The sequence below is a fragment of the Alligator mississippiensis genome, chromosome 3 (assembly GCF_030867095.1).
Source record: "Alligator mississippiensis isolate rAllMis1 chromosome 3, rAllMis1, whole genome shotgun sequence".
NCBI classification, from domain to species: domain Eukaryota; kingdom Metazoa; phylum Chordata; order Crocodylia; family Alligatoridae; genus Alligator; species Alligator mississippiensis.
The window spans coordinates 272,340,059-272,412,147 of NC_081826.1; the positions used below are offsets into that span (position 1 = coordinate 272,340,059).

Here is a 72,089-nt window from a genome sequence, read left to right on the forward strand (position 1 = left end):
AGCTCTACATTACACCCATATCTGCACTGATTCCACCAACTGGGATGCACTCCTTAGGTATCTGGAATAGGGATTCCTATGTTTACAATACAATCCAAAAATCAGCCACTCAGTTCAATAGTGTCAGACTAGAACTCACTTTGACTTGCTATGATACAAACCCTATGACAAAGGCAACAGAATGTCTCCTCTTGTCACCTACAATCCCTAGCTTGAACATGTCATTAATGACCTTCAGCTCCTCCTGGAAATGATGACTCTCTCAAAGCAGCCTTGGGGGACAAGTCTGTCCTGGTTTTCAAGCCACCCACCAAACTCAAATGATGCTTCTCCAGCAATAAACTACCTAACTCCTATTCTCACTAAGCCAGCAGACCTTGCAACAGACCAAGATGCCATTTGTGCTCTTTCATCTATAGAGAAAACATCATCACTGGACCAAACAACAGGAATTATAACATCCAGGGTTCATTCACCTGCCAATGTCATAAATGCTGTCCCCTCCTTACAGTGTCCCTCTGTTGTCTACGCTGGACAGATGGAGCAATCCCTACATGAAAAGGATGAATGAACACCAGTGTGACATCAGTTCCAGGAAGACACACAAGCCTATGGGAGAATACTTCGGCCTCCCTGGACATTTTATTGCTGATCTTAGAGTAGCTGACCTTAAACAACAAGACTTAAATAAAAGACTTGAAAAATAAATTGTGGAACAAGAAATCACCCACAGACTGGATTGTGTTACATATGGTCTCAACATACACTCTGGATTCTTATCCCATTACCTGGGCTAGCTTTTGTAACATATTATTTTTTCCATTGGGTTAACTGCTTTGTTTATCCCTTTCAATCTTTTCAACCCACTTTTGTCTCTCTCAGCAATGTCCCCTCCTTTACTCCCTCTTTCCTTATTTAAATGTCTTGATTCATTTCTATTTAATAACCTGCAAGTTCACTCATAGCACCTGGGGAAGTACACAAGTTCATGCCTCTGTGAATAAGTTAGTCCATAAGATGCTACTCTGCCCTGCCTTCTGCCTAATTTCAGCCTGACACAGCTAACTGCCTCTCTCTATTTTGCAGACTTTTGTCTTTTACAAAGATAGTACTGTGGATTTTTAGTCTGAAGTAAGGCTCCTTGAAAGGTATATACACAAGCTCTGTGGTATTCATATTTTGACCTGGAACTGATGTGATTTATCCTTTTCTATGATACAAGTGAACACTAAACTTCTTTTTAATGTAATTTTAATAAGTTAAGCTCCAGGAAGACCTTGCTCTAAGAGGTTCTTGCCCTTTAAGATTTATCACACTAATGTGTGCTGTGCCTATAGCAAATTTTCACAGGAACTTCACAATGGAAAGACTTTGTGACAATCTGCACCACCACATAAGCATACGACAAACATCAGCGTTCTCATAAATCAGCCATTTTTTTTTTTTTAATGCAGAGCTTTATATAACTATGCAAGTGGTTAATATTTATCACTAACATTTATGTTTCCTTCCTGCATGCAGTGGATTGAAGGGAAAGTGATAATAAGAATTATGAGCCTCATTCTTCACTGCCTTGCAGGTTGCATCATCCATTACACAAGTACAATACAGGTATAAAATACTTCCATTCTGGTCTGGTAATGCAGGGCATATCTACACATACAATCACAGTGCTTGAATAAACTGCGGGGCTTATTGCTCCAGAGTTAATTGCTTCCAGGTGCACCGTTTGAATGTGTGCTTGGGAGCAATTAACTCTGGAGCAATAAGCTCTGCAGTTTCTTCAGATGGAGCTCATGCCCCAGTGTCGACATATGCGCTGCTGCAGTTTTTTACTCTGCAGCACAATAGTAGTTGTAAATACAAGTACTATCCTGCTGCAGAGTAAATTAGTTTACTGAAGCCTAATAGGGGCTCATGTGTAAACACCAAGACATTTACTGTACAGCTAATTAGACAACTGCAGTAAACATCTTGTATAGATGTACCCACTGTGGCAGGCCAGTAGGGGGTGCTCCTGCATTGAGCTACCCACCTCACTGCACCTGAACACCTTCCAGGCTCTGAGTGCCTCCCTGGGGGCACCTCATATCTGGCCGACCCCCTTCCTGAAGCACTCCTGCTAGCCTGGGGTAAAAACTGCCACCACCCAGGGCTGGGCTTTATTCTGGCTCTGTGCACCCTGGGAAACACAGGCCTAGTAGCCCTCAAGGGTACTTGACTCAGTTCAAGCACTTGGGGGTACTTCTCTCAGTCGGAAGCACAAGTAGTGGTCTCCCTTAGTCCGCCAAACCAAGGGGACCCTAAGGCATAATCTAGAGCCACACCCAATAAGTTTTCCATGCTAAGTAAAAGGAGAACTTTATTGGTTACAAGGGATAGGGTTGCAATAGGGTACAGAGTAGAGCAATATGAGAGAAATCCCATAGAGCAAACTGGCATGGCTGGGTAGCCTTTGATCATGCATCTGAGTTACTGCAAGCTATATATCTAGTTAGATCTCAGGTAGCTTACTCACAAGTATCATCCAGAGGCAGGTGGACAATCCCTCTGGAGGCAGGCAGTTCCTTGATCATGAGTTTTGAGAGAGAGAGAGCAAGTTTCAGATGCTTCAGCTCTTCTCTCTCTCCGAGTCTTCCTCATGGCTGCTGCCCCCTCCTCCTGGGAAGTCCTTAACTTATATAGCCGTTATAACCTCATTTACCTGGTCCAATGGAGGCCAGCACCTGTTGGCTGTCAGTCAACCAATCTGAAATGCATCACTAGTTGCTGGGCAGACTGGCAGTTCCTAGCTCCCCAGCGAGTCCAAGCCCCTCACCCAGGTATGTGATGCCAGTCACGTAGGCAGAGGGAGCAGGTTTCCCTGCCTCCCTCAGGAATGTATCCAGCTCAGGTTACCTAAAGAGATAGGGTAAGGTGTGTATCCTCTGTAGGGTCCATCTTAACCAAATTGTCACAGAGCAGAGTTTTTGGGGAGAAACAGAGGTGGCCTTCTGCCACACTTCCCCCCACCTCCTTTAAAAGCTTGGGCACATGGCTTTACAGAGCTATGGGTATGAGTGTGTTTCATTTGGAAGGGTCACCTTTCACACCTAAAGAGAGATTACACAACACTTAAGACTGGTCATAACAATAATACATATAGAACATGAAAGCACATTGGGGAGCTCCCATACCAGAGCTCTCCCAGGTGGGCCTGAGTCCATCTGACCCACTACCCAGAGTCCTTTTGCGACAGGGCATCTGTGATCACATTCTGGCTTCCCTTGATGTGTTCGACGGTGAAGTTGAACTCCTGTCCTGAATCTGCCAGGCCCATCGTTGAAGCTTGGCATTGGTGTTTTGCATTATCTGCAACCATTGCAATGGGTCATAGTCTGATAGGACGGTGAACTGCTGCCCCCACAAATAGGGCCTCAGCTTGTTCAGTGCCCAGATGACTGCCAAACACTCCTTCTCAATAGATGACAGGTTCCACTCTCGGGGGATTAACTTCTGGCTTAAGTACACCACAAGGTGCCGTGTCTCTTGGTGTTCTTGTAAGAGTACAGCTCCTAGTCCTGAGTCGGAGGCATCAGTGGCTACATAGAAGGGTTTATAACGGACCAGTGCCTTCAGAATTGGTTGTCTGATCAGGGCAGCCTTTAGGGTATCAAATGCTTCTTGGCACCCCTGCTTCCAGACCATTGGATCAGGGCTGCCCTTCTTGGTCAACTTATGCAGGAGAGCTGCCGTTGCTCCAAATCCAGGGAGAAGCCACCTGTAATATCCCGCTAGGCCAAGGAAGGCTTTGACTTGCTTCTTGGTTTGTGGAGGCGGCTGGTCTCTAATGGCTCAATCTTGTCCCACAAGGGAGTAATATGACCTCCACCCACACAATGTCCCAAATATATCACTTCAGATAGTGCCCACTAGCACTTTTTAGCTTTCACAGTAAGACCAGCTTGCTTGATCTTGCCTAGCACGGTGGTCAGATGAATCAGGTGCGATTCAAAAGTCCTGACTGAAGATGGCGATGTCATCGATGTAAGCCATGGCAAACTGCTCACATCCTTATAAAAGGTTATTAATCAGTCTTTGAAAAGATGCGGGAGAGTTGTGCATACCGAAAGGTAAAACTGTAAACTCATATAGTCACACAGGTGTGGTAAAGGCAGACTTGGCTATGGCGTCCAGATCCAGTACCATTTGCCAGAATGGTTTGGACAGATCAAGAGTAGAAATAACCTTGGCCGGGCCCAGGCGATCAAGTAAAGTGTCCATCCTGGGCATAGGGTAAGCATCAGGGGTGGTAATAGCATTCAGCTTCTGGTAGTCCACACAGAACAGGATGGACCCATCCTGCTTCTGGACAAGTACCACTGGGCTGGCCCACGGACCCATTGAAGGCCAGATTACCCCTAACCCTTTCATCTCTGTGATCTCTTGCGTTATTTCTTGCCTCACCTTCTTGTTAACTGGGTAAGGTTTGGATTGGATGGGGTGATGGCTGCCTGTGTCTATAGAGTGTACTGCCAGGTTCATTTTACCTGGTTAGTTGGAGAACACTGTCTCAAAGTCTTTGAGTGCTGTGAGCAGCTTGTCCTTGTCCTGGGAGGGCAGCTGGTCTGGCAGGCAGAGTTCCTCTATTCCTGCCTCTCCATCCCAGTCACCATACGTGACCGACTCCTCTGGATCCTCAGGTGATCCTTCTACTGAGGAAATCCAGAACACCGCATCACTTCTATTGAAGTATGGTTTAAGCATGTTCACATGAACTGTCTTAGGCTTTTCCCCACTCCTGGCCACTACATAGGTCACATTGTCCAGCTTGTCCAGGATGACATGGGGACCTTCCCAAGCTGCTTCCAGCTTGTCTGTCTTCAGTGGCAGAAAAACAATGACCTTATTACCTCATTCAAGGTATGTAAGCAAGCCTTTTCATCATACCAGGCACTTTGCTTCTCCTGGGCCTGGGCCAGGGAGTCTCGTGCCACCTTCATCATGTCAGTTAGCTTCTGGCGAAAGCTGAGCACATATTCTACCATGGAGGTCTTGATGGAAGAGATTTTCCCTTCCCACTTTTCTCTCAACAAATTGAGAGGACCCCTAACTCACCTTCCAAACATCAACTCAAAGGGTGAGAACCCAGTAGACTCCTGGGGCACTTTCCAGTAGGCAAAGAGCAAATGTGGAAGTTTCTCATCCCAGTCATTGGGGTTAGGGTCCACATATGCCTTTAGCATACCTTTCAAGGTCCCATTGAACATTTCTATGAGCCTATTTGTCTGAGGGTGGTAGGCTGTGGTCTTGAGGTGTTTCACCCCACAGCACTCCCAAAGGCACTTCATCACTTCTGCTAGGAAGTTCCCACCCCTGTCAGTCAGGATCTTGGAGGGAAAACCTAGCTGAAAGAATATCTTGGTTAGAGCGTCAGCAACTACAGGTGCCTCTGTGGAGGTCAAGGCAATTGCCTCCGGGTACCAAGTTGCGAAATCCACTAGAGTTGGGATGTATTTCTTCCCTCTACGAGTCTCATGCCTCAGAGGGCCCACAATGTCTATATCCACCCTTACATTTCATTACACATATACCAGTTTAAGTGATCAGAAACTGGTTTAAACCTGTAACAGAACATAAGCTCAGTGCACATAAACCAGTTTCAAAATGGCTGAAACCGGTTTAAAATAAGCCTGATTGAATGTAGTATCAGACTTACCTGAGTTGCGTGAAACTGGTTTATGCATTTTCTGTCCCAGACCTCTTCCTGGTTTATGTTAAACCAGAATCCCCCAGCATCCCAGAAGTTTTGCAGCCCTGGGCTATACAGTCTGCTCAAGAGAACAGGGCTGGCCCTGCCCCTCTGATCCCTAGCCAGAGCTCCAGCAGAGACTGCAGGCACAGCAGGGTCTGCCTTGCTTCTCCCTGCCCGACCCACCCTCACTGCTCAAGCAGGGATTCCCGCCTCCACCCCCCCCCCCCAATCTCCCACAGCACAGACCCCAGCCCCATGGACCCTAGGCATGTGGTATACTAGCTAAGGCTGAGAGGTGTGTGTGTGTGTCCAATTTCACCGGAACAAGCAGACAGAACAGTGTCCTCTTAGGGCTTTTCTGAGCTAATCAGCAGATCAGCTGGTAATGTCCCCCCATTCTTTCCTTGGAAAAAGCTGTTTAAGAAGAGCTTGAACTAATGAGAAAGGCATGTGTTTTGTTGATGGGCTGATAAACGCTTTGTTATCAGCCCCCTGATGTCTCCCTTGCCTCTTAGGTTTGCAGACAGTATGAAGAAGCAGGGAGAGGAATATTGTAGAGCTCAGTATCATCAACAAATGCACGCGCTTCACACTCCTCCTTTGCCCCGGAGTGCTAGCAACACTCCCGCCCCTTGAGCAGTGAGCGGGAAAAGCCTGGGATGGTATAGGCAGGATGGGGGTTGACACTCCTACCTAATCAAAGCTTCCTGCCAGGGCCCGGCCACACATCCCCTCAGCTCAGCACCGTGGAAGGGAAGAGAGCTGCTGTAGTGCCTCCCCAGCTTCTAACCTGAGCCACTGCAGGCATGTGCCTGCATTTCTTCAGTTAAGAGGGAATGTCTGTACAGTTGCAAACTGGTTCAACCTAGGTAGGTTAGACTCACCTGCAAAGATTGAATCAATTCAGGCTCAGGCTTTTTGAATGCCTGTCCCTACCCAAAAAGAGTGCTAGACATAATCCCAGTAACTCTTGGATTCATAGATTGTAAGGCTGGAAGGGACCTTAAAGGTCATTGGGTCCAGCACCCTTCACCAAGCAAGGAAGACAACTGGGGTCAGGTGACCCCAGCAAGGTGACCATCCAGTCTCCTCTTGAAGATTTCCAGGGTAGGCGATTGGACCACCTCTGGAGAGAGCTCATTCCACAGTCTGGACACCCAAGTTGTGAAGTAGTTTTTCCTAATGTTGAGTCTGAAGCGGTCTTCCAGGTGTTTGTGACCATTACTCCTAGTTTTTCCCCCAAGGGTGCACTGGTGAACAGTTGTTCACCAAGCCCTTGATGTACACCTCTGATGTAGTGGTAAGCTGCTACCATGTCCCCTCTCATCCTTCCTTTTTTCAGGCAGAAGAGTCCCAGATCCCTCAGCCTTTCCTCATATGGCTTGCCGTGCAAGTCTCTGAGCATGCAGGTGCCCCTTCTCTGGACTCTCTCAAGCTTTACCAGGTCCTTGTTAAAGTGTGGCACCCAGAACTGGATGAGTACTCCAGCTACAGTCTCACAAATGCTGAGTAGAGTGGGAGAATCACTTCTTTGGTTTTGCTGGAGATGTATCGATTGATGCATGTATGAAGACAAAGCAAATAGAACAGCCTGGTTCCCTCCACAGTTATGTGTGTTCTGCAGTACAGATATTAGTACAGTTAACAGGTCTGTAACTGAAAAGTGTAAATATGTACAAGTAACAAGAGTAAGCATTTAAAGAAACTTTCCTGACTATACCAACACTTTAAAATGTGAAATGTCAAAGTACACTAACATTTTGCATATGTGGGGTGCCTCAAACATCAAGTTCATTACTGAAACATGTTAATTTATTATGCTAATCCAATTTGGAAACGACAGAACAAAGGGTCAGAAAGTTATCACAGAATTTCACTACACTTCAAACAAGATGCATGGGAAATCAGGACTGCCAAGGGAAGCTTCTTCTTTTTATACAGTGTATTGTGTATATTATAAAAAACTCTCTCTGTACATATATATTTGCAATTAACCTGTAGATGTAGAGTTAACAAAAAACCTTTTAAAGTCTTGTAGCATATGCATGGCAGGATACGTCTGCAATGGTGCAAAAGACAAGACCTTATTGCTTAGTTAAAGATTTGTCACTGGTGGCAGTGCTAAGCTTTTGAAATACTTAGAACCAGATCCTATTTTATTGAACCCAGGTTTCAGAGCAGGAGACAAATCCTGATATCAGGACCCAGAAAGGTTGGAGGGTGGCAATGGGGCCAGTACTAGTTGAGATGACCAGCACCATGATGTCCCAGACAACACTGGATTATGGGCCTGCCTCGATTTTAATAGTGAATTAGAATTAGTTGCAAACAACAAGGTAAGAGGTAGAACAAACAAGAATGTATTGACAACAGAGCAAAAGGGAAAGGGAAATGGAGATAACAACAATATACAACACTATTCATGATGGATACAGAACTGAAGAACAAAACTGGGAATAATACAAACAGGTACAGAGTGATACTTTACCTGAACGGAGAAGGAACCAAGAAGAACGTCAGTTATAATAGCCAAGTTGGTACATGGCAGGGAGCCAAACAAATCAAGGTAGTTGTCCAAAACAGGGCAGAGGCACTCCACGGGCTTACTCTTTCTCAGACAGCAGCTGTGATACTACAGCTCCTGTATGCAGGCTCACTTAGGTTGAGAGCCCTGGTGCACGGAGTTCCCTGGGGACTCAGTGGTGCTATGGAGGATAGCAGAAGTTGAGTCCAGCTCTGAGCAGCTTCTCTGTGTCAGATTCCTCTAGCCACATGCTATCAATCAGAGCAGCTGCACACTAAATACTCTCCACAGACGTTCCAGACTACACTGTGCATGAACGTGCTTACTCTCCCATGCTCAAACACCAGACATACACATGAACAAACTCACTTGCACATTTCAAGGGTTCATGGGGAATCTCTTTTCTACTCTCATTCACATCCTGTCACTACATGTCTAAACATCCAATCACGCAATGTTGTCACTTGCCAGTCACTCTCCTTGCGGATCATGTCCACCATTCATGTTTCCATTCAGCTGTTTGTTGAAGGTGTCTCTCCACTTTACCTTATGAGAGGTACCTGGCTTTCCCACCACTTTCTCACTCAACACCATGCATGCTCAATCACTCAAACTAGGTCACCAGGTAAAAAGTTCACTTCTTTCTGGAGAGTTTTTCCAAGGGATGCTATCATGCATATGCCAGTTCCACAAGAGAGGGATACCAAACAAAATCTACACTCTACAATTTCAGCTATTATACACTTAAATAACCTGAAACACCTTAGTAGGATCCTATTCTATGCTGCTCAAGCCCCTGAAAAACTACTAGTATAAAGGCTCTCCTCTTCCTCATTGCTTGTTTGTGACTTAATTTTAAGTCTAAGATAACATATTACAAAAATAGATGCAGTAATGGATTTTTGTAGATTCAAACAGCATGAAATAAGATCACACTTAGGTGCCTAATAGGTAGAAAAGAGTGTGTCTGTCACTAAGTCACCATCACCACCTGTGAAAGGTTAATAAGTCTCGGTGACTGGGTAATTTTGGATCTCTGGCCAGGGAAAGGTTTGGCTCACTCTGTCCTCCAGGAGAGACTGCTCCTATACTCACTCAATCGCACCCACCATGACTTTGATGGAAAATTAATAGGAGGGGATGTCCTTGGTCAAGGAATGAGTACCAAGAATGATCCTAGCCTTGTGTAGCATTGTGTTCTTCAGGATCAGCTGACTGGCCTTAGGAGGCAAGTTTTGGGATTTCTTCCAACTCCTACACTCTTGCCTCATGCCTCTAGTAATTTAGTTACTTAAAGTCCTATTTGCACCCAGCCTTGTTGCAGTAGGCATCAGATTTAGCTCCTGGGATACCCGAGAGTCTGCCCTTTATAAGAATAAATAAAGCTGAACTTCTCCTCACCTGTCTGGTGCTTGGCTCACTCTGATGTCCACTCACTACTGACCCTTAGCTTCTGGGGTTCTTGAGCTCTCCCACCGGCTCTCTGCTCCAAACAGGTGCAATCTTGGCTGCACAGCTGAGGCTTGTGATGCCTGTGGGAGAAATGGTCATGCCTTGATCAGCTGGCTTCTGGCTCAATCACAAAACCAGTGCAGGGTTCTGGCCCTACCCCTGCCCCCTCTCTTACCACCGATTCACATCAGCGTGGGGCTCTGGTATCAGCCTCACTCCCTGTGAAGCTTCCCAGTTCAGCCAGGGCTGGGGAATAGTTTATGATCCAGTTTCATATTGACGTACCTGGCACTGCAAGTGAATGGATAATGGGCCTGAGCATCTTTAGCTCTACTGGTTTTCACCTGAACAGGATCTGTGCAGTTCAGCAGAAGATGAAAGTATTGAACACCCTTCATGTAGTAATCAGAACCTTGCAGGATCTCCAATTAACTGGGTTCTTTTATCAACTGGATTTTTTCTGTGATTAGGGCAATGGATCCCGAAGTATACAGCATGACCTCAAACAGGGTTGTGTTACATAACAACCCCCATGCATATTCATTTACAGCAGTCTGGCTCAGACCAGAACTCAGGTTATATAAACCTAGAAGCAGGTTGCCATGCCAAAAGACTGAGGACTACTAAATTAGGGGCCAATATTTAGTTCCCTTAGCTAGTTTATACAGAACTGAATTAAAGCTATCTGATGCTCCAAGTGCACCCTCACAAAGTCCCCCTCACATAGCCTTTTCTTCAACTCCCCTTAGTGAGATGCTAGTAGAGGGCTTCATACAAACAGGCAATGCGCTACCTCATGCCTCCAGGAACAGTAGCAGGGCTGACTTCCTTCAGAAGCAGGAAAGGTTCCCTCTGTTTCTAGAGAAAAAAAACTTAGCACCAAAAGTCCTTCTTAGTTAGCTGAGGCACATCTGCTTGAATGGCTGTATTGAATATGCTCCACCCTTCTATCTACCACAGACAGAACTTCTGGGGGCTGATACTGGTGGGGCACCTGGAACAGAGAGTCTTATAGCTAATTACCTATTCAGATGCAGGGGATCATCACACCCCTTCACTTTACCTGTTCAGGTCACCTGCAGACACAGGCAGAAGCCACTGCACTGATCATACCTGAGTTACATTTTCAAGCTTTTCCTCACAACCAGTAAGATTTTATCTTCACCTTTTAAAAAAGAATTAGAACTGAGATTCTGATGCAATTACCATATTTACTACAATATAAGATGACCCTGAATATAAGACTATAAAATTGTTATAATTTTCCAGGTATAGAATTGAATTGTTGTGGTTTTCCTTGCATTTGTCCCCCTCCCACTGCTACAGCAGGAAAATGAACGGGGCGGGGGGGAGGTCAGGTAGCAGCCTTGCTCTCAGCCTCCTACAACTTCTTCCTCCTGCAGCTACTCCCGCCACCCTCTTTACTGTCAGACCCTGCTTTCCCCAAGCACATGAAAGTGAGAGACAAATTTGAAAACACTGACCTTGAAATAAACATACCTGCAGTAATTTTCATATAGTACCTATAGATGTAGGTCACCCAGAATTGATGCTTTTTACCTTTGTTGAAACTGCTGCAAGTTTTAGCATAGGTAATCCATAAATACACTTTTGAGCAGAACTTTGAGCAGCATTTACATATAGTACAAATTTTCATGATATTAGTCCAACAACAAAAGGCTCATGATTTACCATATGGTTCATTGGGCAGGACCCCAGCAGAGTCAACAACATTTCAAGCCATTGTTGATTCCACAAATTCTGGGCTTCTCCATAAATCTACATGCAGATGAGGCACAGAGGAACCTCATCCAGCTCTACCTCATGGAAGGAGGGGCTACACTAATCATATGTGAAAGTCCGAGAGAGGGGTGACATATGGATTCTGGGTGAACTGTTTGGGGCCCTGTTTGGTGATATTAGTCAGACACTTAAGACTGAAAAAACAGGAATCATTGGAAGTGGGAAAGAAAGGAGAGGCTCAGCTGTGGGAATGAAGAGAAAGTAAAAATGTAGGCAAAGTATACAATGTATTATCAAGTCATGCTCACCATGACTTGAAAAAGAGTTGGTGCTGAGGGGGACTGTGCTTAATGAGCATTACTGTATACTTCATTCAGATGTGCAGCACTTAAATATCCTTGTGGTAGGTTTGTCCAATAGGAGCCATGTGTTTTATAGCTATGCTCAGAGTTGACTGCATTTAATCAGCTCTGTAGTTGGTTTCCATTACTAAGCACATGCTGCTTTAGATAGCAGTTTAATGATAGACAAGGTACTTAATGAGGCTTCCCTGTATGTGAGGGTAAGATGTGGGGCTTTTCTCCCTATGCTGATTGGAGGAAAAACCTCATCTTGTGTTTGTATAAATGCAGTATATGACTCCACAAACTCGGTCTCTAGGTATGGGCATATTGTGTATAAATTTGTTAAAGCCTTGGAGTTATCTGACCTTATCCATGGCTGAGAACCCATCAGTCTACTTCAATATTACTGTTAAGTCACCTTAAAATAAATCCAAATCCAAGTGGGGCATGCGACCGTCCATCCTATATTTTCTCTAGCTAAACATTAGAGAATTTGTACCATTATCATTTATACTGATATCATAAAATGGAGCCTAGGATGCTGCTTTTTTTTTTCTTTCTACTGATTAACAGAGAGCAGCTAATTTAGGTTCCTTTTACTTCCTCTTAATTTTTCTATGCAAGAGACACACACACAGTTCTTGCACTTCCATGGTAACTGAGTAGACTTCATTTCATTTGAGAGCAAAAAATTAGAGGCATTTCTGATGGAAAGAAGCTGTTTGCATATTAAATCAATGTCATATTAAATTCAAGGAGTTCTGCAATGGCTTGTGAAATATGAAGTGTAATATTAATGTGCACCAAAAGGTCCCTTTCTGAGAAGCTAGTAAGGAAACATATGAAAGTGAAAAAATGAAGAACAAGAATTGTGTTGCCAAGAAGAGTATAGGCACATAAAAGGTTTTAAGCAGGCAGGAGTTCTAAGCCTGTCAGCTTTTTCTGTTTTAGTAAAACAAACAGAAGACAGATTCTCTGTTCTTTGTTTTGACAGTAGAGAAAGATGTTAAAGCAGGAAAATAATTATCATCATCATCTAAGTAAAGAGCATCAATAGTTGAAAGACTGTGTCCCATAGTTCGGAAACTTCCAGCTTTGTGACAATAACGTAATGCATGTTATATAACCCTCGGATATTACTTTGCATTTTGATTATTTTCATATGAAAATATACTTTAATGAATTCACATATAACCAAATCAAATGTTTCAAATGTTCCACACCACTCACTCTGTTCAGGCTGCTAAAAAGTAGGCTAATACTTTTATATGTAAGAATGAATTGGGGTACCTGGCTTTAGACAGCATGTTAGAATATTTGGCTACAATATGTAAACTAGACATTCAGTAATGCAGAATAGTATAATAGCTTGCAATGACCAACAGAGCATAAGATGGTATGCATGGCTCATAATTGAAAGAATCTGCAGAAATATGTGTTTGAGGGGAGGGGAACAGGAGAGAGAGAGTTACTTTAGAGCAAATCCATTTCATATCTGCTTCTTTTTTGCTTGCTGTATTAGTCTTTTGTGTACACAAAGCCACATTTTCAAGTGTAATCAATCCCACTTTCAAAAATAACTATACCACGTATAGAGGTTATGGAATACTACACAGGGTATTCTGTGATTGTGTGCCAATAATCTTATCTTTCCTGGGATAACCTTGATTCTTCCAGTCTGATTACTATGTATGACTCCGTGGTAGATGGGAAGGTCAGCAGGGATTCAAGAGTAAGCGTTCTCAGTGGGTGACTCCACACGTGCAGTTGATGTGAAGCAATAAGCTCTAGAATTTATTGCTTCCAGGTGCTGCATCTACATCTATCTGCTGCCCAGGACCACAGCATGTTGAGCCAGGTTGGAGCAACCCCAGCTGGCAGGGGATCCCAGAGGTCAGCCTGCCAGCCTGGAGCTGTTCTCCGTGGTTCAACATGCTACAGAGGAGCTGGCTGACCTGGGGTTCTCTGTTCTTTTAAGAGGAAAAGCAGCCCAGCCAAGGACCTCTGCAGGCTAGGCAGGGGGCAGCAGTTGCTGGTGCAACAGGGCTAACGAGGCAATTAGCAGCCAGCCCAGACAGCCACCTGACCAAAAGTAGGCAGGACCATGGATGCATATAAACCTGGGCCTTGGGCTGGCAAGCCAACCTAGTCCTGCTTGCTGCATGGTTAGGAGCTCCTGCCCAGGATAAGCACCCAGCGACACTGGTCTGATTGCTTTGCTGGCAGTAGCAATGCTGAGGCTTGGGGAGCTGACAAGGAGCCTATGCTGAGAGGTACACTAGCACATGGGGAGAAAGAAGGTTTGTATTCTTAAAGGGGCAGAGGGCTGCTTCCATTGTTGTTTATATTACAGCTCAGGGGCTTACGATTTACGTTACTGTTTCTACCGGTGGTTTGGGATGAGGCTGGAAGGGGAGGTACAGAGGCCTCATTGTGCTCAGGGGGCATTCAACTGCCTTGAGCCCTATCAGGGGCAGGCTCAAGCAGTTATTCAGCCCAGAGCAAGCAGAGAAAGAGAGCACAGCTACGCAGGGGCCAAGGGCCCAGCGTCAGGGAGGGCACAGCCACACAGTGGCCTGGGACCCGGCAGACAGGGGCCAGGAGCCCAGAGACTGAAGGGACAAGTGAAAGCCAGGCCTGACAGAGTGGGCCCAGGATAGAAGACCTAGTAAGATTAAAGGGGCAGAGGCTGAGGAGGCTGAAACCCCGCACAGGGAACAATATGGCAGTAACACCCGTGAGGCATGAGGTGTGGGAAAGGGGAGGATTTGGAGCCACGCAATTAGTCCTTAAGGCTTTGGGTACCCTGCTGGGTACAGTTGACTGCAGAGGCCCAGCCAGGGGCCTGAGACCAGTGAAGACTAGTAAGGTACCAGGGACGTTAGTGGGGGTCCGGTGGAACTGGAACTATGCAAGGGTTAGGCATAGTTCCAGTATGGAACTCCCTATTAATTTATATTTCCATCAAGGTTTGGCAGATGAGAGAGGAGGGCACCCTAGGGGTGGAGCAAGGCATGGTCACAGAGCTACCAGGTGGTGTCACAGCCACCCCTGGGACTCTGATGTGTTACACTGGGACACGAGGTGATCCAGTGCAGGGCTAGCCAGTAGACAGCCCCTCACACTGAGGCCCCCTGTGCCCTAGCCACCTGGGGCAGTGTCTATACATGCACTGCTGCAGAGTAAAAAAACTCCACAGGACTTGTAAATACAAGTACTGTCCAGCTGCAGAGTTAGTTAGTTATTCCAGCCTAATAGGTATGCACATGTAGATGCTTGACATTTTTTACTGTGGAGCTAGGCTACTCTGTGGTAAATGTCTCATGTAGTGTATCCTCCAAGCTGTGATCGTGGATCTCTCTGAGGCGATTGCCTATCTGTATTTATATACATTTATCTGAGTAGGCACAAAGAATGAGCAGTGTATTAAGATTTAGAACAAGTGGAAGATAATTATGGACACATGAAGCCTACTATTCCAGGTGTGTTGAAAAGCTGGACCAGAAGGTTTCAAATGGACTCCCTGATCTAGTTCTGCACTTATAAGATTTTCCCAATATAAAAATTTTCCCCTAAATATGGCAGAGGTTGTAGGGAGGGGAGCAGTAAGGTGCTCTCTAGCATGCAGACTGTCATAGCGGGACACTCTCTGCCAACCCTCACAGCAGGCCCAAACCTCCTGAGGGTGTCCCTGCTGCCCATGGAGTATGGGGAGGGAAGAAACAAGTCTCCCTTAGGAGCAGCTACTTACCGAGAGAAGCGTGGGTGACATGGTCTGGGGAATCCCCAACGCCACAGGTGCCTTACTTCACCAGCTCATGCTGACTCCTACTGGCCAGGTGCACAGCTGTATACATCATAAAGATGTGCCCCATCCCAGCTGAGGACAGGTAGTTGGAGAGGAACGAGCATGGCTGCAGAAGTGCTGGCTCCAGCAGGAGTTTGCCTCAGCAGGGACAAAGTGAAGAGAGTGGGAGTTACTCTTTGAACCAGAGAGACAGAGGAGTCTGACTACATACTGGTATCTGGTGAGTTGGCAATACAGGCCCCCACAGCAGGTAACAGGGAAGCTGAGAAGTCCACAGTGCCCTGCTGAAAGAGTGAAGATGATGAACTGTGAGTGAATTGTGCCAGAGGGGAAAGATATCCTGAGGGACTCGTAGCTAAGCATATGCCTTTGGACTTTACCTTAGTGTAGCAGCAATACGAAAGGAACTGTACAGCCTAGCCCAGCTAGGCACAGCATGTTAAAGCCTGAGGACTGAGCTAAGATGGGCTATGAAGTGAGTTATACTATAAACTAACTCTGAAGACAGAAATACTCTGTATTTGATCAACATATGACCTGAGTGGGATCTGTAAGATTGGGTTGATGCTAGGACAGGGTATAAGGCGAGGCAGAGCCCCAAGGAACACTGCAGACCCAAGGGTGCACAGTGAACCAAACTAAAGATCCTCCCTTTTTTCATATTTACATCTAGATGTGGTGGGCAAGTTGGACTTGTACACAGTTAACCATAACCTACGAGGTCAAACTGTCAGGACCTGAGAGAGGCCGGGTAGATGATCACTCCTCAAAGTGTAAGGGGGCGGTCTTGACAAAGCACAAGTGCTTAGTACACAGACATATACAGCAACTGTATCCCAGACTTCTACAATGTCAACCAATGAGAAATAGGGGGAAAACAAGTCCTTGAAGATTTTCTGAAATGAAATAAAAAATTCTTCCTTGTACATCCAAAACTCTTGATGTTTCTTAAGTAGTTGACAGTGTTTAATTGAGACATATTTTATATTAAAGTTAGGTATAAGATGGGGCATCTTTATTGTATAGGAGACCCTCGCCATTCACAGGGGATACATTCTGGAGATCCCCGTGACTGGTAAAATGCACAAATACTGATGGGGCTCCCTGTCAGACCTCACAGCTGCCCCCTGCTCCCCTTCTCCCCATTCACAGGGCTCCCCCACAGTGCCTGGGGACCGACCCCTTCCCCCCGCCATGCTGCATGCACTCCAAGCCCTGCCACGGCTGCCTCTGGGGAAGAAGATGCCGCCGCTGCCTCCCTCCCTGTCCCTGGCACTCACTCTCCGCCCACCTCCCGGCTCTGCCCTCCCCTGCCTCATGCAGCGCCAGAGCCAGAAGCTTGTTGCAGCACCCCAACCCACCCCAAGCACAGCTGTGCCATTGGCACAGCGCACCACGAATATTCGAATCCATGAATCCTGAGTTTGTGAATAGAAAGGGTATCGTGTACTGGAGTCATGCCTGCTTTTGGCGGTGAATTTCACTGAGGGTAGGCATCAGGTTTCTTCTATAATTTTTTTTATCTCCTAGAATGAAGAGTCACTGAGAGACCCTTCATGACATATTTGATAGCTCTTAGTGCAGCAAAATAGCTAAGCATGTGCTTAATTTTAAGAATGTGAATTGTGTTGTGAAAATTCAGTGGAACTATTCACTTGCCTATACCCGAATATGTGTTTAAAAACTTCTCTGGACTGGCAGCACAGAAATAGAGGATGAAACTTTGCCCTGGTTTACATACCCTGATATCCCAAAAATCTATGGCACTGTATGGAATTTAAATTAAGATGACATCAGGTTCTTCATACTAGGGGAGAAAAGGATTGGTGAAATGTAGTTCTTTATCTCTAGTTAGCCAATAAGGGCTTGATTTATTCATCTTTGCAATAATTATGAACCTCTTATGTGCTTGACTGAAAAATGTCAAATGGTAGAAAGAGGAGAGAAAGAAAAACTACATTTTTTTGCATACTTCCTAATTTGTATTTTCATCCGTATTCATGAAATCATAGAAATTAGACATGGAAAAGACCAATTAAGTCATCCAGTCATCCCCCCACTGACAGTTCAGAATAATTCCCTATATTTTCAAGTCCTGAAAATGAAGCATTTACATACAGATGACAAAATACATTTTAATGAGCCAGGTTCTTTTCCTGTGCAAATTGAACAGAATATTTCAGATGAAGGCAGCTCATTGTCACAGTGGAAAACTTCTAAAAGGAATATGCACTGCATCTGAGAAGAGCATACTATCTTATTAAGACATACTGAAACAGGTGATTAATATGCTTTCATCCCAACTGCATTGCAGCACCATGACGAAAAAGAACACATAGGAATTTAGCTCAGTCAGTAAGTTTTCCAAAAATCAGTATGGTTCCTCAGAGGTTAAATATTACCTTAAAGGTTACCCAAGATGTTCCAATGGGTAAAATAAGGTAACTGTAGGTAAACTCTATTCCATGTCATTCAATGAAACAAAGATTAGTGCACGTCCACTTTTAGCTCAATTCAAAGTCATTCTTTCATTAGGTGACATGGCAAACTATCATGGAAGCAAGGAGTATAATTTGAGAATATCATTCATTAGAAGCTGGACAAAGTCAGAATGGATTTATAGTTAAGAAGGCGGCCCCCAGTCTGCTCTCTCAACATAATGTGACTCCTTTTGTTATGAAGTTATGATCAATACTGTGATCTTCATTCCTAGTCTAAGATAGTCTTCTAAAAATTAGACATTTCAAAATAAAAATGTTATTGTAGATTAGATAAACTGAAATTTAGAGATGCTTTTTATCTCTGAGCTGAGACTAGGTAATCTCTTTTCATAATATTTGATTTTTAATTACAGTTTTGCCTCACAATTCAAATTAGCCAGACCCTGAGTATTATGCTGTTTTATTTTGGATACTTTCCCAGGCCATTTTTCATACACTGATTTTTGGATTATGCTATTAATAAGGTAAGCAAGGAAGTACACAACTATAAAACAAATAATACTATGAGTGAAATCATGGCCCCATCATAGTCAATAGGTACTTTGACAGAAAGTATAATGGAGCCAGGATTTTATCCTGTGAGCAACCATGTTTCTAAAAGATTGAATTTTAAGAAGGGAACTTGCAAATCTCAAGATAGAAGTTCCCCTGAGAGCAAAATCAGATATATAAAAAAACAGAAGCTATCCCTTTTTGAGCTCTATAAAAGAATGACAAGTACCATAGATATAGGATCTTTATCATGTCATAAAAATGACATAATCAGTAATAGCAAAAAAGCATATTTTTTAAATCTTTGAGCAACAGACCAACTGAAAACAATATCAAATAACTGAAAACAATCAAAGGCAAATTGGTCTGTATCTCTGTTCCTTTTACTATAAAAATAAGCCTACCATGGTTTTAATAAAACTTGATCATCTATCACTTTTCAGAGCAATAGAGAGAACTCAGAGATATAACTGACAGCCTGAAAATGATAAACATGGTGAGATAGGACAATCATTTATTTCCTTAAAAATGAAATAACGATATGATTTGATATATCATGCTTTGTCCATATACGTGATGTCTCTCCCCCCCGCAAACAATTAATTTTATTAGTAGTTCACTGTCTGAAGATGAAAGCAAGTGTTTAAACATGCCAAGCATATTTGCAATAACTCAACAGGATTTATTTTACCTCTTCATATGTTCATGATTATTATTTCTGATTTAGGATGTAATGTTTGTAAAGTGTTTTACATGAAAGTGGTGACCTGATTGGCCAAAGAGGTTTCAAACTCAGGAGCTTATTTCTCAACTCACGAAAATTAAAGACACCCAAACAACACGTTGGGAATGTTGATTATTGTATCCTGTGTGGCATACAAACACCCTCCAGTGAATACTGGATGAGAACAATACTATTTCAAGAAGTATCGAAATTGTGATAGCACATAGAGAAAAAATGTTCATGGAAATTGTTGTATTATATGGAATCACATTCGATCGACGAGCTTTTATTAAGGAAAACTATATAATTCCAACATATGAAAAGGTCCCACAAATTTCAATTTCCAACTTTGCCTTGCTTCCTGAAGAATCGTACTCAGTTTGGAACTGTAGCTAGTACACAGTTACCCCCTCTCCCCCCGATCACCGACCACTGTCCCAGCCCCCACCATGGCTCTCTCAAGCTCCTAAACGTCCTTCTTGAATTGTGGTGCCCAGAATTTGACGCAGTACTCCAGCTGTGGCCTCACCAAGGCTGAGTACAGTGGGAGGATGACATCCTGAGATTTATTTGAGAAGCATCTATGGATGCAAGCCAGAGTTTTGTTTGCTTTACCAGCTGCGTCATCGCATTGGTGGCTCCTGTTCATCTTGTGGTCAGTCATGACCCTCAAGTCTCTTTCAGCTATGGTACTAGCAAGTGTAGCACTGCCGAGCCTGTAAGTATGCTGCGAGTTTTTTTTCCTGTGGTGGAGTACCTTACATTTATCGGTATTGAACGTCATTAGGTTTGTATCCGCCCACTTACCAAGTTTATACAAGTCAGCCTGGATCACTTGCCTGTCCTCAGGTGTGGATGCTATGCCCCAAAGTTTAGTGTCATTGGTGAACTTAGCCAGTGCACTTCTTACACCAATGTCCACATTGTTGATAAAGATGTTAAAGAGAACTGGTCCAAGGACAGAGCCTTGGGGGATGCCACTTGTCATGGAGCACCATAATGATTTGCTGCCATCAACCACTACTCTCTGGGTCTGACCACAGAGCCAATTTCCCAGCCATTGGACTGTGGTGTAGCTGAGGCCACAGTTGGCCAATTTTTTCACAAGAAGGTCATGGGACACCAGATCAAAGGCTTTTTTAAAGTCCAGATATATGATGTCAATCTCTTCTCCCTTGTCTAGGTGATATGTCACCTGGTCATAGGGCCGGGAGCTGAGGCAGGTGGGGCAACCATGGGGGAAGCCTGGGAGAGCAGGCGGGGGTTGGGGGGCTTGTGGCAGAGACCCCCATACAGCATGGGGCAGTGGCAAGCAGTAGGGATCGCCCCTACCCCCCTGCCTGGCAGGAGCCGGTGAGTGGGTTTTTTTTTTTTTTCAAAGAGCTGGTAGCTGGGGCAGGTGGAGCAGGCATTGAGAGCGGGTGAGGGATAGGGCCTGTGCGATTCAAAGATTCAGCTGATTCAGCAGCAGCTGAATCTCCGAATCAGATTTGGCTGAATCGATTCAGGACAGTGATTCAAATCACTGAATCAAATCACTATCCCCCGAATCGGCCAAGTCCGAATCTGAAGCGAATACCAGCCCCTTTGCACAGGCCTAATATCTGTATCAAGATATCAAGAAAGCAGACAAGGACATAGGACTGTCACCCATCTTCTTGCCCCTTCTTGGATGCAACTATTACAGATGCATAATTAACTAGAGAAGCCAGAGGCAGCTTTACATTGCTTGCCTTCAGTTTTAGGAATCAGATCATCATAAATAAAAGGAGATCACAAAAGGGAAAAGACTATCAGAACAGATCTCAATCTCTCAGAAAATGAAAACAAAATTCCAATAGAAATTAAGAGTCACAGAATCCACCAGAAAACTCTTTGGTGCTAACCTCTATGGACCCAGAAAAATGGTTATTGGCTTTTTTGTCATGACCCCAACAACTGACCTCTATTTTAATGTCAGATTAGTTTTGTTTACTTTCTGGAATGTCTACATGTGCAAATGCTGTGGGATGGGTTTACTCTGGAGTAATTTATTCCAGAATAAACCCACCCTGGGCAGGCCTCTACATATGCATGCATTAGGGAGCAGATTTGCCGCTCCTGGAAGCAGTGTGCTCTCACCCCCTCCCACCTTGCACCAGCCCTCTGCAGCAGCCAGGGAGGCTCCAGCTGCAGTTGCCTGTAGCTGGTGGCTATCTTTAAAGACAGCCCTGCTCCATGGCCACCTGCCTTCTTAGCCCAGAGCAGCTTGCAGAGCACTGTGTGAGCACACACTGGCTGTCACCAGAGCCTGTGCTCACTGCGTGATGGCTGTTCCATCCCCAGGACCTAGGAGTGGTCTGGTGCCCTGGGCTAGTGTTGGCCACCCTGCTCACATCCCCCCCATGCAGCATTCCATGTGCCTGGATGTCACCACTGGGAACATCCACACACTCCTGGGCACCCAGTGCCACTTCCTTTGGGCCCACCTGGCCAGCCTGAACTAGTGGCTGCACGTTGTCCAGCATACCTGGGATGATGAGCAGTGGCTGGAGTCCTTTCAGATGACCTAGGCTACCTTCCAGGAGCTTCCCAACCAGCTCTGCCTGCACCTGCAATGGCAGGCCACCACCATGCAGCAGGTGATATGTCACCTGGTCAGAGGGCCGGGCTGTCTGGGACAGATACCCTGCTGGCCATTAACCTGCTCAAGATGGCCATGCCTGCCAACATCCATTATGTCAGCCAACTCTTCAGCTTGGGCAAGGCAACTGCTAGTGAGGCCACCCTGGAGGTGTGACGTGCCTTCCATGACATGTGGGGGCACACCATGCTCCAGGTGCACAAACCCCTAGAGGCAGTGGTGGGGTTCCATGCCCTGGGCTTCCCCTAGTGCATTGGGGCCCCGGATGGGACCCACATCCCTGTCATCTGCTCACTCTGGAGTGACCACCTCTACTACACCTGGCAGGGCTTTCACTTCATTGCGCCGCAGGCTGTTGTTGAACACTGTGGTGCCTTTGACAATATGAGTGTTGGCTAGGCAGGCAGCACTGATGATGCATGTGTGTTCTGCAACTCCACCCTGCCAGCCCTGGTGGAGAGTGGCCACTTTCACCATGGGTGCTGGACCTCCAGCTGGGTGCGGTGGTGGTCCTGCCTCACTTTATTGCGGACCCTTCCTACCTGCTCCACCCCTGGCTCATGGGGCCCTAAACTGCCCAGCTGGAGCCCCACCAGACACATTTCAGCAGGTGCCTGGGCCAGATCTGTGCAATGGTGGAGCGTACTTTCAGCCACCCAAAGGGATGCTTGCATACCCTCACCACCCACCTTGAGCTTGCAGAGGCCACCATCACCTGGGTCATTATTGCAGCCTGTGCTGCATAACATCTGAGAGGCCTGGGGGAAGCTTGTCCATGAGGCCTAGGCAGAGGAGGCACAGTAGACAGAGAACACCTGGTACCAGGAGTTCCAGCTGTGGTGGCAATGACAGCAATGCCCCCCCGCCTGCCCACTGCTGAGGTCCCAGGTGAGCTGCTCACCTGGCAGCGGGGGCCAGGGCACCGGGTGCAAGAGGCATTGGCCAAACACCTGCTGCTGCCTTCCTGCTGTAGGCTGCCTGGCTGGCTGCCCGTGGACCTCATCTCCACCACGCACACCCAGCACCACACCCACTGCAGACAGTTCTCAGAAAAGCACTTCATTCCACTCCACAAACACACTCCCCCACCACAACAGAGCCCTTCCTCTTTCTCTTCCCCACAACAGAAACTGTCCCCCACTGCCTCCCAAACCAGAGACCTTCTTCCATCCACCCCACCCACCACCAGTAAAGCACCCGGTGCAGACCCTGTCCAGTACATGCTGCGTGCGCCCTCCCAGGGGAGGCAAGGCTGTGGGGTAGAGGTGCCTAGGGGTGAAGTCTCTGGACAGGTGCACAGCACCGTGGCCTCTAATTGCATCCCGATGGATGTGTATGCTGTGGTGAGGCTGGTGGATGGGAGGCCTGCCTGGGGGAAATGGTGGGTGCTGCTCCGCCGGCACTATTGGGTCTTCATTCTGCAGCCAGCAGGCTGGTCCAGCAGGGCTCGTGCATACTGGTGGCCCTGCTGCATGCAGTTCCTGCTCTGGAGCCTCATGGAGCCAGAGCGAGTGATGAGGCAGGGCCCAGGCAGGGGGCCGGCTGGCAGGCACCCTGGGGTCGGATCTAGGGCAGGGGCACCTGGCTGATGGAGGTGCCACTGCACCTCAGCCAAGGCCCATGGGGGGACTTCTGCTAGGTGGCAGGCGGCTGACAGGGGTCAGGCAGGCCTGCAGCAAGGGACAGGGCAGTGGGTGGCACTAAGGTGACCAACAGGGCCAGGACAGTGTCCAGCACCTGGAGTTCCTCCTCCATAACCTCCACTGCCCTGGCCACCAGAGCAGCCTGCCAGTTCTGGGCCTCCATTTTATCTCCTCAAGGGCCAGGATGTCCCTGAACTCCTGGTCCACCTGGTCCCTCATCACCTCACATGCATCCCTCTCCTGCTTGTATATGTTCTTCTACCATTCGTGTGTGATGTCCTCTGTGCTCTAGGCCCATGAGTCCACCAGCTGCTCATCAACCACCTTGACCAGGTGATCCAGCAGCTGGGTCTAGTCCTGGGTCCAGAGCCAGTGCATACACAGGGCCCTGGCCAAGACTGTTGGTGACCATGAAGGTACATCCCAGTTGCCAAGTGGTGCCTCTCCCCTGTGTGCAGCTGCAGGACCTACAGAGCCAGGAAAAAACATGCTTTTTGTTCGAGTTTGAAACATTTCTGAGATAAGATGCTCAATACCAGGGGGCTGTTCACTGCCCAGCCTCAGATTGGGGGTCATATGTGCACGGGTGCCCATGCACTTTGGAATATCAGCCAGACCGGCCTTGGCACAAGCAGCCACCAGCTGGCCCCTTGTTCCCAGTCACTCTGCAAGGGCAGGTGGACAGCTGATTGCTGCCCATGGGCAGCCTGCCCTCCCTATCCCCTTCCCAGGCTGGGACAGGCCTCACTCCTGACAGCACCTGCTGCCACAGCTCCACTCCCCACCACCCTTATCCTCCTACAGGCCAGCCTGTCTCCTGAACTACCACCAAGCCCATGGCACCTGGGCTCAGGAGGTGAGAGGCTCCCAGACAACTGGAACGCAGTGCTGGTGGAGCTCCTGCCCTTCCCCCAGGGGCCGTCTCCAGAGAGGTGCCCTGGGGCTAGTTCCCACCCTGCCCCTGTGCCAGCCCAACACCCTGAGCATGCTCCTGCTCAGAGTGTCCCTGGCGTGCTGTGAGGAGCTGTTTGCATGGACTGAGGGCTGCCTGACCTACTATGCCCTGCTGCTGTTGCTGGTCACGGTGCCCCAGGTTCACCTGAGAACCTGGCACAGGACCCTGAGCTTTGACAGTGTGGCAGGCAAACCTGTGCTGCCCCACAACCTCCATCACCACCTGGAGGGCTACCTGTGGCTGTGTTACACATCCTTGCCCTCTGCATCTGAGGATGACATCACTACCACCATTGATGCATTCCTCTGTATGTGAGAGGCCCTTGCCTGCCTAGCTGAGGGGGCACAGGCTGTTCAATAAAGTTATGCACTTACCCCTACCTCCCTGAGTTCTGTGGGGTTGGGAGACACCCAGGGCCAAGGGGAACATGGCCAAGCCAAGTGGGGAGAGGGGACAGCACCAGGGATGAGGAGGGCCCTCCCCACAGTGCAGAGCTTACTGGGTGAGTGTGGCAGGTGTGCCCAGCAGCCCGAATTCATCCCTGCTGGTGACAGGGATGTGCAGCTCCCCGTGGTGTCCTGGGGCACAGGGGAACAGTGCCTGGCTGTCTGAGCAGAGGTTCCCTTTAGGGAGGAGCTGGAGCTGCTGAGGGCTGGTGGTGCCATGTCGAGGCTGGCCTCCTGGGTGGGGCTACATACCCAAAACAGGCAGGGCAGGAACTAGCCTGGGCTCCTGGAGCTGTTGGATGAGGATGGGGCAGGTAGTATGGTGGGATGTGCTCTGGGAGATCCGAGGGACCTTTCCTTGGTGATGCCTTGTCATGGCTGCCAGGCTACAGTAGAAGTTTGGACAGGCCTCTCATGCTGGAGTACATGGCATGGCTCCATCCAGGGTCCTGGAGTTCAAGGATGTCATCCCACTGCTGCAGAAAGGACATGGACTTGTGGGCAGCCCCCAACCAGTGGTTGTGGTTGGTGACGGTAACCCACTGTGCCTACAAGGCCTTGACCTTTATGCGGTGCTGGCATGCCAACTGTTTATGTCCACACTCCTGAATGCAGCCTAACAGCCCCTCATAAATGTAGGCATTGGAGTGTACACTTCAGGCAAACAGGCTGAGTATCCTGGCCTCATCCTACATTGCCATGAGGTCCAGTCTTCTTCCAGGACCAATTATGGCCCTGGGAAGTAGTGTGTGCCATGAAGGACAATGCCAGCATGGCTCTCTTGATGGCTAACTGGGCCTGCATGTTACAGTCCTGGTGCTGGTGGGCCTGGACAAGTGCTTGCAGTGTCCAGTGCAAGGGCATGCCACAGACCAGGCAGGTGTGAGCCAATGCTGTGCCAGGGATCAGTGGTGTGGTCTGGCCAGGCTGCTACGGCTGGCTTGTAGCCACTGGAGCATGACCTGGTGGCCAGAGACTGGCTCCACATGACCTAGGATGCTGCCAGGCCTGGCAGCTGGCTGCAACATCCAGCGTATCATGACAGCATGGGACAAGCAGCCACATGGCGATGGTGTGCCTGGGACCAGCGGTGGGGTGTGGACAGGCTACTGCGGGCAGCTTGGGGCCTCTTCTGTGACATGCAATGACCAGAGACTGGCTGCAGATCTTCCAGGGTGCTGGCATCCCCACAGCATTTTAAGGACAAGAAGCTGGGGCAGGCAAAGAGCTGCTCCAGCTCTGGGGCTGGAGAAGCTCTGAGCCCCATGGCCTTGGGGCTAGGCTGCGGGTAGCCCTGTGATAGTGGGGCTGACCAGAAACAAATATACTCCCAGTCAGCATCTATACATGAGTTACTGTGCAGTAACTACTCAGGAATTAATTAGATACTTGTATTTGCAGGTGGCAAATTAACTCCTGAGTAGACCAAATTACTGTACAGTAAGCATCTGCACATGTAGATGGTGGCATTGACTGCAAAGTAATTTGGTTTACTGTGCAGTAAAGCATCTCGTGTAGACATGCCCCCTGATTACAAAGTCATGCTTTGGGTGGATCTACATGAAATACTTTACTGTGCAGTAGACTAATTTGCTTTGCAGTAAAATATCACTGTCTACACATGCATGGCAATTAGGGTGCAGTAGACTAATTTACCAGGCTGCCAGATAGTCCCTCCAGATGCAAGTGGTATTTTGCCACACAGTAAATTACTGCATTTAAACATGCATGTAGACAGTGATGTTGGGATTAGTTTACTCCAGCTCAAACTGAGCCAGAGTATATTCAGTAGCATTTAGTCCATGTGTAGAGGCACCCTGTATTTCCTGACCAGCTGCAGTCACCTTCACACTTTTTTAAGCAGTAGAACTATTACCTAGTACTGCTTTATTGTGTGCCTAACAGGCTGTTCTGGCTTTCTATTCTGTATTGCTACAACAAGCCACATATTGGGCACATTGGACAATACTTCTTTAGCTATAGAATCACTGTCACATCAAATTGTCTTGCCATCTTGGAAATCCTTTGGGAAACCTAAGGAGCATTAGGTAAAACAAACAAACAAACAAACAAACCAACCACAAAACAACCCTGCAACTTCTCTTCCACTTCAAATCATGACAGATTTTCTATCTTAACTATCAAATGATACCTTAACAATGGCCCTCCTTGCCTTCACATCCATCAGACTTGTTAGCAAAACAACTTATAAATAGAAAGGTATGCTCTGACATAAGAAAAAGCTTCATATGGTCCAGAATGCAGTAGTCCACTTTCTAAATCAGCTCTAAAAATCACATCACTTCAATGCTCTGCTCACTAATTTCCTCTCTCTTAGAATAATGGATTAAATGCTACCTAGAAAGTACTATTTTATTTTTCATGGAATTGGTCCAACATATTAAAAACAGTTATTGTGATGATGAAAATCTCCACTTACAGCTCAATATCCTCAGGATATTTGTCAACTTCTAGGGTGAAGTTTTTATCAGGAAATAGCAAAACTTACTTATTAATAGAACTTAAATTTTAGAATTTACTGCACAGAAGGAAGAGTATTAAGCTCATGAACTTCTGTGCAAAGTGAAAGTCTCCCTTTCGTGACACTGCTTGCCCACATCATCAAATGAAATGAAGGGGAGACAAGGAGAAGAAAACTGAACAGTAGAAGGAAAAAGGAAAATAAATAGAAGAAGGAGAAGTAAAGAATGAAATTAGAATTCCACAAAAAAATTGCTTGTCTTGGAAGAAACAGGGAAGAAAATTTGGCTCAGGCTACCTGTAGATTTTAGAACTTGGCTATGGCTGGTATAAATTGTCATGACTCCATTAAAAGTCAACTGTTGGCACTGTGGGTATTACTCTGGTAGATTCTCAGAGTTACTGGGAGAGATTTCCCTCCAACTGGCACAGTTCACACACTCGTGGTCCAGACTATTTGAGGCAGATGGGGAATCAGCTATTTTTGGCAACCATACAGTATTGATGCTTCTCTCTTTTAAGTTACTAAGTGGTGATGCAGAACATATCTTTTATTCATGATACACATACATGAATAAAGCTGAATTTCATTGCTTTAGAAGCTGAGGTGCTTCCTGGATATGTAAAATGGTTGCTGCAGCAATTCAAATGAAATAACTATTTCCTGGGACTTTACTGGCATCATACACTGCGATCAATGGCCTTAGTTTTTCACTTTGACACAGAAAAAAGAATTTAATGTGTGCATGTTAAAGCAGAAAAATAGAGGGTAAGTATTCCCATGTTGCAGCTAAATATGTATATTGCATGAGCTTGAAAATGAGGTTCTTTCTTATGTATTTTATCTCTTTCTTACAGGGCCCCATGAGAATTTACATAGAAAAAAAAAGAGTAAATGCAAATGAAAAACTTGATTCCCAAGGGATACACATCACTTAAAAAAATAATTCCATCTATCCAAACTGTAACTAATGAACAAATGAATCAGTGAATTACATTTCATATTTCCACTTGCTGCCATCTGTTATTGGCAAGAAACTTTGTTTGTTCCCAGCTACAAAGCTTCAACAAGCTGATTACAAGCAATTCAAGAGAGAGAGAGAGAGAGAGAGAGAACAGTGAATACTGCAAAAAACAGAGTGCTTCAGACGTTTGTAGAAAATCGGTGCATTTGCACTTCAGTGGCTGATGCAACCTGGCGATTAGGAAAATAAGTACAAGACTTGTTTTTGACCTCAGAGTTGATTTTTTAATAATTTTTTTTAAAAAGGACACCAGCAATTTTCTTTCTTATGCCCCCTGTTATGGTACAGAGCCATCTAGCACAGCTGTTTATAGGAGCAAAACAGAATAGGCATAGAAAATAGAAAAGGAAAAAAAAATAACAAAAGATTGTGCATTGTGATTCTATTGAATTTCCCAACCAAAGAAGGCTGATCTGGGAGATACTCAGGGATCTCTCCAGTGCATTAGGAAGTCACCATTTCAGTGGATGGCACTACTCCTCACCCTGAGTCAATAGAAAGCTTGCTAAAAGAAGACAATGCTGCTGCAGGGGCTCCCTTACAAGCCTATATAAATTTGAGCCCAAACACCAGAGCTGGGCAAAACTAGTAAAATGCTTTGTTATAAAATTGTTGTAGCTTTCACCCACCCTTTGGTTAATCCTTCCCTTCAGGATTGTTGGTTATGAAGGCTAATTTTGTGAAACAAGCAAGAGAAAGGACAAAAATTGTTTATTTCATACTCATGTTCAGACCTGTGAATTTTGAAAAAAAGAAAGACAGGGGCCATGCTACTAAATGCCATGCAACATAGAGGCTTCGACACTCAGGAAAGAATCTTGTTACTTTATGTTCCCACCTCTATCGAATGCCTGGCTTTAATTATATTCTCTCTCATGGACTGTTTTACAAACATTTTCTAGTAGGCAAATACCATTACTGAATCACCACTGACCTCATAATACAGATAGGGAAACAAAAAAGATGTGTGCTATCTCTCACTTAAAGACGGCCATATTTGATGAGGCCTTTTTTCCCTTTTATTTATTTATTTATTTAAAAAATAAAACACTATGATATTTCCTGGTAGGTTGTGAACTCAAAATTCAGAGCAATGTCAAGATCACCATCAAAACCTATTCCATTTCACTTGAGCTTTGACACCTGGTAGTCATGATAGATTCCCTAGTGGTTCTTATTATGGGCATCATCCTGGTCAACATAATGAGATTAGATACAGGCTTTCCTTATTTTTGAGGGGAAGAAATAGCTAATTTCCTGGAGGCACTGTGACAGAAGGGAATTTCTAAGTGGCATGAATGAAAGGTGGGGTGACAGCTTTGCAGACTGTCTCAGGAAGGCAGTACCATGTGCTAGGAGTGCTGTGGAAAAACCAATGAAAGGAGTGAGAGAAAGGGGTGAACAGGTTAAGGAGGCTGATGTCATTAGAAGAACAGAGGAGGTGAGAAGCAACACAACAAGAGAACTAAGTAGCTTACACTTATCTAATTTAAAAAGCATGGCTGAGATACTGTTAAGTGACCTATTGTAGTAGAGTCTGGAGGCGGTGAAGGTGCACATATGCTTAGCTGTTTTCCTAGGGAAGTAAAAACCTGTAAGCACCATTTCATCTGCTTCTCTTAGACATCAGAGTATTTCACTTGTCTTTCTGAGCCACAAACATGAGCATTAAAGACAAGGAATTTAAAAAGGGAGTTGGAATCAACTGATTTGCAAACCTCATGCCAAATTAGGGTTATTTAGACCAAACATGTTTGAAAGAGCCCCATATTAAGACAGCCTCAGCTAGAATTTACTCACTGTCTGACTGATCAAACTCTAAAATCATTGTGGAGTTCCTTGAAAGTGAGCATGTGACCGGATGGAAGACACACTATTAAAATGCCATGTAGCCGAAACACGGACAAGGTTAAATATAGGAAAGACCATTTGCCTTTTTCCAGTATTCTAGGGGACAGTTTGAGATGTGTCAACTAAGCTAAGACCAAATAAACATTAAGCAACATTGCTAAGGGGTGGCTGCCAGGGCATTCTCTGTGAGAACTTGGATTTCTGGAACCTGGTATGAAATAGCCACTCAAATAAATATGCCAAAAAACATTTATTTGAGAAATTTTGAAGATAGCTGAAGGTATCATTACCACACCAGTGATGTGATGGAAAGGGATTTCTGTAGGGGTGTGGCTGGCTCAGCTCTGGTTCAAATTATTTCCTTAATGCTCCTGGGATTCCAATAACATGTATAAATATTCCTTAGCCCCAGACTTTTCTAGCTTGATGGGAATCAGCAATAGTTAAAAAAATGCCATTCAGTTTATGCTATGTTAGGGATATTGACAGTATCAATTATAAAAATGAATCCATTTAAAATGTTGTGTCATAAGTAAAGTTACTGGGGCATTAAAGATTGGTTGAATCAAATTTGTGCCTCCTCTCGCCCTTGTTTTTTCCCTTCATATAAGATTTCTATCAATTCATGCCCAAAAAGTTAGAGGCCCAATTCCTATTGCTGGAAATAGGATCTCAGACATGGTAACAGGCTTGACTTAAACTTGGATAAAAATAATGCATGGAGGATCTTTTCATTGACATCAGTGGGAATATAAAGCATTACTGTGAATAGAGAAGCCAAGTTATAAAAAAGGGTCTGACATAAGTTTATTTTTTTTAAGTCTGAGGGGAAGGATGGGCGGGGGGGAAGGAAGGCAGATTCCTTTTTTACACACTCAACTCAAGGAATTTAGCCAAAATTATGTGGTTGAAGTTTTGCTCTGACAAGTAGGCTTTGCATCAGTTCCCAGCAGATTTAGGCACTAGAGGATTTTACCAGTGTAGGTTAATCTAGTAGCATTAAGTTGACATGAAAGCTCTTGCATCATCCTCATTCTGGGTCTTCATTTTAAGGAAATAAAAGAATGTGGTTAGACAACCCTGCACTTCTGCAACGATAGCAGATGTTCTTCAGAACAGTTCTGAGATTGCTTTAAACCTCTAAACTATATAAGCCAGTGGGAAGAGATAGGAGTCTCCTATCTTGCAGCCAGTTCTTTCTGTGTTGTATGTGTTGGGAACAGCTGAGAAATTGGCCCAACATTTGGAACAATTAATGCAAACTTCTGTGGACTGATATGAGAAAGTGAAGATAAACACAATGCTTTGGCATTGTATTGCATGACATACCAAATCAAATGCTTTGGCAATGTATTGCATTGATATACTAAATCAAAATAGAGACAGCTGGCTGCATGTTTCACCTTGTAGCGGTTTGGTCTTTTGTTTTGAACTCTAACAGCCCAAACTTGCCATACTAGAAGGTAATGTAATATAATAGGAGGTACAATTAATTCAAATGGCTAAGTAAATCGAGGGCTGAGCTTTTCCTACTAGTATTATGTTACAAGCCCCTTTGTTTTGGTAAGGCACAGCTTATCTATAATTTAAGGTAGACAAAAAGGAAGAGAAAAAACCTCAGCTATGCATTATTTTATTCAGCAATGTTATTATTTATTACATTTTGGACTTTAATATTTTCCATAACTTGCACCCCTCCTAAAATTAAAAATGAATTAAAGGTCCCTATTCATGACAGCCTTTACATACACATCTTTAGATACATGAACAATCCCCAGACTTCAGTGGAACTGCTCAGTACTGCAAAAAGTCTTTAGTCTATGCTGTGCTTGGCTTGTATTTGTCTGGCATGATGAAGAACGTCTTGCATTTAAAACCTTGTCTAACTCTATCCAAACTGTGCAGTTGGTTCAATAAAAGATAGCACCCAAAGAAATCCTTTAACTCTTACATAATTTTTGGGCCATCATGGCTACAACATCACTCTTACAAAACCTTAGTATACTATGACAGATTCCAGATAGTATCACTCAACATGGGGACATTCTGTAGATCCTCAGGCTTTTTTTATTTGACTTTACCTTTTGCTGCAGAAATGTACATTACTAAAGACTCGGGTGGACTTTTGACCTTGACCCAAGATATCCATTGAACTAGCCTATATCCAAGTCCCCCAAGAGATTTTGACTGGTAGCTAGACATGCATGTGTACATGCAGACACCACCCAACATAACTTGCATTGAATTTATCTAAAAAAACTTTTTAAAGGAGCCACTTTTACATCCAGTAATCTAGTGGTTATGACACTTTCCCACTTCCTGGACAGAGCTGGGTTCTAAGCCTTCCTTATCTGGAAGGGGTGTGAGCCTACATTTCCTTAGCCTACCTAGCTACAAAATAGCCTAGGTAGGTGAATTCCACTGCTCCTGTTGAAGCTGAGCTATTAAACAACTAAAAATGTAACAGTCATGGAGCGAGGAAATATAAACAAGAAGGAACCTAAGTTATAGCCTAGCAGTTACAGCACTCCTCTGTGAGAGGAAGTTCTGGTTTCCAATCTCTGCTGCCAAACTTATTTCTATTGTAAGTACCTAATGTAATATTTATTAACTGTCCAGCATATCACTCTATACTGTGTAGAAAGCAACTAAAATTGAATTGCCCTTGATGCCTGAAACATTTATCCATTGTTTACAGTATGGGAACTGTAAGTACCCATAGTCTGGCCAAACTGAATTTCTTCTGGATCAAGGAACCTAACACTCGGGTGTTACAGTCTAGGAATAAGTGTAGGCACCTACTTAACCACTTTGAATCTTCCTCAAAAATATCTTGAAAACTTAATTTGCCTAAATTGTGTTTGGCTAAAAGTATATATCTCACTCCATTAATTTAGAAGGGGCAAATATAATCCAAACCCTAGCTAATTTATTAACTTTAACTCATGGTAGGAAAGGCATTGCTGGTGAAGTTTGAATGTGAAAAAATCCAGTATGTATTAAAGCTAATTGAGACATTTTAAGATTAAATATATGCAAAACAATTTGGTAATTACTTGGGCAACAGTAGTTAACATTTTGCTGGGTGAAGGTGTGGATTATATCTAGTTTCTTATTCAGACTCGTTCTTGAGCACATTAGGAAAGGAGCAATAAACATGCAAACATATGTCATAGCAAAGCGGAATTGCAAATGTTTTGTACTCTCTAAAAATCACAGTGCTATAGAAATACTTTTAAAAAATGGTCACTTAATCATATAGATCAGAGCCATTGAGGATGAGACTGTTGGATACTTCCAGTCTTTGCAGGATCACTCAAATGGCGGGATGGCAACACAAGAGGGACCTGACATGGACAGATGGAAGACAGTCACATCTAGTTCTAGATGATGCAGAATTAGACCCAGCATTGCTGGAACAATTCCTCCAATGCAGCTGGGGAACCGAGCTGGGGCCCTGGCATCACTGGGAGTGAGTGAAGTAAAAGGAGAGTGCAGCAATAGAGAGTGCAGCAACAGAGGCTGCACCCATAACTACCAGCAGGCAGGCTGTGAGGCAACAGAGCAACCGGAGGAGAAGACATTGGGTAATCATAGTTGGTGACTCCCTGCTGAGAAGAATGGAGGGAGACATCTGTTGCCTGGATCCCACAGCACAGGAGGTCTGCTGTCTCCCTGGGGCACGGATCCATGATGTCACAGAGAGGATCCTCAGACTTGTCCAGCCCACAGATTACTACCCCATGCTCCTTATCTATGTGGGAACAAATGACATGGCCAGGAGCAATCCAGACCGCATAATGAGTGACTACAAGGCTCTGGGAGCTGGGCTTAAAGGATCAGGGGCTCAGGTAGTTTTTTCCTCTATGCTCCCTGTTGCAGGCCATGGTCCAAGGAGGCAAGAATGCATCGATGAGGTGAACCGGTGGCGCCACCAAGAAGGCTTCACCTTCTATGACCACAACACCCACTTCAAGGACAGAGGACTCCTGGGGAGAGACGGCATCCACCTCATGCGGAAAGATAAGTCCCTTTTCTCGGCCAAGATGGCTGATCTCTTAGATAGGGCTTTAAAGTAAGATCACAGGGGGATGGGGAAACGCTAACTGGAGCCTACCTAGGGACCAATCTACAGGAAAGCTCCATCACCATTCAAACCATGCAAGCCACTCTTACGTGAACTGAGAAAACAGCTCCCCTTCAATGCAACAGGTGGCCAGTGACTTCAGTAGAAGGACTTAGGTGCCTGTACACCAATGCTAGAAGCATGGAGAACAAGCAGGAGGAGCTAGTCCTTCTGCTTTCCACTGGGCACTATGATCTAGTAGGGACCATGGAGACCTGGTGGGACTCCTCTCATGACTGAAGTGTAGCCATAAAATGCTACGTCCTTCACAGAAAGGATCGGGTAGAGAAGAAAGGTGGGGGTGTTGCCCTATATGTGAAGGAGCAGTACACCTTGCTACAGGCCGATGATGGACCCAAAGAAGAACAGCTTGAAACCCTCTGGGTCAAGCTCTGGGGGAGGCGCAGTGAGAGAGACCTGACTATAGATGTATACTACAGGCTACCAAACCAAGGGGAGGAACTTGATCTAGTGTTTGCCCATGAACTAACGAAGGCTGCACATACATGGGACATGGTTTTCATGGGTGACTTCAGCTACCCAGACATCTCCTGGGAGGAGTGCTCGGCCAGCTCAGATCAATCACAATCTTTCCTGACCAGCACTGAAGAGCTTTTTTTGACTCAGGAGATGCCCAGGCCAACTAGAGACAATGCAGTTCTTGACCTGGTCCTGGCCAAAGGGGATGACCTGGTGACCAACTTAAACATAGAGGGCAGCCTAGGTGATAGTAACCATGGAATTGGAAGCTTGGGACAGCCTCTAAGGAAGACTAGTTGACAATGGCCCACACTTGTAGAAAACAGATTAGGCAAGCTAAGGCACAAACTGAATTAACACTAGTTACAAGAATCAAGGACAACAAGAAGTCCTTCTTTACCTACATAGGGAGTAAAAGGCAAACTAATGGGAGTGCGGGGCCACTGCTCAATGCCTCAGGATACCTGGTCACTACCACTCAGGAAAAAATGGAACTCCTAAATGACTACTTTGCCTCGGTCTTTCACAAGACCAAGGGGAACAACATGCCAGGTAGGGCACAGAACGAGCAGGCCAGGATTGACACTGTTTCTGCCACTGCCATAGAACTGGTGTACAATCAATTAAAGAAATTAGACGTATATAAATCAGCAGGACTAGATGAACTCCACCCAAGAGTTCTGCAAGAGTTGGCCAAAGTAATTGCAGAGCCCCTGGCAAAGGTCTTTCAAAAATCATGGGCCTCTGGAGAAATCCTAGAGGACTGGAAGAGGGCCAATGTTGTGCCCATCTTCAAGAAGAGGAAGCGTGAGGACCTGGGAAACTACAGGCCAATTAGCTTAACTTCTATTCTGGGAAAAATCCTAGAAACATTCATGAAAGAGGCTATTTGTGACAAACTTGCAGAAGACATGATACTGAATGACAGCCAGCATGACCTCAACTTGGGCAGGTCTTTCCTGACCAACCTCATTTCTTTCTATGATCAGGTGACTCATCACCTGGACAAGAGAAAAATGGTTGTCATCATATACCTCAACTTCCAGAAAGCCTTTGATCTCACGAGGTACTGATCAGAAAACTGGTGGATAGCAGGCTCGACTGCAGGACTGTCAAGTGGGTGTGATACTGGTTGCAGGGTAGGACACAGAGAGTCCAAATGAATGGATCGGTGTCATCCTGGCGAGATGTGGGTAGCGGTGTACCCCAGGGGTCAGTACTTGATCCAGTGCTGTTCAGTATCTTCATCGATGCCCTGGATGAGGGGGTGAAAAGCCCACTGGCCAAGTTCACAGACGACACCAAGATATGGGGTTGTGTGGACACACCTGCAGATAGGCTGCACATACAAGCCGACCTAGACAAGCTGGCATGGTGGGCACAACGGAACCAGATGAGGTTCAACATAGAGAAATGCAAAGTGCTGCATCTGGGAAGGAAGAACCCCCAGCACAGGCTGGGCAACGCTATCCTGACCAGCACTACAAATGAAAGGGATCTGGGGGTAACAATAGACCCAGCATGAATATGAGTCAGCAACGCAATGCAGTAGCCACTAGGACCAATAAAACTCTGGCATGCATCAATCAATGCATCTCCAGTAAATCCAAAGAAGTGATACTCCCACTTTACTCAACATTCGTGCAGCCGCAGCTGGAGTATTGCATCCAGTTCTGGGCGCCGTACTTCAACAAGGAAGTGCTAAAGCTCGAGAGGTCCCAGAGACAGACCACCTGCATGATCAGGGACTTGCATGGCAAGACATACGAGGAGAGGATGAGGGATCTCAGACTCTTCAGCCTAAAGAAAAGAAGGCTAAGAGGGGACCTGATTGTAGCTTACTGCTATATCAGAGGTATACATCAGGGACTCAGTGAACAACTGTTCACCAAGGTGCCCTGGAGGAAAACTAGAAACAATGGCCACAAACTCCTGGAAAATAGTTTCAGGCTGAACATTAGGAAAAACTTTTTTACAACTAGGGTGTCCAGACTATGGAACAAGCTCCTCCAAGAGGTGGTTCAATCATCTATCCTAGAGGTCTTCAAGAGAAGACTGGATGGTCACCTGGATGGGGTCATCTGACCCCAGATGTCTTTCCTGCTCATTCAGGGGGCTGGACCCAATGATCCTTTGGAGTCCCTTCCAGCCCTATGATTCTATGATACTGAAATGAATTAAGCTTTTCAACTTTAACAGGCCATTACATCAGTAAGAGGATTCAGCAGGCTCATTGTTGGCGATGACGTTAATAATCATTTTAATAGGATAAAAAAGAGGAGTTACGTAATGTGATCCAAAAATACTTAAATTTTTTACTGCTTATTAACAGGCATGTAGTCTGAAATTTTGTCCTCATAAAACAGTGCTGTAGGTCTTACCTAAAGACAATCTCTAATGATAAAATGGAAAAATTAGTCTTCACACATATTCAAGCTGCAGTCTCTGTCAAACCTAGTAAGTGCCAGATGTACTGACTCGCATCTCACATCATAATATGTCATCATCTAGGTAGGCTGAATCTGAATTGGTTTCTTAGTGAGAGTGTCTATAACATAATACCACAAATATTAAACCACTAATTTCACCAGCTGTATAGTTATGTAGATAGGAATAGATATGAACAATATAGACACTAAAAATTTAAGGATGATGATAATTCATGACCGACTTAAAAGGCTACCTATTATTGTTAATGTTTATTACTTGTGTAGCCAGCAGAAATGGTAGTAAAGTACGTTGCTTCAGACCACACAAGCCCCTGGAATCCTTATGAAATGGAGATCATTTGAGACTACCCCAGGTACAGTCTTCCCTCTGTAAAGGACACAGACACTAGAATACAAGCAGGAAAATACTTTTCACAGGGGAAAAAAAAACACTCCCTGTCTGACCTAAGAGTTCTTATGCTCAAAGGAAATCTACCCAACACCTTTACAAGAAAAGCATAGAAACAAAAATTCATTATCCTATTAGGCAAGGGACAGAAATTTCACATAAACTGGTATAAGTGATCAGAAACTCGTTCATGTCTGTAACACAATAGAAGTTCAATGCACATAAACCACTTTCAAAATGGCAAAAACCAGTTTAAGATAAACCTTGATGGATGTGATATCAGACTTAACTGATTTAGGCGAAATTGGTTTATTGAACTGTCTCATATGCCCTCCAGATTCAAGTTAACTCATAGAGCCCCAACATCCCATGATGCTTTGCACCTCCCCCACAATCCCTCCCACCCGCCCCCTTGCCAGGTGGGCAGGCTAGCAGAGCAAGAAAGAATGCTTTAGTGTCCCCCCCCAGCTTCTAGCCTGGGCCACAGGAGGCATGTGGCTGCATTTCTAGAATCAAAAGTGAATGTCTGTTCACTTGCTTATTGGTTCAATCTACCCAGCTAAGTCTAACCTGTGAAGTTTGAGTTGATTCAACAATGGGCTTTTTTGACTGTCTATACTTAGCCATGGATACTAAGTACCAGAGACTTAATGTATACAATGACTTCATGATCCATTAGAATATACCTGATACTTGATACTTGTTAACTTTTGAACTTCACAAGTGATAACAACCCTTCTGAACAATCTAGTTTTCCTTCATCAGATTTTAACTGCATCTTTCCTGCTTGTTGATTACCTGATAATTTCTCTTCTACCCTGTTTTTAGCTACATATGGACTTTTACGCATGTTTTTGTTCCATCTACTATTTAGCTGTGCTGAGTCTGCTTCTCTCCCACAGGCCTGAGGAACAGTACTGTGATACCTGGAAGCTTGCCTATGTCTATCCCAACCTTGCAGTTGGTCCAATAAAAGATATCACCCACCTGAATTCTTGTGTTTCACAAATTTTATGTAGCAAGTTACAATCTTTGTACAACCCTCCTAGGCCTGTCATTAGCCACTAATAATCTCTCCATGGAAAAATTGACCTGTATATGCAAGTTACTTTAGAGGGTGGGAGATTCTCTTTCTACATACTATGCAAAACATTTTGAATAGTTAAAGTAGTATGTTAACAATAATATACCACTAAATTATTGAGAGACCCAATGCAAAGTACAGAGCTCTACACAGCAGCATATTTTGTATCAAAGTGAACCAGTTTTTATAAATTCAGTATTTGTTTTCATTGTTTGATGAAAATGTTTGGACAAAGTTTTGGACTGTGCTTGCCAAAATTAATTATTTGAGCCAAAGAGTTGTATTTTTTTCCACTTAAACCACAGAATTATTCTTTCTATTTTGTTGGATGACTGGATTATTTTAAAAAGGAAGAATCCATTTACTTATGAATATATTATTTGTGAATATCTATCTTTCCATGCCTCTACCATAAAAATAAATAATTTTGCATAATTTAAACAAGGGATTCCCAGCTGCCCTTGCAAGTGTTTGATCACACAATTGTATATTATGATTTTGCTTTCTGCTCATAATATTATGAATTAAGTTGCATTCCCTAAATGTATGGAAGCCTCCCTCCAGTTAGGTGCTGTACAGACATATAGAAAGACCAAGAATTTATGATCCTGAAGACAAGGTGAATCAGTGTGAAAAGAAGGGACAAATACAGGGCAATGAAACTCTGACAAAGAACTGCACACAGTGGGTAAGCAAAACATATTAGCTCCCTTTGGGTTACATCTGAGGTGAAATTAATGCAAAATGTATTAAAAAGAGTTAATATCATGCTCTTTGAAATGATATAAAAAGTGCTTTTATCACATTGGCTATGGACAGACATTCAAAAAGCTTGAGCCTAAATTGATGCAATCTTTGCAGGTTAGTCTAACTTGGATAGGCTGAACTGGTTTGAAACCAGACAGACAGTCTCTCTGGACTGAGGAAATTCAGGCATATGCCTGTGTCGCTGCCGTGCACTGCAGCGAGGGGTTCAAGGCCTTAAGGGGCCCGTCAGGCGGGTACTTGTGACGCTTGGAGTGGAATTAGGCACAGACGCTTATCGGTTGAAAAGCAAGATTGTTTACTTATGCCGTCAAGGTGGTGAATGACGGAGGTCAGAGATACTTGGTTAGTTACAGCTTAGAGTTCGTTAGGTCAGTCTGCATAAGTGTTCGGGCAGAAGGCTTGGCCCGGCAGTCATTGATTTACGTCTGAGATTGAATCGGTGACGGGGAACTTAGAAAAGTGATCAAATTGTCTAATTACTCTGACACGTACGTTCAGAGGTCTCCAAGGTGTGTATGGAGGTCTCCGACTTTGCAGAAGTAAAAACGGGTTTTATTTGTGTAATAGCCAATTGTTTTTCGCCACGTCATAAATTTAATTAGAATCGCCAATTATATAATGGTTTTCGCTTGGGTGTTTTTGCAGGGGCTACTCCCTTTTTACTCTGACCAATTATAATGATTTATGTAAAGCACAGAAGGCAAAAGTTTTATCTCTTGTTAGTGTCGCAGCTATAAATCTCTTTTTGGCATGCACAGCAAAAAGGCTGTTACCAGCATCTTGTTAACCCTTAGTTAACTTTGTGCAAAAGGAAAATGCTTTGAATAGTATCTCTTGCTAGTGGCATGGGCACTACTTAATTGGGTTGTGACAGCCTGCACTGCCTGAAGCCAAGGGACACTACAGCAGCCCTCCCTTCCCTTCTGCAGGGAGCTGAGCTGAGGTGGGCATGGACAGGCTGAAGCAGGACTCTCTCATTTGGGAGGTCTTCCTGCATGGTCCCAGGCTTTTCCCCACTGGCTACTCAAGGGGTGGGAGTGTTGCCAGTCCCCAGCCCCAGGCTAGCACTCTGTGGCAAAGGGTGTGTATAGAGGGGGGCGGGGGGGTGTAACACCTGCATCTGTTGATGATATGAAGATTTTCAATCACCCTGCCTGCTTCACCATGCTGTCTACAGCAAACTGAGAGGCAAGCAAGCCAGTTGGGGGCTGATAATGATAACTATCACCCACTTAGCAAAACAATGGCCTCTCTCCATTACTTTAAATTTCTTAAACAGCTTACCAGCTGACCTGCTGATTAGCTCCAAACAACCCTAAGCAGTCACTGTTCTGTCTACCTGCCCCCGTGAAATTGAAGAAAGATACACCCAGAGACACCTTCCGGCATTAGCTAGCATACCACATGCCTAGTGTCCATGGGGCTGGGGTCCGTGCTGTGGGAGATGGGAGGAAGAGGGGGATTTCCTGCTTAAGCAGGTGGGGGGGGGAGGAGGGGAGGATAGGGCAAGTGGAAGCCAGGCAGACCCTATTGTATCTGCAGTATCTGCCGGAGCCTTACAAAGCACTAGTTAGCATTCCACATGCTGGCTATGGTCCATGCTATGGCAGAGAGAAGGAAGGGATTCCTGCTTAAGCAGCAAGTGGTGAGGAGGCAGGGAAGCAGGAGGGGGGCACAGGGAAGCCAGCAGACCCTGCTCTGCCTGCAAGTCTGTGCTGAGCTGCAGCCAGGGAGCAGAGGGGAGGGGCCAGATCTGCTGTGGAGCAGATTGCTCCCCCCAGCCCAGAGAGCATGCCGGGATGCTGGGGGACTCTGATTTAACTTAAACCAGCAAGGGGTCTGGGACAGACACTGCATAAACCAGTTTAATTCAAATCAGTTAAGTCTGATACTACATTCAACTAGGTTTATCTCAGACTGGTTTCTGCCATTTTGAAACTGGTTTATGTGCACTGAACATCTGTTCTGTTACAGGTTTAAACTAGTTTCTGATCACTTAAACCGGTTTATGTGTAATGTATGTCCCTAGCCATTAAGGTCTGAGGCAAAAAGAAATCCCAGAGAATTAATGCATCATATTCCAGAAACAAGATGGAAGATTCCAGGAATCACATTTCATTAAACCATTTCCTGTCAAGGAATGCTAAATGTTTCATGGTAAATGCAAAGATAATTATAATTTACTGTTTACATCTGGTGAAATGTTTTAAATAATTGAGAATTAACTTAAATAGTAATTAGAAAAGTACAACTCTGATCTGTTCCCATTCTCTAGGCTGTTCCATCATGGCCTGCCTATTCATATTCTGCTTAGTCTGTAATACTTCGGAGTAATGCAGCTGTTCTTGGATTTCTAAGGGCAGGTGCACACATTTGTGGGACCCAATCTATAATCACACAACTTGCTCCACTTGTGCAGAGGTTCGCTGGTGCTGGGAACATGGTTTAAGTAAAGTCAGGGTGGGGGGAGGGGCAGGAAGGATCGGGGGGGTAGGGATGATGGGTCTGCAGGGTGGGGGATGTTGTACTTCTGGGGTGGAGGGAGGATCAGAGGGTTAAAAAAACCCTGGTCAGGGTGGGGGGTAGGGTAAGAAAAGAACCCTGGGGCTGGGGCAAGTTGTTTGTTCTTTCACAGCCATGGGGCTGCGCTCTGAATGTACATACACATATTTGGTTAGATCAGGCATGGATTAGCCTGATATATGTATTGGACCTCCTTAGGTGACCTATGTTAGATCAGGCCAGCCAGATTTTCCCCAATCTAAATTCCCCAAATGTATGTACAGTTTGGCACATAGGTTGCCCTAACCCTAGTTAGGTTGATCTAAGTATAATGTCTGCATATACCTTAAGTGTAAAAATAGACCACACCTTTAAACTGATATGATTTAATTTGGTATGCCAGTGGAAGTTACACCAGTGTCCTAAGGAGACAGCTCTCTCTCTCTCTTTCTCTCTCTCTCTCTCTCAAGGTAGTTCCTGTAGTAGGCACTATTGTATTGCCACTAACAGGAAGGGGAGCTACTAATAGCCTGTTTGTACCTAGCAGAGCAATCCTAGAATGACATTAACTACTGCAACTGACACACAACCCATACGCTAGCACAATTTAAACCACTGTATATGTAACACCACCGCACACACACTTGGGGTTTATATGGTTATTTTTTTGTGTCGGTGTATTTTTATGTGGGCAAGATGGCCCCTGTTTTTCTGGCCATGAGCTCAGCACATGACAAGTTGGGCCTGTATCTGGGGAAAATATGTACAGTGGATTCTGCTTTATAGAATTGCTGGTTACTAGAATCAGCCACTTATTTGAATCAATATGGGAAAATCAAAACCATTCGTATATTATTACGTGTAAAAATCACTCGTATTAGAATCACAATTTTTGGTTTTTGGAATAATTTACCAGAGAAGCCCAGGGATTTTGCAGTCTTGTGAGGAGCCCTCTGCAGGCTGGCAGAGTTCCAGTCTGCGGGGGGCTGGGAGGGTGCAGGAGAAGGGTGGTTAGGCAGGGGGCGCCATGTGAATGTATTGTACATGCACATGGTCCCAGGCAGCCTGGAGATCAGCTCCCACAGGTAAGGTGGGCAGGAGAATTGGGGCCCCAATGGAAAGTGAGACAAGGCCGCAGGTGGCTTGTCCAGGGGGCAGGGGCAGGGGCTGGGCTCCCTGGTGATGCGCCCCCTGCATGTACAGTAGCTTTGAGGGGCACAAACCAGCACTGCTGCCCTCCCTGCGCCCGCTCCCATCCCATGCACGGATCTGGAAAGCACGGGTCCCCCACTGCTCCTCTGGGAGTGCGTGCCGTGCCGGGGAGCTGGCCCCACCCCCTGCGCCGGAGCCTGCAGCAGGCAGCAGTAGGTGGGGAGCTGGGCTCCTGTCTGCTGCAGCAGCCGCCACCTCCTGCTGGGGGAAGGGGGCTGCGGACCTGGGTCCCTGGCCCCGTAGCCCTGGCAGCTGGGGGCACCCTCCAGCAGAGCTGGGGGGTGAGGGGGCTGTGGGTGGGGGTGAGGGGCACCAGCAGGATTGGGGGGGAGCTGGGGGGGGGGGGTGAGAGGCACAAGCAGGGCCAAGGGGCTGTCGGGGAGGAGTGCGTATCTGCGTTCTTTAAAAAGACGGGTCTCCTTTTAATGGAATCAGCTGGTTAATAGAATCAAATTACCATTTCCCAGAGCGATTCCAATAAGAGGAATCCACCGTAAACCCCTCTGGCTTCATTGGCCACAGAAACCAGAGAACGCTACAGGCAGGTTGATTTGCAGAACGACTGAAATGTGGCCCTCTCTCATTGGACAAGGCTTGGGTGATGTCATACCAGGAATATAAGAACAATTTACTTAGGTTTTCTTTCTCCTGGAGCTGCTGAGAGCTTCACAGCTGCACTGGGAGCCAGAAAACCTGCTTCCCACTGGGGATCTTCTCCCCTCTTCACTGGAAAGGCAAGCAAAAGCTGTGTGATGGGAAAACCTCAAGTACAGGGAGAGAAAGCCTGTCAGAGTTTGAGATTCTGATTTCATCCCTCTTTCCCCACATTTTTCTGCAAAAGGGGTTGTTGATCCCTAGAGCAGACTGACTAGGAATGGGTCCTCGCAGTTACTGGTCTCCCCCACCCCACCACCGCCTTTTTAATTTTGTGTAATTGTATCATCACAACATGTGGTATAGCTGAGACTGGATGTCTAGGCCACAGCCATAGGCCTGGGCCTTTTTTTTTTCTGTTTCACAGCTATGGTGTTTCAGCCTAGCTGTGTGGCTGAACCCCAGCTATATGTTTGGCTGGCGCAGTTTGAGCTAGGATGGGACCTGGCACCACCTGTTGTTTATTCAGGCCACGGTGCCGTATAGGGCTGGCCTCTCCTTCAAAGTTTTTTTTAGTTTCTGCCCAGCAGAGCTGGGATTGGGACTAGGAATTTAGGGGTGTGGCATACTGACAAAAGCAGCAGTTAACCTCTCAAGGCCACCATATAGAAGTGGAGATTGCCCTACAGCTTTGCAGGGAGCAACAAGGGGCCCCTTGCAACACAGAAAACGCACACTCTCTAGCAGCTCCTTGTAGCCCAGTGAATTCAAGGAGCAGCTCAAAGAACTCTCCAGTGGGGCATCCATCTCCAGCCCATTGCTGAAGGGCAGGTATAAGGGTGAAAACCCCTGGAATTGCCTTTTGGGTGAGCCCCAAGTCCCACACTGCCTGAGCATAGGTGAAGCCTCCCTAAGAGGGTGCAATCTATGAACCATGCCTTGTAGTTGGTAGTGTTTTAAATTGTATTTAGTGTTTTTCTTTGTTTTCTTTGCCTTTGTTTTCTGTAATAAATTTATCTTCTGTGTTTGCACTGCCTGCATGGAGGGGGTTTTATTTATGCAGGACACCCTAGTAATACATTTAGTGTTTCCCAGGTAGTCTGAGTGGGGATTCAAGCCTAGGTGAAATATATTTAACACCCCAAATTTGAACTCAGCCCTTGTTGCTGCCAACCGGTGCCTGGCAGAAGGGATGCATATAGTTGCTCTTGAACTTGAAAGGGCAATTTTCTTCTACAGTGGAATAACTTAACTCGGTAGCCTGGTAACCTGGTCTGGTCTGGTGTCTACATTCTAATCCTTAGAGATCAGAACTGTGTAATTCTTATTAATTGCACAGACATGGATAAAATAAAGTATCATTTCATAGATTTCATAAACATTAGGGGCTGAAAGGGACCTCATGAGATCATCGGGTCCAGCCCCCCTGCCATAGGTGGGAAGTCAGCAACTTATTGCAACACTTTGCAGGATAGCTATCATTATGGCAATTAAGCATTACTCACCAGTATTGGAACCACAGGGTCATGTTGTCTCTTTACCTCCATGACTAATAGAAACAGAAAGGGCAGATCCAGCTGGATGTGTATGGTGGATGGGGGAAAATGTCCTTATTTCCCCCTAAAGTGCTGTGTAGAATTTTGGTTCCACAATACTGCAAAACATAAGCGAGTAGGGTTTGTGCAGCTGCTCTCTGAATCATGATATAACCTACTCTCAAGACCAATTGGATGTAGAGCTCTGTTAAAGTCTCACTCTATTCCCCATTCACAAATGTATGTATACAATTTATAGTTGCTTATATATTTAACTTCCTACATACCTGTCAGGCTGGGCGTGCATGTGTGTGTGTGTTTAAATGCAAATGTGCTATTGGAAACTCAAACTAATCCACTAAATGGAACTTTTGAGTCATTATACATTTAATGATATATTTCCACCCGTAATTTGCTGTATGATTTCCTTACTACCAGGGCTTGTTAAAATATCAGATCTTCCCAGTTAAATAAGGGAAAGGTGGGGACTACACGGAAAAAAAATCATTAGTTTACTGGGCTAGGGACAGACTAACTCTCATTGGATAATCTCCCTAAAGCCTCCTTGCTTTCTAATGTTTCTTCTATGCAGTAAAAACAAACAAACCCTGAAATATTTTCCATAATAAATACTACTTATGAATAGTATGGAACTAATGTGCTAATTTTAGGTTTACCATTGAATTATAGAAAAATAGGCCTGGAAAGGACATCAGAAGATAGGTTTATCCCTTTCTAAACCATTCCAGACAAGTGTTTGTCTAAACAGCTCTTAAAAGGATTGAGACTCCACAGTCTCCTCAAGTAATTTCTTCTAGTACTTTACTGCTTTCATAGTTAGAAAGTTCTTCCTAATAGCCCCAATAGCCTAAATTTCCCTTCTTGCAATTTGAGATCATTACTTGCCCTATCTCCTGAAGCCACAAAGAATAGTTATCACTATCTTTTTTATAACCACCCCTTAGCTATTTGAAGACTGTTATTAAATTCTCCATCAATCTTTTCTTCTCCAGAGTAAATTATCCCAGTTCTTCTAACATTTCCTCATAAATCACATTTCCTAGATCTCTAATCAAGATAATCTCAAACAAGATAATCTTCCTGGGATTTCTATAGAACTAGAGAGAGACAGGTATGATGAATTTGCACAGAGACAGATTAAGCTGTCTGACTTCTGAAAGCCATCAGAGTAAAATGTAAGCAGATCCACATACACCCATATATAACATCTGGGACACAAAGAAGTCTGCAATTTTTCTTTAGAGAAATTCCAAAAATCAACTGATGAGATACACCATAAGTAAAGCAAGACAAAATCACCTAATAAGTAAAAGGCTGGGATACAGAGCAAAGACTTGGATTTGCTATTCCTCTATATGCCCTTTATGTGGCAAAAGCCTGAAGATACTTATTCTTCCACCCTTGTGCAAATAAGAACACACATGGAAGTAAGGCTCAGGCTTTGCACACTATGACTTTTGCAAGGCTTCACACTGCTTCCACCCCGCCAGATGGGGCAGCATAAGGCCCTGGGACTTCATCCCAGTGCACCGAGGCTGGGCAGGGGCAGCACAGGACCCTGGAGCCAAATCCCATCCAGGCTGAAGCTGTGTGGGACTGCACTGGCCCTGCCACTTCACTGGGCAGGGCCAGTGCAGTGCTGCCCCTGCCCAGCCAGGATCAGGCTCTGCGTGTGAATTCTGGTCTGGCAGTTGTATTTAAGTACTGGTGCAACTGGTGCTTACAGCTGAAGGCTTCAATACAGCCGAATATCTGTATTCACGGACATCCACTAAAATAAAAATCACAGCATAACTGATTGATCATGGAAGGTCAGGACCTTCAGATAAAAGTAGCTATAGCAATGTACTTGACAAGCTTCCAGTCCCTACCTGGGGATCTAATACTTCCTTCCTTAGCTATCTGCTTTTTCTTCCCATTATTCAACAACAGCATATTGTGCTCCAGTCTAGGCTAATTTGTCCCACACTAAGGCTCATCCACATGCAGTTCCATGTACCCATGTGTGTCACATCAAGGACTGTCTGATGCACCTTCTCTGACTGCCCATGCCAACTAACATCAAACTCCACATACTTGCTATAAAGGTCTTGTGGCCAAAATGGTGCCATAGATCAAAAGTTCACTTGATCTTCCACTATTCTCAGATCTCTTTCACACACCTTCAGCTTACCTCAAATCCTAACATCCCTTACATTCAGCTTTACCATGCCATAACTTCTCAATGGCAGGGAAAATGGCCTGTTAATGATGACCAATCATTTTCTTGTCAAAAAACTCTGTCAATTGGTAAGGCCAGTTACCTCATCCTTTTTGGACCCTTCTGAATCATTTACACACCGCTTAAGGGAAGCACACTGCCAGAAGATATGTATGGGGTTTCAAGACAATCTGAACAGGAGATGCGGGCAATTACAGACCTCCACCCATGTGACAAACAGTTTCCTAATCAGATTGGTTTCAGTGGGACTTTGCACTGGCACACAGCAGTCCTCTAGCAATGTCACAAACTGGGTATAAAACAAGGGTTTTTTTTACTGTTTCAAGATGACCTCCTAACTTACAAATATTTGAATCTAGGATTTTGAGTTGCCTGAAAAGGAAATGAACCGAATCCGAATACTTTTCCCTTTCACTGATGTGACAGCTTGCTTCATGAATGCATCAGTGGACAAATTAAGGCTATATTGTAACAGTTCACATCTTGTTTTCTCTTTGTGATAGATGGAGTTGCACTGGGTCATTATTTTATTTCCAGGGTGATAGAAGATTAACAAAGGCTTCTCCCTTTCAAGAAAAACAATAGTAAAGAATGGCATTGATTTGAAATTGTGCCTGGTGCAGATGGTAAGCATGCTGACATAATTGCTTTTGAGTTACCAAATGAATTTCTGTCTTTGACTGTAATGTTTGATCAAAACGAAATCGACATTCAAATGCTGAATTTCAGTGACAGTCGTGGCTCTGAAAATATTATTTACATTCAGTCATTGCCTTGAAGATTTTTCTCATTGTTCTTGGGACATGTCATCAGCAGAGCAGTGTCACAAATATAAAGCAATAAGACATTCTTTCCCGTCTCCAGTGTCATCAACAGCAATGGAGTTTAGCAACATTTTTAGTGAATGTGATGCATTAAATGATACTACAAACTCTCATAAGAAAACTGACTGCATAAAATGCATGTGTTTATGAAATGCTGATTTATAGGGTTGAATTCTTTGAAAGACGAAGACAGAAAAGAATGTATAGAGTAGATGTGGATTGCTCCTGTATGAGTGTCTGGGATATTTATTTTGGAATCAATTCAAACTCAGTGGCATTATTATGCACTCTTATTCAACCAAAATGACCTCTAGCATGTGGACTAATTTGGGGGCTTGATGTTCAGAGCTCTCACAAAACCAGAAATTGGGACTATACCTTAAAATAAAATTAACCCTCTGATCCTAAGAACCATAATTCCTTCTAAAACTGGGAATACACTATTTGTATCAAAAGGAAACTGCAATTATTAAAAATAAATATTTAGCTACTGACAAGCATCATCAGCTTCCCTCCTGGCCTCTATATACCAGGGGACTCTTTCCATGCCATCTTAATTCTCTGTCTCTGGAGCACAGCTGTCTTGCCTGTGTCTCTCTAAGGAGAGGGTAACCAGAGCTGAGCTCAGATAAAGAATCTGCCCTCAGGCTGTAGAAGGTCAGAAGGTTTTTGGTATTATTTTCTATCCAGTTCTTCATAGTTATGGGAAATGTAGGCAACCTGGATGTAGGGGGTCACTACTATCTGTTCCATATATTGTTTTGTTTGCATTTTAAACCACCTCTGCATTCTGGGCAACTGCTTTCAATGACCTGCATAAAATGACAGTGGCCCTTTTTCTTAGCAGGAGCAGTTAATTTAGACCCCAGCAAAATATTGAATGAGTAGTTCAGACTGTTTATCTAATGCACAGCACATTATCTTGCTTTTGTCAGTGATAACTTCACCTGCTATGTATTCCACACAGTCCTTTCATTGTTAGATCGTTTTGCGCTTCAATCTTCTCAGTTTTGACAGCCCTAATTTTAATTCATCTGCTCAGAGACAGATCAGATTTGATCTTGGAGGTGCCTAAACTGGATATGAGTGAAATTTAGATGCCTAAATTCCAGAGAGCAAAGTAGCCAGGCCATTTCTACAAGCCACAGAACTCAGAACATTTCAAGTCCAGGTGGTGCCTCTATTTGCAACTGTAAAGTCCCTGAGCTTGTAGAACTGGGCTTCTGGGCATGCCCAGAAGCAATCTAGTTTGAATACCTAGAAACCTGACTCCAACCTAAGTATAACTGCAGTCTAATCTGATGCAGGAGGCCATGCCTATTCGTAGACTTGTTCAACCAATCATAGTCTGAGTATGATCACAGAGAGCACTGCGTTCAAATTCATAAAATAGTAGCTGCGGTGCCCAAAAGTTTAGTGGTTAGAGTATTCATCCAGCTATTGGAGTTCCTCAGTTCTAGGCTCTGTTTACCCTGTGGGGATGTAAACCCCACATCTTCCACTTCCAAGGAGAGTGTTCCAGACAGCAGGCTATAGAATAAGCTAAATGAAGGCATCTCCATGACCCTTGGTAGAACTGGGCCACTGGGCATAAAGAGTGCAACAGTCATAATGCCAGAAGAGATTGAGAAAGAGTATTCCCTGGGTTTTGGTGTTATTTATTTCTGTGCTATCAATGGCTCTCCTATTTTGGAGACTCTTTTCTAATTTGAATCTTATGGACCCAAGTTCTTGGAGAAAGATCTAAATTATAATTCCACTGTCATTCTGAAGTTTGTAACAATCACAGTAGGCAACATTACAATAACTAAGTAGTTCCTGAATGGCCAATGGTTTCTTCTCATATTAGCGCACAGCAGTAAACACTGCATGAAGCCCTGGCATTGCATGCTGAACTACACTTTATAGTGAAAGAGTGTATTGTAGCTGAGTAATCAAATATATACTTGCAACATTTAATGATTTATCAATTGAGCTTGCTACTCTGAAAAGGCAGAAAGCAATCGCAGGCAGCAAACTCCAGGGGTAGAGTTAACAGGGTAGGAAGACTTTGTGCATAAAGCTTTGTTAACGGTAACAGTAGCTGGAAGACCACGTACTCTATTCTTTTAAAAGTTCTTTCCTTGCAACACGAGATACCAGTTGTGAAAATCTTTGTGCTGCTGCTATTGGAGAATAGAAACTTCTTAAAAGCATGCACACCCTGACCCAGAAATGCCTGCAAGGCAATCAGTAATAATTTTTTCCTACCATCCTACACTGTGATGAATTATTTGGGAAGCTTTAGAAATACACTGCAAGATTACAAACAAGATGACAAGTAAGAGGTTACCAACAATGTAAGAGTAATTTCCTTACATAAGAAACCACTGTCACTGACACATGCAATCAAACTAGGCTCTTGAGTTCTCCAGAACACAAATGTTCTTTTACATGTCATTGGGACAAAAATAGGAGAATCAAAAGAAACTCTTTCCAAAAATGGCCTCAATCCTTACTGGAAAAAGATGCATTAGAAGTCTCCTAAATTATTTAGAATGACTTTTAGTTTCTTTTGATATGGTATCGCTGATGAGCGTCCATAAGATTTTATGCCCCATTTAATATATTTCTTTGGGACACAAAATTATTGGTGAAGGAAAATAAGAGGCAATTCACATCACAATCTCTGCCAATACCACTCTCTCAATCTGCTCATTTATTCCATTCTGGTATGACAAAGAGGCAGATTTCTCTGTGAATCACAGAACAAATGTTTTTGTCAGTTTTATCCATGAGAGACTGGATGTAGGTCTGACTTGTGCTTTGGGCTATGCAGCCATGAGAAGTAACTGTGACTCCAAACAAGGGTGGGAGAAAAGGAGCTGTATACCAGATGCTCCTCACTTTAAGCAAAACAGTTTTGCTTGCTTGTCATTCTGCCTATGATCGCCAACCATACGTCAGCCACCAAATCTTGCTGGGAGGGGTTGCAATTTTTTTCTCCCAATCAATTAAAAAAAAAAAAAATTCAGATAAAGTCAGTAAAGTCAAATACTGTACTAACAATATCTCCCCTGCCCCAAATTATGGCAGCCTGCCAAATTTCTGTCACAAAAATATGTGCATGAAATATCATGTGTTTAGCAACTGGACACTCTTTAGGTCACAACAGAAAGATACAAAATAGCAGTGGGAATGATAAAAAGAAAGCAGAGTAAGAGCAGTCACATTTCTCCTTGCAATGATGAAAGGCTGCCACATAACCAACAGATTTTAATGTTTCAACCACAAACTGGTAGGGTGTAAAAACCTAGTAATCCTCTGAAAGCATTCCCAACCCTTAAAAAAGTTCTATACAAACTATACCTTTTTAAGAAGTGAAAACATTAACCTACAAAAGAAACAGATCAATATATTGCCAAACTAAAGATAATGTTTGAATAGTACAGTTACCATAAGATAAAGTATGAAGTTCTTTTTAATGCATATGAGAGTTTAAGTAAGATTGGTCAGAGCCCAAACTTACTCTACCATGCCTTAGTGGTCATGGGCAAAGTGAATAATCACATCCAAATTCAGATCTTAAGTAGAATAGAAAGATAGTTCAAAGTAGCACAGAGAAACCATGATTATACAAATAGAGGGAGCAGACTTTGTACAAAAGCAAATGTGTAAGTATAAAGCTGAGGACTGAAAAAGTGATCCAAACATTTAGGCACTATTTTAGGATTTAAGACACCTGGGCTGTGTCCACATGAGCGTGGACATTTGGTTCCTGTGCGGGCCGAGCCCCGATCCCACCTTTGTCACCATGTGCAGCGGCGATTCCGATCTCATTCCCGTCGCCATGTGCGAGCCGGGGGCGAGCCGGGCCCATCTTCGCGCATGCGGGCTGTGGCCAGCAGCCCGGGCACGCAGGGTTGGAGAGAACCGGCGGTGTGGTTTGCTACGCGCGAGCTAGAATTAGTTACGGAGGCATAATGGTTGATTGAAAAGATTGTTTACTTATACCCAAAGATGGTATTGGTGTAGGCTGGATAGGTTTCCAGGCACAGCTCCCGCTTAGATCCTCGCTAGAGGAACACGACAAATCAATTGCTCCCACGGAGTCATTCAAGCTCCTCAGGTCCGGTTCGAGGTTCGGAAGGTTCCCCGGAGTTGCTCAGGCTCCGCGGGTCCAAAGTTACAGGAAAGGGATACGTCTGGGATTGCGATCGGCGAAGGGGAGAGGCGAGAAGCGAAAGCTCCGTAGGTTCGGTTCTATTGCCTCTCTTGCCTGCTTAGGGGAGGCGCGTTGGGTCCGCGAGGGTCCGCAGTGCTTGGAGATCTTCACACAGAATCTTTCTCTTTTCCTCCCTCCTCCGGATGTTTGTGGAGTCCTCCAACTTGGGCGGAAACCACACAAGCTTTTTGTAAGGCTAGCAAGCCAATCGCTAGCCGCCACGTGTGCCTATATTAGGAATTGGCCAATAATGTGGCGCGAATCCGAATACAAATGGCGGGAACTCCTTTGCAGCGTGTATCACTATGATGCAAAAGAAATGCACCCTGCAAAGAAGCTGTAATTTGGCGGGAAATCCCCCGTTGCACCAGAGTTCTCTCTCGCAGCAGAGAACTCTACCGTGCAAAGAAAGCGACAAATAGCGAGAAATAATTTAGCGGTGCCGAAGCGCACACACAAACAAAAACAACAACTTTGGGTTGTGACATCCCCCCTTGCTGAGAGCATAGCTAAATTATGCCATACTCTTTGAGCAATCTAGAGTTTTGTCATGGTCATCAAACGAGTCAACAAGCCAACAAACAAATACACAAACATAAAATTCGCTGTCCTGGGATCAAGTTACATAACAATCAAGAAATAATAATCAACATAAACACATAATCTGATTCATAACAAAATTGCATGATCAAGGCTTCAGTGGGCATCGTGACAAAGTTGTACGTCAGGCCCTCACTTCTTTCAGTGGTGTCATCCCTCTTAGGGCTCCTCCTCGCCACGCGCTCTGAATTCCGGATCTGTAAACAGAAAACTCTCAAAACAGATTAATGACCTTATTCAACAAACTTAAGCAGTTTTAAACGATTGTTATGGCTTAATTAGACGAAATCGTCGAAGATTCATCATCTGGTTCTTCCAAATAACGGAAACCTAACTCATAAGCTAACTGCCATTGGCCTGCGTCCCCTAAAATCCGAAGCTGCCGCTTGTTAAGTCCGGAACGATGTAGGAGAAATCCAAACATGTATCGTTCCTCTAGGGTTCTCGGTGGCAGTGGTGGGAGATCGGATCCACGTCGTCTGGTGTCTTGGGGCCTAGTCGGGTGTTGACAGTCCCGATCAAAAGACAATCTTGGCTCCATCAGGATACGTAGTCTTAGCAACTGACAAAGAAGATTACTCATGGGTTGGTTCACCATTGGACTGAGCAGAATTCGAAGGACGACGATGTTCTTTTGCCCGTAGATCTCGAGGCAACTATCTAGGCTGAGAGAGGTTAGTGGAACAGTTCCAGGATCTCGCAAATGACGGTGAGGCCATGGTCTTATTCACTGGAGTGATGTCAGTCCCAGCGCACGTGCTCTCGGGTTCCCCGCACAATACGAGACGCCAATCATTGCCAGCATAAGGTGATCTGCGCCGGTATATTCTGGCCGTCCTGCATGCCACACGTGGGCTTTTTGACTAATTAGTCCTGCAACAAGCGCTGGCAGTGGAATAGGCCAGTGAGTATTACATGTTATCATGTCGATGTCAGTGACATGTCCTCTACTCCACAAAGCTTGTCTAACTAAGAAGCTTGCTTCTTCTTGGTTCAGCAGGTCGGATCCAAGTTCTCTGACTAAACATCCTAACCATACAGCTAGAGTCTCTTCAGGTTGAATTTTTGATGCTCTACATAGATCCTGCAACTCAGTTCTGGTGTGAGCATAATAAGTAGTAGCAACTCGGTTAGTTGTTATTGTAGAACAAGCTGCTCCTTCGGGAGTCGATGTTGTCATAGGCTGAACTGCTGCCGCGGGGGTTAGTGTTGCTGTTACTGCTTCAGGCAGGAGGGGCGGATGCTCTCCTCCGCTTGACTCTCTCCTTCGTCGGCAGGAAGGCGTGGTCAGCCGAGACGCTGCTGCGTCGCTAGGCAGGGTTGCCGGTGACGACGCTGCGTCGATGGGCGGAAACGCTGACCGAACTCTCGCGGGTTCGTTAGAAGCTCCACCCTTCTTTTCCGGTTCTTCCACGCGGTCTCCCTCTTGCTCGGCGCCATCTTGGACTGGCGTTTCAGGCTCCTTTTTCTCAGCGCTTCTTTGACCGATCGGATCACCATCTGCAGCTGGGCTTTCAAACTTAAATTCTTTTGCATTAGGTTCATTATAGTACGAATAGTTGCACTACCTTCTCCCCCCTTGTCATACTGCAAGGCCATTCTTTCATCCGCGGGCCGTTCCTCCGTCTCCAAATCTTCGCGGAGCTCGGATGGAAGCTCGTGACCCTGTAATCTAGACATTATCATCCATGGGGGGAACGGGCCGATGGGCTCCGGTTCTTCATTCTCCCGAGCATATCGTAGGCATCGGGCAAACTCCCGGGTGAACGTCAGGTTTGTTTCGCCCGCCGGGTTGGGTTCGGCGAGGGACACAGTATCGAGGGGCCTAAACAGGACCCGCTCATCTCTCATTATACACCCGAACGCTGCAGGGAGCAAGTACACTTCCCTGTCTCTTGGGGCTCCGTCTTCGGAGATTCCCTCTTGTCCCTTTAGCGACAGACGGCCGCTTACAAATCTTTCACCCATTCCACCCGCCTGGTGGTAAGCGATATGTATCTCTAATTCTTCAAAGCTTTTCACTTGGCGTTGGTTATCGCGCCAAGGGCAGTTCCTAACCAATTCTAACTCTAGCGTATTCTCTCCCGAACCCATCCTCGTCGCCATGTGCGGGCCGAGCCCCGATCCCACCTTTGTCACCATGTGCAGCGGCAATTCCGATCTCATTCCCGTCGCCATGTGCAAGCCGGGGGCGAGCCGGGCCCGTCTTCATGCACGCGGGCTGTGGCCAGCAGCCCGGGCACGCGGGGTTGGAGAGAACCGGCGGCGCGGTTTGCTACGCGCGAGCTAGAATTAGTTACGGAGGCATAATGGTTGATTGAAAAGATTGTTTACTTATACCCAAAGATGGTATTGGTGTAGGCTGGATAGGTTTCCAGGCACAGCTCCCGCTTAGATCCTCACTAGAGGAAAACGACAAATTGATTGCTCCCACGGAGTCATTCAAGCTCCTCAGGTCCGGTTCGAGGTTCGGAAGGTTCCCCGGAGTTGCTCAGGCTCCGCGGGTCCAAAGTTACAGGAAAGGGATACGTCTGGGATTGCGATCGGCGAAGGGGAGAGGCGAGAAGCGAAAGCTCCGTAGGTTCGGTTCTATTGCCTCTCTTGCCTGCTTAGGGGAGGCGCGTTGGGTCCACGAGGGTCTACAGCGCTTGGAGATCTTCACACAGAATCTCTCTCTTTTCCTCCCTCCTCCGGATGTTCGTGGAGTCCTCCAACTTGGGCGGAAACCACACAAGCATTTTGTACGGCTAGCAAGCCAATCGCTAGCCGCCACGCGTGCCTATATTAGGAATTGGCCAATAATGTGGCGTGAATCCGAATACAAATGGTGGGAACTCCTTTGCAGCGTGTATCACTATGATGCAAAAGAAATGCACCCTGCAAAGAAGCTGTAATTTGGCGGGAAATCCCCCGTTGCACCAGAGTTCTCTCTCGCAGCAGAGGACTCTACCGTGCAAAGAAAGCGACAAATAGCAGGAAATAATTTAGCGGTGCCGAAGCGCACACACAAACAAAAACCACAACTTTGGGTTGTGACAGTTCCCTGGAGATAATTTGCAGCAGTCCACCTTGTGCCACCGCTAGTTGTCCCCGGGAAACGCCAGTGCCATCCACTCTGTGGCGCGTAGCAAGTTACCCCAGATGGGCTGAGCTGGCCTCAACAGCCTTATGTAGGGTCCTGAGGGCCTCCTGGGGCTGCAGCAGTGGCGATCCTGCCACTTGGGACCTGACTGGCAGCTGGAGCATGGCTCCAGTCAGCCTGGCTTCGGTTTTGAGCAGCACACGCTGCCCCTGTGTGCACCGCTTCGCTTTTTTTTTTCCAGTTTTTTTTGACCCCTGGATATCCTTGCAGTATGGAGAGCACCTGAACGTGCGGTATGTGGAACCGCAGACATGTCCACATGCTGTATGGCTGCTCTCGTCTGGATGTAGCCCTGGGTTCCATTCCTTACTGACAGACACTATCTATGCCCCGAGTCATTTGCTCAGGATCCTGTCTAAACAGGGAACCTGGTGTGCAGCAAGCTAGCATGTGAGCTAGCTCCCCATATGCACACTTACTTCCTACTTAGACTATGTACAGGTGTTCCACTTTTACTGGGAGAATCACTGCACTCTTATTAGCAGCTAGGACCATACAAGCATTCATTCAATTTATCTTGAAGGAAACATGCCTCCTCTGTGAGAAAGATCCTGTTGACACCTGGAAGATCTCTCCTGTGAGAGTCTCTCTTACCAGAATGAACGTCTCTATGTTCCCCTCCTCCACGACTGGCAAAAGTCAAGGAGCAGTTCCCCATGTTCCTACAACTTGCATGGGCCAGGGGTATTGCCCCACTGCTTGACTTCCTCCTAGACTGATCTACAAGGGCTTCTGACGCTTTGCCACATTTTATGTCTCTAATGCCCTTGACAAGGGCCATGCGCAGGAGGAGATTCGTAGTCTGCAGACTGATTCCTGGAAGGGCCTCTGCTTGAAGAACAAGAAGCACACAGTGGCGGCTTCTGTATTATGCAAATCATAATACAGAAGGGATGCTAAATTTAGGCTGGTTCAGAGTATCAGTGCAAACCTAATCTTCAGGGGCACTAACAGTATGCATGCACAGGTTTAGTAAGAGTTGAAAGTGTGCTGGATTTTCACACCCTACCTTGCTGCAAACTGATTTCCATGTGTAGACAAATTCCTACTTTATTAGAAAGGGAGTAATTTTACTTCCCTAAAATCTCTTTAAACATAAGGTGATACTACCCTGGCAATCATCATCCTGGAAGATAAATACCTCGCTGTGGAGATTAAAAACAAACAAACCAACACCCCCTCCCCCAACACGATAATGCTAAAGAAAAGTGGCCTGTATCTACAGTCATATGCAATAATGGTGGCAAAGAAAATCATCATGTCTTAGCCTGACAGATAAAAAGGTGTTCTGTCCAGAAGCAGTGAAAAATTGAGTTTATGGGACAGTTTTATATAAGGCAGTTGAAGCATGAATAGAGTTTGCTTAAAGCAAGAACTGTTCTGAGACTACACTGGAATAATTCTGGAATAGACTTTGAGAAAGCTGGAGAATATGTACTGTCCAGACATGACCAAGGAGATAATGCACCTTGTGAGAAGATAATACATACATGCATATGTGGATAAAACACAGGGCAAGCAGCAAAAAGGCAGTAAAAATACCAAGCATCCTCAACAGACCTTTGAGCAAAGTAACCAAGCTTCTTACAAACCATACAATCTGCCTCATTATAGTAGATTACCATTCAGAGTTTGAAAACTAGAATTGTCATACCATACCAGAACTATTATGATAGACAAAATAAGGTAGCATTTCAGCAAGAATTATATCCCACATCATGTAGTTCTAGACAACCCTAAGGTATTTGCAGTCAAATTTGTGCAATTTCACAGGAAAGAGTGATCAGTTATATCACATTGTCACCATGCCACAGCCAGGCAAATGGCAAAGCTAGCTTGGCAGTTAATATTGCTGAAACTATTAACGAAAGGTGTAAAAGGTAAAGAAAACATATGGCAAAGCATTCCTGAATTAAGAAAAACTCCCACAGAGGGCAGTGATAGCAGCCAGATATACCTGATGTTAAGATACACACCTACATTGCTACACTGCTACAATTAGTGGTGGGTGGGCAAATTAGGTAACAGACAAAATGAAAAAGTGATATGTAAAGGCCAAAGCCTACTATGATTGATAAAGCTAAAGGCTTCCCAGGCTACTGCCTGAAGACCCTATAAGGATCAAATTATTCCCTCAGGACAAATCATGTACTTGGAAACTACTGGTACTGAACAGATTAATCCTATTTCAATAACCTTAGTTCCCAAGAAAGTTAAGCACAAGTAAAAAGTTGGTGTTAAAGGACGATGACACTATTAAGTGTGTTCAATATGTAAGCAAATTCTAGTATACTAGTCAATTTTGCTAATTTAAATAAAGATGCATTAGAAGAGAGCTTTGTATTAGGAGGTACTGAATATTGAGGAACAAAATAAGTAAATGTAAGAATACTGTTCTACTGCCTTGAGCCCCAGCATGGGCAATTCAGCCTCCACAACCGTACTACGGACTTAGTGCTGGCTATGCAAGCTGTGAAAGCTGGAACAGTGTCTCTTGCACAAAAATGCAAGACAGTGGCTGGGGCAAGACTGGGTTGTGGTAACAAGCCTGCCACAAAGAATATTAAAGCCCGTGAATGGCTTGCAACGCATTACCCATTAGGCATAAGAGAGAAGAGGAGCTTGTGGTAGCCAAAACCAGACCCATGCCAGAACATAATCACTGTGATTGGTTCCTCTAAAAGGAAGATCCGTAGCAGAGACCTGACACACCCATCACATGTGAATCTCCAAGCTAAGGCAGCCAGAGCAAAAGGCTGAGCCAGTGTAACTAAAGGCAGCACGGAGACTGCCTTTCAGTTGAAACAGATACATTTCAACTGACCTGGCAACTAAAGAAGACAAAAGACTAAATATACATTTCAAGCAAAACCTGTAAAACCGGGATGAGGAACCTCCGGGCCACTGGTCGGGCGCGGACTCCATCTCCCAGCCGCCCCGCCCCGCCCCGCCCGCACGGCTTGTGCCGGCCTCCACGGAGACCCCGCCCCGCCCCGCCCCGCCCCGCCTCAGCCGGGCGGGACCAGCGCGGCAGAGTGCTGCAGGGGCTGCTCCGGAGTTGCGGGGAAATGAAGTCGGCAAAAAAAAACAACCCCAAAACAGAAGTTTGCTCCGGAGCGAGGGCAGAGCTGCGCCCTCCGGGCAGGGCGCGCATGCCGGGATCGCGGCTCTGCCCCAGCTCCAGACAGGCTGTCACTGCTGCAAGGAGCGATCCCGGCACACGCGCCCCCGCCCAGAGCGCGCAGGCGACACGTCGCAGCTCCGCCCTGGCTCCGGAGCAAACTTTTTTTCTTTCTTTTATTATATATTTTTTGGAGTTAACTGAGGACTCCATTTCCCAGCAGCTCCAGAGCAGCCCCCTGAGGCGCTCACCCACGTGGCTGAGGCTGGGGTTTCCATGGAGACTGGCACCCGCCATGTGGGCAGGGGTTGCTGGGAAATGGAGTCCCCGGCCGCCTGGATTGGGCCTGCGGGCTGGACGTGCCCCGTCCCTGCTGCAAAAGATGCAGCAGGTAAGATGTCCAGTGCGTGACATCCCCACGTTTCTTAAAACAGGCATCCACCGTCCAAGGTGTTACACATGTCGCAATCACGCAGTGTGCGTCTGGAGTGTTGTAACTAAGGTATCACTGGTACAAGCTATTGTGCATGTGCCCCATTGATAAACAAATACCCAAAGACAGGTCTGGTAACCAGTGCCTCTAAGCATCCCGTTTCACCACTCAAGGCCCATCACATTTAATTGCCCAGCTAGTCAATAGCTGCAAGAAACACAAGTCTTCTTACCTAAACAAATCCAAAAACAAGAGCCAAGCAATTTAACAATTGTAATATGATGGTCATCCTTCCCCCCCCCCCCCCCCCCCGTTTTGTTTGGCTTTTAATCGGCCAACAATCAAGTTAAAATGCTGTGAAGCTATAAAATTAACCACTATAAGAACTAAGCAGATTTGCCAGCAAGGTGTGCAGTCCAGGAAAGATCAAGAAGCCATACTGCACCCAGCCCAAGTGTAAGGCTGCAAGACTGGACCAGTTTCCCTGCCTGCACTGGTGAGAAAACACTACTGCAGCTAAATAAGTGCTGGGACTTCTGGGATTCTCTGTAATAGCTCATTTTATACCAGGAAAAAATATTTTTCTGTCATTTAGCTTTGTAGCTTGTTGGTAGTTATTAAGGCAAGTCTTTCTGCTATTAATCAACCAAATGTTGTGTCAATTCTTAAAACAGTAGGTTAAAACCCCGTTTTTAAGAGCAACACTTTTGGCCTAAAGGATCTTTGAAGCCAAGGAAATACATTGCTTATATTTCATCACTTTATTTTAGTGTGTTCATTTTAATTTATTTTATTTACAAGCAGAGAAAATATTTGAGCTGAGGAGACTATTAATCAGTTCAGTTGGTGCCTCTCAGCAGGCTACTCCAGCATGGGGCATATGCTCTTTTTCAATTAAGAATACAGACTAGCTCAAGATAATTAATTACTTCCTCAGAATATATTTGCTAACAGAAGATTTCTACATTGATATAAATAGTTCAGTGTTAGTATTTCTCATAAAACTATGTAATATTTTCTCACTTGACTACTATGTTTACTTACAGCATAATTTTCAGAAATACTGGGCATTTTACCTTAAAACTCGCTGAAACAGAGTAGATTAATTATAAAAGGATCTGCCCAAGGAAAGAGATGTCCTGGCCAGGAGAGTTCATAGTTTGCACGTGTGGTTTTGCTATCTGAGGATCATCAAGGTTCCTGCTTCTGCACAGTAAGGGCAAGTACAACCTGGCAGATGATACTACATAGATTCATAGATGTTAGGGTCGGAAGGGACCTCAATAGATCATCGAGTCCGACCCCCTGCATAGGCAGGAAAGAGTGCTGGGTCTAGATGACCCCAGCTAGATGGTTATCTAACCTCCTCTTGAAGACCCCCAGGGTAGGGGAGAGCACCACCTCCCTTGGGAGCCCATTCCAGACCTTGGCCACTCGAACTGTGAAGAAGTTCTTCCTAATGCAATCATCTGGGTGTTTCTTTTCCTTCTATTTCCCTGGTCACGTTTTGTACCAAGGCTTCATATACGAAGAGTTTATAAAAAGTTAGTAAGTTATTACTAGCCGTTAAGAGTATTTTATAGCTATGAATAGTATGTGTTATATAGACAATGGCCATGTCTACTTGAGACACTGACTGCGCAATAGCTTGTTACTACTGCACAGTAGTATTGTGTGGCATGAAGTGCGATGCAACGCTACTGCACAGTAGTAACGAGCTACTGCACAGTCAGCATCACATCACTTAAAAGCCGTTCAGTGATGCTACGGTACAGTCATTTAGTATACATGAGTGCCATGTAGACATGGTCAATTAAAATTAAATCTAGTTAAAAATATTATGGATATTTCTTTTAATACAGAGAAAGGCTTTCTAACTGGAAATCTTTATGAATGGAACATTTTTTCTTACAACAACTTTTGGGGTTTTGTCAAACATACACATGCAAAATTCTGTTTTTAAATGGAAGCTGCAGAAAACCAAAGTTAACCTTCACCTCCACCTTGAAAAAGAGTTTTTGCAACCTGTTCTAGTTATAGTGGCATAAGCAGAAATTTATGATAGATTGATTTCTAACAGCTTCATAGAAGGTACTAAAGTGCAATATTATTAAAGGCCATTATCATAAGCAATGATCAGAATATTACTTAAAATTTAATGTAAAATATCACCCATTTGTTTTGTGTTATGCACTTGCCACAGAAAATATCTGTGAACTCAGATATATGGCAATAGCATGAATGATGAAGGATCTGATGTGTGATAATTCATTCCTGTCTTTCTCCTGACAGCTGGTAGTACATCTGCGTAACAATTTGTGTGTCCATTTATGACCAGTATGCCTCTATCTTATTCTTCTAGCTGTAGTTCTGTGCATTATAATGCACTGACTTATGAAACAGGGAGTCATTTAACACCAAAATCTTTCATTTACCACAATCATAAAAAGTGTTATTGTGCAAGCCCTCTAGCTGGCTCATTTCTCACCTGTGTTGGCAATAAGATTAGGCTAACAAACGGCTGCTAGACTACCCACTAAGATATGTATATTAAAATGGGAATCACCCTCAGGAATTTAACATATTTTCTTAGTTCTATATATGATGATCCCATTAGATAGATTTCAAGATATTTGAAGAGGTAACTGCATTCCTTTGCACCTGCTAAAAGATTAATGATGCCGATGTATATTCTGCCTGGTAAACTCTGCATTTCATTCTAGCATTGTGGGAGTCTATGATAAACTATCTGGATTGCATTGTCTTCTGATGTGGTCACTGCTTTAAAACCTGGACTGTTGAAATCCTTAATTTTTCCTTTTCTGTCTTTTCCATTCAGTTCTTATAACTTAACTTTTTTTATAGCTTAAGCAAGGCTGTTCATCATTGTACTGTATACATTATTTAAAGACTGAATTTGCATAGTTTATTATACTCTTTATCTAATATTGTGTTATTGTGTCTTCCTACCCAGCCTTAAAAATCTTCAAAAATGGAGTGAAGTTTAGGTCACTTATTATATTCTAACCAAAAAACCCCAAAACACCATCAGGCTTTTGCAGAGACATTAATTTTCTTGTCAGAGATTTTTTGCCCACAGTATTTATTTACTTAAACTATGAAGCTAAATGCTCTATGTGCTATGCGTGTTTCAAAAGATAAGCTATGGAGTGAGTGAAATAGTCTGAGCAAAACTTCTGGCACAGGAAGAGCATTGAAACAACTGCTGCTGACCCTCACAAAGGTTGTGAGTCAATGGCTGACAAGTGCTGCTAATTATGTACCATTAAATATACCAGTATGTTAATATGCATGTGTTAGTTTATTATACTGACATTTAGAATTGCAGTTTGGATAGTTAATCACTGATAATTACAGTGTCAGTAATTCTTACCGATCTGTAGTAGAATCTCTTGCAACCATCTATTAGATTGGATTCTGAAGAAAGCAGTTTGTGGGCAAATATTGTCTTATCTTTTCTGCACTAATAACAAACTAGGTTAATTTACATAAAAGGCAGCCTTAAAAGCCTCTTCCCTCTTTGGGAATATTAAGCTTTGATTTATATATTGCATATTCCTTTCTTAAAGATGTTGGGAAGATCCTGTTGGAGTAAATCAACACAGCTCATGGAAGTTGATGCACACTAGACTGATTTACTCCAGTAGAGGGTCTAGCCCCTTATTTTTAGTCCCTTCTAGTATTCATCACATTCAAAGCTACTGACTTTTTCAATTACCTGGATTTTTCACTTTTTTCTTTGCTATGCTAGTTTATGCAGGAAATAATGAGAATATTGTTGTAATGAGGTTTTCATTTAGATTGAAAAAGATACATTTCTTACAGGTGTGTAACTGCTTACAAAATCATAAAGATCAACTTCAGTGTGAGAAACTATGCCACTATCATGCCTTGTATCATAATACTAAGTACAGACTGTATTTTGCTCACAGATCAAAGTAAAACAAGCTATGTGTGTCCTTTTGAAGGTAACAGGAGTTGTTCCTGTGTCTCTGAAAGATCAATTAAGCCTAACAAGACAGTATAAAGAACAAGTCACATCCTCATATGTTTAAACTCTAATGACTTCATTGCATTTGTGCAGGTTTACCATTTCTGAGGATCTGGCTGAAAGTATTTAAATGTTAGAATCACATACACACACACAAGGAAAACAGTCTTGAGTAGGCGCCAATGATTATGCTTAGAGTTATTGTTTTGTCAGAACAGTTTGCAGAAATATTTCATGAGTGAGTCATGGCAAATTATGGCCAAGTCACAGATTTTGTGATTCATCATTGATTTTTACATTGTTTCATCCCACCTCCTTTTTAGCATCTTCATAAATGGGATCAGTAAGAGGAGGGATAAGTGCCTTCAAATACCACCCATATGGCAAACCTGCCAAGTAGTAGAAGAAGGTCCATTTACCAACTTCCTGTCCCCTTGGAAGGGCTCAGGGTGGGAAGCAAGCCTTTCTTCCAAGGCTATTCACACATCTGCAGGAAGTCAAAGAACCAAGAGGAGAGCCATAATGCACCAGGAAATTATAGAGTGGAAGTCTGAAGCACAGACAACAAAACAGTCCTATTTATGGTGCAATAGCTCTGCTGTTATTTTTTGGTAGACCTTGTCTACTCTTAAGCATAATATTTATTTTCATGTAAGTGCAATTGACATTAGATGCCAGGACACACAAGATTGGTATGAATAAATTAACTGGTGTTAACCCTATATTAATACAACCTGTGCCAAAGGGAACTGGGGCTTCATAGGGCACATCCAGATAAGCACACACATGCTTCTTGTACTGTCTCACACCCATTTGAGATGCCACAGTAGGCATGCTGTGAATGAATGCAGTGCCAGCTCAAAATTTGACACCTGGAAATCCAGGTATATATAAAAAAAAAAAAAATACACAGGGGAAAAAAGCAGGGTAAGGCATGGTTGTGGACCATGCCCTGAGGTAACCCAGAAGCCAGTCCTCCAGAGAAAGACTCTGGTTTCTGGTCAGAGCATCTCAGTGGTGTTTCTGCTGCCCCAGCTTGCGGGGCACACACCCTTAGCTTGCTAGGGTAAGCAGAAGAGCAAGGCTGTGGTGTGACCAGGACCCGGGTGCTGTCCCAAGTAAGTTAGGGATGTGGGGGTTGCAGGGGAGGAGGGGGGGGGTGGGTGTGTGAGGAATGACAGGGAGTGTGGGGGGGATGTGCGGTCTGTGGGTGGGTTTGTGGAGGGGCTTGAGCAGGGGTTGCCACACACCTGCGGTGCCAATGGCAGCAACCACTACACCTGTGGCCCAGGCGCAGGCACAGCTCGTGGCAGTGCAGGGCTGCCTGGTGCAGGCTCTGTACATGCTGAACAGAAGTGGCCCAGCCCCCACCACCCAAGCCAGGGCCTGCAGCCAGGTCTCAAAGTGTAGGTTCTCCTGTTCGAGTAGTTGGCACTTCACCCCGTGCCTGCGGGTGAGTGCCAGAAAGGGGGCCTCACCTCCCGAGCTGAAAGGGCCGGTGGTGGAGGGTCTAGGCTCCATGGCTGCGTGTCTCCCCATGGCTGCCTGTGCATAGCTGCGGTTCCCTCGCTGGAGGGTGGCCTTGCTGGAGCCAGGGCTAGGGCCAGGGACAGGCTGAGTGGGCATGTTGGCTGGTGCAGCGCACCTGGTCCCCTCAGGTGCTACTGATCTAGGTCGGGGGTGGGGTCCTTGCCCTTCCGACCCCCAGCTGTTGAGCGGGCTGAAGAGGAGCCCTTCCCATTGCCCTTGCCCTGGGTCCGTGGTAGTGGTGGTTGGGGGGCTTGGGAGCCCCTCCAGAGGGGTGGCTGGGGGAGACCCCATGGCCCCCTGTTAGAGTTACAGGGGGTTACAGGCTTGTTTGACCCTGGAGGGGGCTGGGGGGACTCTGCCCCTGGGGTGGGGGTTGTAGGGATAATCTGGACCTGGCTAGAATCTGCCCCCATAATGGGTGCTGCAAGAACTTCTATGTGGGTGTCTGCCCCTCCCCTCAGGAGACTCCTGCCCTGCCATTGCTCACATAAGGGAGAGGGAAACCAAACAAGAAAAAAACAAAAAACACATAAGGGCTAGTAAATCCAATAGGGGCAGGCTAGGGCTGTGATGGGGGGTGGGGGGGAGGCAGGGAGCTGAAGCTTGCTGAGCTACAGGCCCACAGGGTTGCCCAGGGAAGGTGCGGGAGGACACGCACACGCACACCCCCCCCCTTAAACCAGCTTACTCAGCCACACAGCAAACACCAGGGCAGGGAGAGTGTACCACAGGACTTACCACACAAGGGCAAAACACACAGGGGAGGCTGCTGAGGCAGATGTAAAAGATGGCTGGAGCAGTGGATGGGCTTCATTTGTTGGAGCGGAGTCCAGGAACCCCTCAGGCCTCCAACCAGGCACCTAGCAGCAGAGCAGCAGGCAGGAAACAAGGCACAGGATCAGATGTGGTGAGGCAGCTGTGAGGGAGCGCAGGAGCAAACAGTCAATTAGGGAAGTAATCCAGTGCAAGTACAGTGCAGTGGAGAATCCCCTCAACTCTCCCGAGAGGGGTCAGTGGTAGCAGCAGTGGCAGCAGCTGTCCAGGCCAGCCACCCAAGGCATATTTCAGCTGAAGGTGAAGGCTGGGTGGGTGGTCTGCTTGAGGCAGCTGGAGAAGGCAAGCCACCCTTAGGTGCTGGCTGTGGTGGTGGGGGAGGGGCCCGCAGGCAGCACAGGTCCTCTCTGCGGCCTGTCCCCTGGCTGCAGCTTGGCGGCAGACTGGAAGCAGTCTGAAACAGGAATGCAGAAACTGGGGTGTGGTGCAGTGCAGTGGGGTTGTGGTGGCCCCTCCCCCCACTGGGGGGTAGCAGTGCATAGTGTGTGGCAGAGGACCTCCCCTGTGGGGGGGGGGGGGTAGCAGTGGCAACAGCAGGAGCCTGAGACAGGAAGGGGTGTGGCTAACTTCCTCCTAGAAGCTCCTAAGAGCAAGTATCCTTGAGCTGCTTGCAAGTTTTATACTGCTGGGGCCAGCACAGAGCAAGTTTTTATACTACTGTGGCCAACACAGGTGCTGGCCCCAGGCTCTAGCTCCCCCTGGCTGCAGATCCAGGAGGAGCTGGGCAGGGTCATTTTGCCCCCAGGTGGCACAACTTGCTCTACACCAAAGTGCATGTCCAGGCATGTGTGCTGAGGCAAAATTCCTGGCACAAATTTGTGATGCTCCTATCTGAGCTGCTGTAAGCTAACATGCCTGCATGTGTGGACATGCCCATATGGGGTGACTTGTCACAGTGAGGTTTTTTGCTATAATTTTCCTCTGTTCATTTCTAAACTTTTGGGATGGATTTTAGAAAAATCCTTTCCAGTTCCTTGATCTCTACAAAGGTAATATCAACCCTTTATTTATTTGTATAGTTTTAAAGATACATGAAGGACATATTAAGATACCTAACCCCAAATATAATATCAGATTCCATAAAGTAGACTGAAATTTAGACGCTTTAAAATCCATCATGTATGATCATGTGCCCTGTGACAGTGAAGATAATTTAGCCCATCTCCTTATTATTATTTCCTTTCCATGATCTATTATCTGTCCTCATTGGACTGTCAGCTTCCTTCTAAATTTGTCAAGAAAGCTTTAGAGACCAGACTGAAAACTATATCTGGGCAAAGTGGCTTTGACAGTAAGGACACCCTTTGCTATCCTGATGATTAGTTTAATTTTAGTTTTAATTATTGGATCTCCTCCAAATGAATGATTAAAATTTGCAACTGGCCTATACATCTTATAAATCAAGTAGAACACTGATGGGCTGATTTCACAATATTCTTTGTGCTCTTTGGTGGGAATAATCAGCTTGTGCCACAACCAACATGTATTCGTTTTTGTTCTTTTTACATTGACAAGACTATAAAAAAAAGAAAAAGAAACATATCTACTATTGCACATCCATTCCATTTTGCTATTTTGAGTACTAAGCACCAGTACCTGTCTTTTATAGTCAGACATAGCTCAAAATAATAAATAAGTCTGGATCATACTGTGCTATGGGTTTTTTAAGCAGAACGTTATTGATTTTAGAGAGACTTCTTGTTTAGAAAAGGTCAATGGTACAATATAGCCCCAAATAATTGTCCACATTGTAGTCTGCCTTTCTTCTCTCTCACAGTCTCAAATCAGTCTGTTGATTTGGTGTTGAAGTTTCTAGTTAATACTCAGTTGTAATAATTATGAAACGTGGTAACCTTCCATTCTATTCTGCTTTTGTTTATATTTTCTCAGTGCTAGGACAATATTTTTCCTACAAGGTACACTTTCAAGTAAGTATTATGAACCCCACTATAATTCAAGGGATCGTGGAATGTTATACAGGTGTCCTTGCGTTTGTTTTACTGATATGGCATGTGTGGTCACATTGTAAACCCCATTTTATGCTATATTCATTAATGTTGTTTTTAATCACTGTATGGATTATGGTATGCTGTCTGTATATATCTTTATGATTTGGGATATATTTAGTCAAAGGAATTAAGGGATGCATAATTACAGAAAAGTAGGTAGGCAAAACTACTATGCATCTTTTACCATTGTGGCCCATATTAAACTAAGGCAAACTGCAATTCCCAGTCGCAGACAGAAGGAACTGTTATTGGGATGGGCAGCCAAAGCACTGTCTGCCTGTAATGGAAAATTAACCCTGAAATAGCAAAGGCATCAGAGCAAAATGGTCCATTAGCTAGAGGAATACCAGATGTCCCAGGAAGAGAAATTTCTGGAGGGTTCTCAGACCCATGAGGAATTGTGGCAATGCTGATGGAGGGTGGACCAGCTTGGTTTTAAGGGCTATCTGGGAGATAGCAAGGGTCTTTGGATCTCAAGCTTTGGAGAGTCTAGGTCCCCAGTGTTCAGGGCTGGCAGGATCAGCAGGGAGGCTGATCTCTTGAAACACTAGCAGGTTTCTCTGAAGAACTAGGCTGTAGTCATATAAGAGGGTAAGAAACTTTACTTGTCTTTTGTTCTGTGTTCAAACTTATGGACAGTTTTCCTTGTGTATTACTTTTATCCTATATAATAAATCCTTTTTTTATTTGTCCCCTGACTGATTGCCCATGGTAAAGAGCGATCTCTAGATGAGTCTTATTCCAGGCTAACCCATTCTCTGGAAAGGGGGATCTATTTTTTTTTTTCACAACTCAATGGTTAGTTGGCAGAGAGTACACTGCTTCAGCTGTGAGGTCTGGCATAAAGGCAGTGGAGCTGAGGCTGAAGGAATATAGAATTATGCTGGGCCACACTTTGATGTGTTCCTTGGGACAAGAAGTTGGGAAAAACTTGGGTTTTGGGGGATGCCCCATGGATAGACTTGTGACAATGGGAATACAGAACAAGAGAGAGTAACTTAATTTCCATAGTTACAATTTGGTCCAGCTATGATGATTTAAACCACTTTACAAATAACTATAATTAGCATTACATGGGTCTGGTGAGTGTTGATATTACCATTATTTTACAAATGGGAAAAATGAGGTAAAAAGATTTACTCAGGACTATCCTCGACACTTGTGGTAGGTGCAGGAATTAGGCATGATTCAAAAGTAAAATGTGGATCCTTATAGATCAAGTCACAGAAGTGCAAGTTCTTTGGAGACAGAAGCACCAATGGTAACTGCCTGATGTCATGCAGAAAGGATCCCGCTGAAAATGAATGGAAAATGAAGGGTCAGAATGAGAAATATTATTCATTTATAAAAGCTCTTAATGTATTCATAAGTCTTCTCTAGGTCTTTATCTTTGTCACAGTAGGAGCGCTATAGAAATCAACACAATAAATAAAGAATTTTCTATATAAAGTATTCTATATTTCTTCTCTGAAAAAGATTTCATTTGGCACAAGCCTAGTCATGTTTTGTACTTAATGTACTATATTTCTCAGAAGAAGCAGCAAGGCTAAATTATCTCTTCTGCATGGTGCATTTGAAGGAAATGAGTGGCAACAGTCTGTAATCAAAAATGAAAAAAGAAGGAGAAGGAAAAATAAACAACTGCAGAGGAGGAGAATTTTTTTTTCAGGAAAAAAAAATGTTCCAGCTGGAAAGATGAGAAAGTTGGGTAAGAGGACCATTATATTTTGATATAAGACAGAATTAGACAGTTTGGTTATAAAGAAGAACCAAGGATGACAGATGTAATTGTTTATAATGCATGTCTTGCTCATAGGAAGTATAGCTAAAACTAACTGTTGATAGAAACTTTTGTTGGAAAAAAGTATTTTTATTGAAACCCATATGTTTCACGGAACTAGCTGCTTAAACATATTTTGCATTGAGAATGTCTCTCAGGGTGGTATTTCTGGTCAGAACAAGAGAAATGTTATTGTGGTTTGGTGGTTAGGACATTGGCTTGGGCATAGTATATACTGATTCAAGTCTCAACGCTGAGCAGAATTTTCTTCTCTTACCCACTCTGAATCAAACAAAGCAGAGACTTGAGGTTCTTCCAATTGCCCAATCACCAGGCTGTGGAGAAGTGTTTCATTTTCTGCACCTGAAGACGTAAGGGAAGACTTGGAATGTGTGGCTTCAATTGTTAAGGAAGTATAGGTTGGATGAATGGTCTGCAAGGTAGATAGAAAACTGGCTGGATTATTGGGCTCAGAGGGTAGTAGTCAATGGCTCAATGTCTAGTTAGCAACCAGTATCAACCAGAGTACCCCAGGGGTCCTTCTCGGGGATGGTTTTGTTCAATATTTTCATCAATGACCTGGAAGATGGAATGGAATGAACCCTCAGTAAGTTTTCAGATGACACAGTGCTGAAGGGAATAGTAGATATGCTATAGGGTAGGGCTAGGATTCAGAGAGACCTTGACAAATTGGAGGACTGGATCAAAAGAAATCTCATGAAATTCAATAAAGACAAGTGCAAAGTCCTGCACTTAGGCTGGAACTAGGGTAACCATATTTCCAGTTCCAAAAAAGAGGACACCTCACTTCCAACCTGCAGTCCCTATCCCTGCTGCTGCCCCTTGCTCCTGATCCACAGACCCCTGTCCCTGCCAGTCCCCTTCACTCTGACCCAGAGTTCCCTGCCCCCGCAGGCCATGCTGATGCTCCTCGATTCTGACCTTCAGCCCCTTGGTGCTGCCAGTGCTGTACACTCCAAACCCACAAGCCGCCTGTTCCCCATGCCCTCATACCTAAGCTACAGTCCCCTGCTCCTCCAATCCCTGCCAGTGCACCTCACTCCCAACCCACTGCCCCCTGCTCGCCTAGCCTTCCTGGAGGAGGCCCCCAGCTACCCCCATCCTGACCGGGCCAGAGTGTGGCAACTCCAATTCATGCAGGTGGCAGCAGAGTGAGTCTGGCCCTTGTATGGGTGAGAAGGATTCATAGATTCATAGATGTTAGGGTTGGAAGGGACCTCAATAGATCATCGAGTCCGACCCCCTGCATCGGCAGGAAAGAGTGATGGGTTTAGGTGACCCCAGCTAGATGCCTATCTAACCTCCTCTTGAAGACCCCCAGGGTAGGGGAGAGCACCACCTCCCTTGGGAGCCCGTTCCAGACCTTGGCCACTCGAACTGTGAAGAAGTTCTTCCTAATGTCCTGTCTCTCTGCTAGCTTATGGCCATTATTTCTTGTAACCCCTGGGGGCGCCTTGGTGAATAAAACCTCACCAATTCCCTTCTGTGCCCCCATGATGAACTTATAGGCAGCCACAAGTTCGCCTCTCAACCTTCTCTTGCGGAGGCTGAAGAGGTCCAGGTGCCCTAGTCTCTCCTCATAGGGCTTGGCCTGCAAGCCCTTAACCATATGTGTGGCCCTTCTCTGGACCCTCTCCAGGTTATCCACATCCCTCTTGAAGTGCGGTGCCCAAAATTGCACGCAGTATTCCAACTTCTTCCAAAGGAAGAAGAGGGGAGGCCTGTGATATCCCCCAACCTGGGCTGGGGCTCATGCAGTATACCAGGCAGCCTGGCCACAGCCTCCCTGCCTCCCCGAGGCAGCGTCTCCTGACCAGTCCACCCATGCGAACATGAGCATCATCCTCTGTGC

General features: G+C 45.0%; 1 long non-coding RNA gene across 1 annotated transcript; it reads right to left on the bottom strand.

Moving 5' to 3' along the window:
* Positions 1 to 5,972: 5,972 nt before the first annotated feature.
* Positions 5,973 to 59,427, bottom strand: LOC109285241 (uncharacterized). The gene is made up of 5 exons (XR_002092918.2): positions 59,370 to 59,427; positions 45,456 to 45,604; positions 9,660 to 9,790; positions 8,223 to 8,439; positions 5,973 to 7,352 (listed from the first exon to the last, which is right to left on the bottom strand). It is a non-coding gene; the product is annotated as an uncharacterized LOC109285241 (long non-coding RNA).
* Between the last annotated feature and the right edge of the window lie 12,662 nt (positions 59,428 to 72,089).